Source organism: Orbicella franksi, chromosome 2 (genome assembly GCF_964199315.1).
Source record: "Orbicella franksi chromosome 2, jaOrbFran1.1, whole genome shotgun sequence".
NCBI classification, from domain to species: Eukaryota; Metazoa; Cnidaria; class Anthozoa; order Scleractinia; family Merulinidae; genus Orbicella; species Orbicella franksi.
This window is the reverse complement of record NC_138146.1, coordinates 16642091-16713423: the sequence shown is the minus strand read 5'-3', so window position 1 is coordinate 16713423 and position 71333 is coordinate 16642091. Positions and strand designations below refer to the sequence as shown.

The 71333-nt window shown below is 39.4% G+C and overlaps 6 protein-coding genes and 2 pseudogenes across 10 annotated transcripts in view; 5 read left to right on the top strand and 3 right to left on the bottom strand.

The window, feature by feature from the left end:
- LOC145478298 (uncharacterized) overlaps nt 1-9473 on the top strand; it is an 11639-nt gene extending 2166 nt beyond the window's left edge. The window contains exons 4-12 of the mRNA XM_081456271.1: nt 298-410; nt 920-1150; nt 2115-2227; nt 2880-3496; nt 4157-4870; nt 5099-5456; nt 5568-5705; nt 6594-6825; nt 7468-9473. Of these exons, the coding sequence (XP_081312397.1) occupies nt 298-410; nt 920-1150; nt 2115-2227; nt 2880-3496; nt 4157-4870; nt 5099-5456; nt 5568-5705; nt 6594-6825; nt 7468-7870 (2919 nt within the window). The 3' untranslated portion in view covers nt 7871-9473. The remainder of the gene's footprint in view (nt 1-297; nt 411-919; nt 1151-2114; nt 2228-2879; nt 3497-4156; nt 4871-5098; nt 5457-5567; nt 5706-6593; nt 6826-7467) is intronic.
- Nucleotides 9474-11217: 1744 nt separating this feature from the next.
- On the bottom strand, nt 11218-20230 carry LOC145471148 (uncharacterized). Its single transcript, XM_081454801.1, has 8 exons — nt 19397-20230; nt 18793-18887; nt 18311-18464; nt 17305-17368; nt 16830-17107; nt 15351-15549; nt 14414-14539; nt 11218-11408 (listed from the first exon to the last, which is right to left on the bottom strand). Exons 1-8 carry the CDS (start codon nt 20228-20230, stop codon nt 11218-11220), a joined length of 1941 nt encoding a protein of 646 aa, XP_081310927.1.
- A 5959-nt stretch (nt 20231-26189) lies between these two features.
- Nucleotides 26190-27600, top strand: LOC145468492 (uncharacterized; annotated as a pseudogene).
- A 2816-nt stretch (nt 27601-30416) lies between these two features.
- Nucleotides 30417-31781, top strand: LOC145471132 (DELTA-alicitoxin-Pse2b-like; annotated as a pseudogene).
- A 1366-nt stretch (nt 31782-33147) lies between these two features.
- Nucleotides 33148-34296, top strand: LOC145470259 (alpha-1A adrenergic receptor-like). The gene has a single exon (XM_081454093.1). The coding sequence runs from the start codon at nt 33229-33231 to the stop codon at nt 34294-34296; it is 1068 nt and encodes a 355-aa protein (XP_081310219.1). The 5' UTR covers nt 33148-33228.
- Nucleotides 34297-36608: 2312 nt separating this feature from the next.
- On the bottom strand, nt 36609-38117 carry LOC145468486 (adenosine receptor A1-like). Its single transcript, XM_081452232.1, has 2 exons — nt 38008-38117; nt 36609-37653 (listed from the first exon to the last, which is right to left on the bottom strand). The coding sequence occupies exon 2, from the start codon at nt 37625-37627 to the stop codon at nt 36644-36646; it is 984 nt and encodes a 327-aa protein (XP_081308358.1). The 5' UTR covers nt 37628-37653; nt 38008-38117; the 3' UTR covers nt 36609-36643.
- Nucleotides 38118-42821: 4704 nt separating this feature from the next.
- Nucleotides 42822-48692, top strand: LOC145478297 (arylsulfatase B-like). Its single transcript, XM_081456270.1, has 8 exons — nt 42822-43682; nt 44011-44123; nt 44555-44701; nt 45182-45349; nt 45921-46090; nt 46232-46516; nt 46846-47069; nt 47162-48692. The coding sequence occupies exons 1-8, from the start codon at nt 43583-43585 to the stop codon at nt 47437-47439; spliced, it is 1485 nt and encodes a 494-aa protein (XP_081312396.1). The 5' UTR covers nt 42822-43582; the 3' UTR covers nt 47440-48692.
- Nucleotides 48693-48702: 10 nt separating this feature from the next.
- Nucleotides 48703-69866, bottom strand: LOC145478296 (alpha-1A adrenergic receptor-like). 5 transcript variants are annotated; one of them, XM_081456265.1, is made up of 3 exons: nt 69853-69866; nt 69508-69693; nt 48703-51786 (listed from the first exon to the last, which is right to left on the bottom strand). In XM_081456265.1, exon 3 carries the CDS (start codon nt 51745-51747, stop codon nt 50704-50706), a length of 1044 nt encoding a protein of 347 aa, XP_081312391.1. In that variant the 5' UTR covers nt 51748-51786; nt 69508-69693; nt 69853-69866; the 3' UTR covers nt 48703-50703. The 5 variants fall into 5 exon arrangements, with proteins under 5 accessions (XP_081312391.1, XP_081312395.1, XP_081312390.1 ...); XM_081456269.1 differs by lacking the exons at nt 69508-69693; nt 69853-69866 and adding an exon at nt 60048-61968; XM_081456264.1 differs by lacking the exons at nt 69508-69693; nt 69853-69866 and adding an exon at nt 53562-57584.
- Nucleotides 69867-71333: the final 1467 nt, after the last annotated feature.

Below are 71333 nucleotides of genomic sequence, written 5' to 3'. Positions count from 1 at the left end.
AGCAGAGCAGAGCAGAGCAGAGCAGAGCAGAGCAGAGCAGAGCAGAGCAGAGCAGAGTAGAGTAGAGTAGAGTAGAGAAGAGTGGAGTAGAGTATTTTAGACATATACATCTCAATGTAGTTAAACCCAAATTCAGCCAATAGCCACCTTGTAACAAAACCAAACGCAGTCTCCTTGACCTGCGGCTAATCCATCCCGGCTGTTGTTAAAGAAGCCCCATAAAACCTAATTTAACTTTAAACATGTATCGTCCTAGTCAGACTTCATTAAATTCATCGGTTCTGTTTTCTTACACAGGATATGATCGATGGAGCAGCTTTTATGGGAGTCGGGTTCGATGCCCGAGGAAAGTACAGTCCGGAGTCCAGAAAAATTAGCATTGTACAGAGGAACTGCGCTAACAAGGCAACGTACGGTTACCATTTCCTCTTCACTTAACATATCCATTATAGTTTGCTTTTGATATACCGTTAGATGATTTCTTGCAATTGATATTTCCAAAATATTTTATGGTACTGTTGTGGTTGTCTGGTTTAATCTCTAAGTATTGTTAATTTACCTGCAGTAGTCGCAATTACCAACTAGATCGGAGACACCGTAAGTTTATACTAACGTCATCACTGTGACCCTGCTGTTTTTGAATTGGATCTAAAATTCCTCTCCAGCAATCTCGTTCCCAGAGCCCACGTGTCTTTTGGTCAGCGCCAAGACGCGGAGCTCCGTGTCTTGAGCGCTGACCAAAAGACACGTGAACTCTGGGAACGAGATTGCCTCCCCAGGGGAAAAAGTGAAGCATGCGCAGAGTGACGCGTGTTTCTCTCTTCTATGAACCTGCGTGATAATACGTCACCGTAAAGCGTTGGCAAAATTCTTGCATTCCAATATGAAGTTCCTTATTAACGAATGCTCTTGTTTTTAGGTATGATGGCCTGGATGTTCCTGACACCATGAACGTCCACGGTATTTACGACACTTCTGCTTCAATGATGACTTATGAGAGTCGTGAGGAATATCAGAAACAGTTACAGCAAGAGGCAGGCGTCTCTGGCTCCTACTTTGGTTTCTCTGCTGGAGTGAAAGAGGCCTGGGGAGAGTCTACAGCCTCCTCACGTCAAAAGTATATGGCAGTGATGGATGTTGACGTTGATCGGTGAAATCCTAATCCTCCGTAGGAAAAAAGATGGCGGCTGTACATTTTACAACAATACCGTGCGAACCCTACACAGCCCAAAAAGTACAAGGAAAGCCATATTTTTGCAATATTTGTCCCAGTGCTAACGACATAGTGCATGGTAGGTTGAAGATGTTAGAGCTTTTCTGTAGGTTTTTATGAGTGTTGTTAACGTTTTCGTGCGCTAAGAACTTTGGGACATGTACCAGTCGCCATTTTTTTTTCCTACGAAGGATTGTAGCCATTCCATGTGGTGGAACGTACATGCACTAAAGAGAAACACGCAGGAAATTTTCCACTCCAGGAATTGTTTTCGTTCTTTCTTTTTGTTTTATCTTTCTTTTTGTTTTCATTTCCTTCGTGGGGTACCTGTCGCTTGGTGCGTTTGATAATCCTAATGTCAGGTGCTAGTTTCTTCCTTTAGATGTCCTCCTTCCCGATTACACAACATATATGTGCGCTGTCGTAGTCCCAAATTTTGCAAGGAACTTCTCTTCACCAGCAGCGAAACGCACCAGCCTTTAATTACTGGGATGGGGGACCACTACCTTAAGCAGTATAAACCTTTGAAGCTATATAGAGACCTTTAGATTAAATAAAGAACGAGGCCTAGGACGATTACCGATACCTTTTACTTTCAAAGCAAGCTCATTTTCCGGGTTCACTGGACAACAAAAGCAGGGATTCTGGAAACGAGATTGGCCTGACATGTGACCATCTTAGGTACATGCATAGCCCGCAACGCACGAGAGTCCGCTCGCTGGCTAGAGTAAATACCAGCTACCAGATTTGAAACACGATGTACGCCCTTGCTCCTGAACTGAATCCATCTGAAAGCAGCTGCAAATCACATCTTGATTTTCCTTGAAGATTCATCTTCTGCATAGTTGATTTCGAATTCTTGGACGGCCTTAACGATGATAATCATGCATTATCTTTCCAGATATGAAATCTTCATGGATGAAGTGAAGCCGCAAGATGTAAGTATGTCATTCCTGCGAGAGTTCATGAGTCTACCAACGTCCTACTTTTCAGCAGGCGGACCTTTGAAATTCCGTTAAGTATCAGTTTTGAATTTCTCCTTACAGTAGCCGGTTCTTTCGCTTGTCACCATTATAATGTTGGAAAATTTCATTTCATAAGCATCTTACGAAATAACGTGAAAAGATTTGTAAAGTTTCAATGTATAGTGGAATGTGTCGAGTGAGTAAACTGTAATGAATGAATTGTATATAGAGTGACTGAAGCATACAATTATAGTATCGAGTGTTTTCAAAAGTGTGAAGTATAAAGTGCTTTGTTTAAAGGGTAAGTGTAATATTGCTAATAAATTATGTTAAACTAAGATCTTCGATCCACTCGCAATTTGATTTAGAACATGACAGTTTCCATGAAAAATCCATGCAAAACTACATTTACGTGGTAATTCACTGCGTTCTAACGAAAGCTAATTATTCTACCCTTTGATAACTCGCAAACAAACAAACAAACATACATAAAAGGCAAATAAACAAACAGACAATGTTATTCGACAAGGTGGTTTAACTATACAAGTTTAGCTGCTATGCACGAAGTATTCGATGTAACTTGGGAATGATAACAGTATGACATATGTGTGGCTATAAAAGGACTGACCAGTTTTACAGTTTCCTTGATGTCACTACAACAAGCTGAATCGTTAATTTGACTTTAATTATGTACTTTTTAGAAAACTATATTCAACGCTGGGGAACTCACTTCATTAAATCCGCAAAGTTTGGAGGTCAATTGGAGATCCGTAAGACAATGGACGCTGAAGAAGCTAAAAGTAAAAAGGAATTTGAAATTCAAATGGAAATGGAATTTAAGACATTGTTTGCCAGTGTTGGAGCCAAGGCGTCTGCACAGGAAGGCGAGAGCAGCAGAAAACAATCGAAGACCACATCGACTTCAGTGGTAGCTCACGGAGGAAGTCAGGACATTGCATCTATTCTGTCAGATGTGTACTCACCAACTTTCAAGACGGAATTCAAAGAATGGCTCAAGACAATTCCAACCTATCCAAAGGCTTTTAGGTTCCAAATGGGCTCCATTACGGACCTTCTTAATTTCCGTGCAAACGACTTGTTCCAAGAGGAGACTGTGAACTGGGGCTGTGAAGGGAATGCCGCTCATTTACAGACTGAAGAGAAGGAAGGCAAAACCCTCAAGTACTATGAAGTTACAGACACTGATGGAAAAACGACGAGATATTACTGTAAATATGACAGTCGCCAAGCACTGGAAGATGCCATTCAAATGCGCAGGAGGAGCTTAAAGAGAGCTATTGAAATCTACATGGAAGAGGTATGAGAAAATAGTTTGTCTGTTGTTTTCTTAAGCTCTAGCAGTTTGAATATACCCATGATATGAAACCTGCAAAAATCGTTCGATTCTGTTATGATAGCTTTTGTAGTCCAGTCACAATCATTATCGCTACTATCCCTAAAATCTTTCTTCTGTTTAGGATTTTATTTAGTTGTTCAGGAACCACTTCGTTGCCTGAAAGGTTTTGTGCAAACTTCATCTTTCCTCTACCCAAACTATGACAAACAGCGTGTAACTTTGCCGTTAGCTGTACAGACATCAACCTGATGAAACGAGATTATAACATCAAAAAAGAAAAGAATTCTGGAATTCCTGGTCGGTGCTAATAGGCCCTTTCCGAGTTGCCTCTCTGTCAAAACGAGTCTTCGTGCGAAACCAATCATAGGAAAATGTGTTCCGCCTACAGGTTCATGCTCATCCAAATCAAACTCATTTTCATATAAAAGGTTTCGCACGAGGACACCGTTTTGAAACAGAGGCACCAGGTAACTCGGAAATGGCCCATTGATAACAACATTATATGTGGAGGGCCCCTCCTATGCTAGGTTCGACCCCTTTATGGAAAACACTCTCGACTGGTGTTTTACTGTCCATAACTTTATCAGCATATTTTTGTTCACTGGGATGTCTTTTCTTTAGGGTGCAATGTCCATCTCAGATATTGAGTTGAATGCATGCACGAAAAAGGATCAATCATTCAACGACAATCCACGAAGCCATTTCTGGCGCCGTAAGGACATTCCATCGTGGGGAACAATTACCAAGCACAGCAAAGAGTTCAAGGTTTCTTTCGACATGTTAGACAATCTGCCAAATGTCTACCGTGAAGGGCTCGACATCGGGCACGACATGAATAGGCTTGTGCGATACTACAAGAAGAAGTGGTACACTAGTGACCGAGACGGTTCATTCCACTTGTACGGCGGGTTCGACAATGGGAATAGTGGCAACACGTCCCAAAGGAAAATCTCAATCCTTGGTCTTGTGCTCACTTTTCGGGAGGCTGACGGAAGTCTCGTTCTTTCCAAAAGTGACTTCAAGGCGAGCAAGAAGTTCTTCCCAACTCTTTCTGAAGAATTGATGGGAACTGAGTTAGCCCGAGTGGATATACCATCTGAGAAATCCGACAAGAGAACAACAGAGGCAGCCGAACCTCAGCCAACGTCAGGGCAGCCTTGCCAAATTAAATGGTCCAGTGCTCTTCGGTTTGATCCGACGGACACCCATGGCAAGTGCTTGCATTTCACCGCTTCAACGGCGGGAATTATCTATGTTGTGTTTGCAGCTTTACCTAAGGATTCAGACACGCGGTATTATGTGGAAATATCTCCAGAAAGGGTTGCTATTCTCAAGGTGATCATTTACGTGATTGCAATTTTAGAGAGCGAATGTAAAATTTGTTAATTTACACTTCTTATGTACACGATGCACTAAAGGTAATCCAAGTTTGCCTAGAACTGACTGTCCACAACTGTAAAATGATTAATAACTACTCTGCTGATATTTTGAGTGTATATGTTATTCGGTTTTACGAGTGGTGCTGTTCCGCAAATATTTAACGGTGTTGTATTTTTTTTGTAGGGTACTACTTTAAAGACATCTACGACGAATTCCAACGCCCGGACCCTCGGTGACGCTTCCCTTTACCAGTCATACTTTGTATGCATTACGGAGTCTGAACAGAGCACACTTATTGAGTATGGGAAAAGTCTGGGGACCTCAGACAGCGGAGATATCTATCTGAACATGATTGATATTGAGGATCCTATTAATGCACGTTTCTATGCGTTCGGTAACGATGAAAACCCCGCTAAGGTGATGGATGCTCATCTAGTTTCACGTCAACTAACGAGAGCAGAATGCAAAGGAGATACCGTCAGGGACATGGAAACAAATCTCTGCGTTCAGAAATGTCATAAAGATTGCGATCCCTTAGCTGGTAATACTGAAAGGGCACTATCATAATAACATGACTTGGAAACGATAAAAGTTAATCTGTGAAAAAGTAAATATATATAGTGAGAAACGTTTTGTTTTTTTCATTCTGCAGGTTGCAAATCCTCTGCTGACAGCCCTGACTTATCCGATGGATGTAACGCTTGCAGAGTTGCTCTTGATGTTGAGAACAGTAAATGCATTCCTGAATGTCCAGAACACAAAACACTGACCAAGGACAAGAAGTGTGTCCGTAAGTAAAACTTCTTAATTTTCTGGGAAAATAAGAAATACGCTGATGCCTGTAATGGACCTACTGTATAAAAGATTGAACTCCGCGCATGTGCCTTAGTGTACCAGCAGGTGCCTCTTATCAAACGTACAACTTTTGAGTGGTGAATAACTACGTGCCCCTATGTTTGCTTTGAAATAATGATTGCAAGTCAATACGACGTCCATCAAGATTCTAAACTAAAGCTACTTAAATGATCGATCCTACGACCTCCACTGTCTACACCAACCACCCATGCAATCAACCAATTCATTCTAGTTTTTGTAATGCTGGCCCGGCGACATGTGTGGGTTGATTTTGTTGTTGGTTATCGCTTTGCTCCGAGGGTATTTCTCCGGGTTCTCCAATTTTCCTCCCTCCACAAAACCAACATCTCTAAATATTGTATTTTTTAAATTTAAGAACGGACCTCGAGCTTAATTTCTTGATTTTCATGTTTGACTCAAGGCGTAGGTGTCTTCAAATCAACATCTCATATGCTTATAAGGAACTGACGTAAAGGGACCCTGACCACAGTAGCAAAAATATGTGGTAGTTAAGCAGTAAATTTGATATGGTATTAAGAAAGTAACAAATTGCGCTGAGACGTACAGAAACATACATACAGACAAAGGAAGAGACTAAAAGAATGGCGACAAGAAAACACTGAAAACAAATTAGCCTGTGTAGCTGGTGAGATTCCTCTCACGACTACCTTGCTACGGAAGTCTCGAGCGAGAGGGGCAAAACAGATGAGTGGGTACACACGCTCGCTAAATCTTGTCTGCCATGCATTCTAAAAGCAGAAGAAGGAAACATATGTTAAATTTATTAAAACAGGCTAAAAAGTACCATTTCTTTTCTTTTTAGCAACATTTGATGCAAGAGACACAGTGGAGTTTTACAACTTCCCTTCCATATCGGAATTTACAATGTGTTTTTGGATTAAGCTGGACGAGTCATGGACGGGTGGAAACCCAATCCCTCTCTATTACCATCAGAAAGACACACAGATAGTGATTTTATTGTATCTAGAAAGTGGAGAAATTCAGTTTGTGTTTCAAGTGACACCAGAATTTCAACAAGGCCATGAAGACCAACGGTAAGCATTAGTTCAACGCCAACGGTAAGAATTAGTTTAACGAGTGTCGTCCACTACAATAAGTTAAGGTAAAGTCTGCATACGAGTCAAGTGGCCAACCAGACCGGAGCTTATCCCGGTTTCCTTAGCACAGAGCGACTAGGAGTATTTCTACTCCCCCCTGGATGGGATGCTAGTCCATCACAGGGTTACCCCCAGCATTAAATTCGCCGGTACCCATTTATACACCTGGGTGGAGAGAGGCACTGTGAGAGTAAAGTGTCTTGCCCAAGAACACAACACAATGTCCCCGGCCTGGGCTCGAACCCGGACCGCTCGATCCGAAGACGAGCGCACTAACCATGAGGCCACTGGGCCTCCCGTCCACTACAGTACAAGTGCTTTAAGACGTTCTTTTATTTGCAGCGAGTAACTCAAGTTCACACCCTACTGCATGGCTGTGTTCAAATTTAGCCGCTGCCAGCTTCTATTCGGACAACAAATGCAAAACTTGACAGCTATTCCTCTTCCAGTTTAAGCACTTTGATTGGGCCGGTTAAACAACAGCAACCTGATAGTTGTCAAAAGATTGAATGAAAACTTGTCAAGTGGCAAGGCGCGGCATTCAGCGCTGTAACACGAAAAATTGTTTTTTCATTACAGGATGACGCTAAACCAGCTAAGGGACTACCGGTGGCATCAAATTTGCGCGACGTGGTCTGGTTTTAATGGAGTAGTCCGCTATTATTTAGACGCGACGGAAATTTTATCAGACAGAAACCCAACCAGAGGAGAACTTCGAGGAGGGCAAAAATTGAGTATCGGCGGCGGCCAATACCTGTTGACAGAATTCAATGTGTGGAATCGAGTCCTTAGTGAGCAAGACATAGCAAACAACGCAAAGAAGTGCGACGGAGGGAAAGGAAACGTGATACAATGGCACCAAGGATTTGAATACCTAACTAATAATAAGAAAACGTACAACAGCCCTTCGGTCTGCGAAGCTCCAGCCAAAATAGCCGCCGCGGAAGCAGTCACACCTCCGACCAATGAAGGTTCCGGTTAATTAAAGTAAAATATATTCTATATCTCACTCAAAGAGCGTAATTATCTGACCTCCAGCTAATAGCAACTGTGAAACGGCACAAAATGTCTTCCATTGAACCAATAAAGTTGTTTCTGGGTCAAGTTGCTGAGTTAGAAATCTTGGTCGTTTAAATAAGCCATTTCCGAGTTGCCTTTTGCCTCTGTTTCAAAACGAGTCTTCGTGCGAAACCATCCATATGAAAATGTGTTTACCCTAAAGGTTCATTTTCATCCCGGGGGAGTACTCTCACAAAAATTGGGAAGGGGTGTGCGACCCGCTTCCCAAAACCCTTACCCTATTTATGACCAAAATATGCGATTTTCCCTACCCTATTTATGACCTGACCAAAAATTTGAAACCCTATTTATGACCTGACCCTTAAATCAAAACCCTGTTTTAGACCTGCGTTATAATAGTTCCCTAGTTCAGACCAATGTTAAATTACTGTAAACAAAATTTTTGAAGGGCTTTTATTGATTTTCTTTTCGATAATGATGAAAAAGTGCCTTCTTCTTAAAAACATACCCGTATCAAGGCTTGAGTGCAAAAACCATACCCTATTTATGACCAAAATGGCCAAAATCAGCTAAAATCTATACCCTATTTGTGACCAAAACGGCTGAAAAACCATACCCTTTGGGTCCGCACATACCTATATAGCCCATATAAGGGAGTGGCCCCCCTCCCGGGATTTTCATGCAAATCAAACTAATTTTCATGTAAAAAGTTTTGCACGAAGACTCGTTTTGAAACAGAGGCATAAACGAACTCGGAAATGGTCCATTATTGGCTTATGAAACGCTTCAATAGCTTATAGATTACTGGCCGATGTTCGGGAAAATGAGACAGCGCTCCATCCACGAACTCATGCACACGATACCGTAATCAACTCTAAAGCCCCCATTTGCAGGGGCGGTAGGGGTAGCTGTTTTGACTTAACAAACGTTCACGGCGAAGGCAGACTGGTATAAAGTTGTGACTAGCATAAACCTTCCTCCGTGGTATTATCTATTTAAATGCGAGTGTAAAACAAACACTTAAAAACGCGGAAAAATTTGCCAAGTCGCAGTATAGACTGCTGCGCGTCTTATCTTAAATTGTATGAACAGTTATTATAGTAAACTTCCGATAATATAAGTCCTTCCAAAAATCAAAATTGTAATCTTGGTTACCTCTACATAAGGACCCTTTGCATTCAATTGAACACTTTTCTGTTGCAATACACTCCCTACCCATATCTTATACACTGTCATGTCAGTCCAGATACTGTATTTTCAAGATGTGCACCATCACACGTAGTAAACAAGTAATATCGTTTCTTAGTGCAGGGTTCTACCACCTTAAGTATTCGATACATGTCCGTAACTGTCGAACCGTCCCAGTCATATCCTGAATGGTTCTGCATCGGTGTTAGTTTACTAAACGATCCCTTTGAAAGGCCCTGCACGAAAATGGGAAAACTGAAAAATGACATTGTTGAGATTGGGGAACATTGAGATGGATGAAAAATCTCGACGCGCCGTAGTTATAATATGTAATGATAATAATCTCTGATCTGTCAGATACTTATGTTGCTGAATGAGGAAAGCTCTACCGGCCGAGTTCCGAGGGGGGGGGGGAAGGGCGGGGGCGGGGGGGGGAGGGCGGGGGCGGGGACGGGGGAAACTCCCAAATAAAAATGACGGGGGTGCTTGTCGTAACTTTAAGGGTTTAAAAATGCGATTTTGATACCTCTTAGGGTGTCTAGCCTCAAAGGGTCCTCAGCGGGAGCTTTTGCTGTACCGTTTAGGGTATTGAGCCGAAAAAATATGACAAGAGAAAATGTGTTATGTAAGAACTGGTACCTCTTAGGGTAGAAGAAAAATTCAAGTCACCCCTAGAAAACCGGATTTTGCTACCTCTTAGGGGGTCTTTTCAAAATTTCCGACGAGCACCCCCGTCTCTTTTATATGGGAGTCCCTCCCCCCAGGGGCCGAGTTATCCCAGTGTCGGTTGAACAACAAGCAGGAAAGTCTGCATTGTATTTATTAAGTTGCATGCTTGGCTTAGTCACGATTCCTGCAGTCACCGACCCTCCTAAGGTCACTGTTATTACTTTTGCTGCTTGCAGCCTTTGTTCATGCGTGTTTTCTCCTCTGTAATCATTTATATAACTTAATTTACCATGATAAAAGATAAGAATAAAAGCCAATTTTTAATCAACTTTAAAATGGCATAAAAGTCACCCTTTTCGGCCAAAGCTGAAACACACCCAAGACTTCATTTTATGACTTTAAACCAAACCATTTTATAGTTTATTTATCAGTTATTCCCCAGGTAAGAGAAACCAAATTCGCTCCCGGCCGCACGTCTTTTCTGGGGTATTGTTTATGGAGCAGTCTTACTAAACTAACTTACTAGGGAAAAAGGTATGATTTGCCTACAAGTCTCGGTAGTGATCTCAATTAACGGAACAACTTCAAGGATGCATGTGGCTTTACTTTCACGTTTCCAAGCGATATTACCGTGGTTAATAACAGGAAAAAAAAAACATGGATTCAAAGGCTCATCATACGGGAAAACAACAAGCATAGTATGAATAAAAAGAATAAGACTGAAAGACATGCAAACCAACCAGGACTTATTACTTTATTTAAAACATGTAATAAGTCAATTACATGTACATTGTGTATTGATCATTGTGCTATATACGTACTTGTCCAATTACCTTTGTCTCCTAATATACATTAAGTTTATATACTATTGCTAACAATAAATTAGAGAACTGATTCTAATCAGTGATCACTGAACATGTAATGAATTGACCATGAAATTCACTACATAAGCTGCACATTGTTTCATTGGTTGAAACTAATTACCTATTTCTCTGCATGCATTGCGGGCCTGTGAGGCTGGATTTGGAACACATTTGCATGGCATGTGAGGGAACTGGTTTCAAATGTATGTGTGTATTTTTGACAACAGTGCAGACCTGCGGCCTTTACCATCAACTTATACAAAGAAAGCAAATCTTCAAGTGATGTGCAATGTTGGTGAAAATAATCTTATTTAAATCATAATTAAGTTTTGTTGAAAAGTTCCTCAAGGATCTCAATGGATGATATGGGATCATCTTGACAATCCCTTAGGGTCTTAAGGATCTTGCTGAGAACTGTTATGTCAACAATAAATTTTCTTTTCTGTTGTGGATGTTGCAATATTATCCTTAGAGATATTCATACTGGTATCTTGCAAGAATCTTGAACTGATTTTCTAGAGTTTCTTCTGTTTTTGAAAGATTCTTTCTGAAAATCTCTGTGCAGCTCCACAATCCTCCTAATAAACCTTTAGACATCTTTCACAAATCCTCTTAGGGTCTTTGAAAGGGTGTTATCTTTAAAAATCTTTCTAAGGTCTTTGAAGAACTTGAAAGCTCGTTCATAAAAAATCCCTTCAAGCTGTTTGATATCTGAACAACTTTCACCAATGCAGTAATAAATACAACTAATGGAACAGTAGAGATTTAAAATCCACTTTCCTGGATGGAAAAAGCACTAAGAGCTTTGACTTAATATTCCTTGTTACAATTATATTTTAATAGAGACTTTCAGGTCATCTTGATTTTTTTTCTGGGTCAATACTTATATTGCAGTTTGTTAATGGGAAGGTCAAACGTTGCTGACTTTCCGGCAATTTTTAAATGTTCTTGACAATGTCCTGCAATGTTGTATGGGCATTGTATGGATTATGATGTTATATACGCACATTAAGCATTATGCCTCTTTGATCTGGTAACAAAAACTTACCATACCTATTTTTTAAAATGTATTCTCAAACTCATTAATAATTCATCAAGTTTAACCAAAGGAAATCATGACCGTGACGGTGTTTGGATATCTGATCTTACATGTAGTTGGCATAGATTTTCACAATTTATTTTCTCTGTTTTCTCCTTAGTTTTAGTTTTGATTGAGAAGATATATCTAACACTCAAGAAAGTGTTTGACCACATTTCCAAACACCTGGAAATTCATCAAAATACTCCACTACGAGTCGTATTTTCAACTCTCTTCTCGGTGTTTGGAAATGTGGTCAAACATGGTCTTTCGTGTTTGATGTAAAATTATTACCTCAGTTCCTTATGTTTAAAATTACAAACCGTGTACATTTTAATGTATGCCTAAATGCAAGCCTATACAGTACTTTCACTACTTCACTACAAAGTCTAAATTCTTGCAGTTACCAGGTGGTCCGATTCTTGGAACACACTTCAACAACTTTTGTAAATTTATTTTGTGCTGTAACATTTTTATCATTAGTTTGTCTGCTTCGTTCTAATTTTTCTCGCATAATTTTTAATTTAAAACATTAGGTAGCTTGAAGAAATGAGAGGTAATGCTACTCTGTAAATTTGAGGGTAAATAAATTTTATGATGATGTCACTACTGAGGTTTACACTCTTCCCAGTTCTAGTGATGATCCAGGAATTAAAAACAAAGAGGTTTCCCTTCAAGTACATGTTCATTGATAACTCTCTATCCCACTTAGCAGTGTTATAATTTCTGATACTCAGTTCAATAATTAATAAAAACTATAGACAGTTTTGGCTTAGTAGTACTCACAGCTGATCATAGAAGTTGAGGTTTCCATGTGGAGTACCATATGCTTCCCCCAGAAAAGTCAAAGAATAAGTACCTATTAAACTACAAAAAATAAACTTACATGTTTATTATTGTTACTACCCAATTTTTCTGTTGAGAGTACACATTATGTGAGAAACAAGTACAAATATGAAACAATATTTATACTCCTGAAAACCGGTTTATATATCTTATTGACCAAGCACGCAGGCCGTACTGGAAAAATATTGCCCCGAGGTCTTGACAGTACGGACTGACAGCTCGCTCCTGTTTTCGAAAGGTGCAGTGAGGCAGGCAAGCTGGTGAGGCACTGGCAAAGTATCATTATCTTTCTGAATTACATTGTGTAAATCAACCACAAAAACAGACATTCTATAGTTTAGTGAATGCAGTACAATGGAATTACTACATACCTTAGTTCTACCCTGCGACCAGGTCAGGCGTTCCAAACTGATTATAAAGAACATTTGATCTTGATCTTATCCCTGGTCGATAACAAATACTCAGTTAAAACAGTGGATTGATGTACAATGATGATTTGGTTAATTAAATCGAGATGTTTCTCAAAAGTAAGCCCATAGTCCAAACCTTGTTGAAACCTTGACTCAATGGGGATAAGGCGAATTGATCCGAGATGCGGTGTAACAAGATTCCACTCAGATACTGCGAGGTCAAGCATTTAAACAATTGATGGCAGTTCATATCGCTACGTTTTACAAATTCAACAAATTGAAACATCCGCCAAAACACATCACTCTGCGCATGATCTCTGTCGTACGCAGAGTTTTTCGGCCACCGCAAATAGAGGAAAGTCCTGGGCAAAAAAGGATTCTATCCGGTTGATGGCAAAACCAGCGAGGTTTTAAAAGTTATACAAAGAAGTGTCCTGAAAATTACGACTCAGCACACTAATACAGATTATGAGCTCAAGCTTTTTATTTAACCGGCTGAATTGAATTATGAGCTCGAGAATTTTTAATGACTGACTTCTGACTACGGCACAACCCGAATCACTCATAGAAATCGGATGCGAATAACCTAATTGTTTCAATGTAAATCTACTAGTCGTTCAAACTTTACCCAAATCCTCTTCACAGATACCTGGAAAACGCAAAGAAGCGGCTGCCATTTTGTTAACAGCCGCACACTGCTGAGTAGCGTAGCCAATCACAGGACGGTATTCGTGATAGAACGCTTGTAGATTTATACTTACTCAGAATAGTTAGCGTCTGGTGAGAGTTAGGTGGAGTCCAGTCCAATCTTAGGAGTCGTAGCCTGAAACATTAGTAGTGACACTTTTTTTACATGGAGTAGAAACGAATAACGCAGGATATGTTAAAAGCTACTATTCCAATTAGCCAGTAACTTCTGGCTGGAGAGTGGAACAACACAGCGAGCCAGGCAAGAGCTAAAACGGAACCTCACCACACATCCTCCGATGATTATGTATCACTTTAATTACTTTATTCGTATTTGTCATAGTCGACATGAATAACACGAACAGCTCGAGCTGTGCAGTATATATAATAGGATCAACCGAGCTTCATTACTATACACATCGCTCAAAAATTCTGTCGTGATGTAGATTTTAGACACTCCTGTAATTCTTAGTCAGGCTATGCGAGATGAAACAATTTTAACTCTACAATGTCAAATGCTTAATTCTGAAACTGATTCCAGGGCGAGACAGTATACTATCATAATTCAGGGACCGCGGAGACCATTTTACTGGGGGGAAGTGGTAGGTCTAAAAAAAAATCTGGCCAAGACAAACAAGCATTGGGGGTCACTGTTTCACCGATTTGTTACTTTTAAATGGTAAAATTCATACCTTATCCTTGTCACCTAGAGCCCTAAAAAATCCGGCAATCCTAGCAAAAAAGTGGCAGGGCTATAGCCTTACCAGATCGAACAGCCCCTCCCTTGCCGCGTTCCCTGTAAGTAGCAGCGAGTGCCTTCCTTCGAAGAACAGTGACTAATGTGAGCACTGGTTTTCTGTAGCTTCCGATCGAAGACTGCTTAATACAGCCTACAAGTTATTGAGTTATACAAGAAGTGAAGTACACAAGTGGATCTTTCAATCTCCCAAGTTACACTATTGAGTCTTAACCATTTTAATCGACAAAAGCGTAAAATGTTTCTGCAGTCTTTCTGAAACTGATATAAAGCTAGTAGAAGGAGATAAACTGACTATAAGACTAGTGAAGACCATGATAGGGTCAGTCCGTATCAGGTTCAAGTAGTTCAAGAGGCGAACCAATGCTAGAGACAAGTCAAACGTTCACAGTCCCATCTCTTGGTCACTGACACTTCGAATGCTGGCTTCATAATTGGCATTACTGACTGTAAAATAAAGAAGAAAGCATCGAGTTAGGATTGAGCAGCGAAAAAGGGCCTTATTCATGAGCTGAGATAACGTTTAAATCCGTAAACCGAGCATGGGTAATAACATGATTCCTGTAGAAGTCTTGTAATGATTTTATAATGCGCGGAAAAAATTCTTAGCTTAAAACGTTTTTTGTGTTACTCATATTCATGTAACCAATGAAAGAGAAATGCCTTCAGGTGTGCATACATCAACTTTGTAAAGGACAATGTATTTTCTATGAAAGGTATTAGGGTCCAAGTTTTCGATGACTAGTAACTGTTCTCCAGGAAAAGCCAGAAGTAATACCAAGCTCTTTGTTTTATTTTGATTACATTAGCCGTGCTTCTTTTGTAAAAACTTAACGACAGTTTCCCATGAAAACCACTGTATTTCTAAATATATCAGTAATGTGTTTACTGGTAGTGAAGGAAGTACACAAGTGAAAAAGTATGTTATAGAGACTGTTAATTACCTCCTCCGCTTTCTAAGTCTTCAATCCTGTTTTTTGTAACAACCCTTTGGTAAAAGAACACCACCATTTCATACAGAATGACTGCTCCAATAAGTGCTCCAAGAAAAATTGTCAGGGAAATAACAATGGAGCGAAATGCTGGAGAATTACCACCAAGTACAATGACATCATCATCGCCCATGGCATCAGACAATTTTTCCTTGAAAACGAAAAAGATAAAAATATCGAAATGAGGATATTGCGTTGGTTGACCAGGAAATGGGAACGCTCTCAGCTGGACTGGTAACCAGTGTCTTGGCATTTCCGTGTCGTCTTAATGTTGAGCTCGAGGGTTTTCCAAATTTAGCCAAAAACTGGTGCCTACAAATTTAATGTTTGTCTCCCAATAGTTGCCTACAAAAGCAAAATGTAGTAAAGAATGTCAAAACAAGAGGTGTTATCATGCACGAAGTTTTGAGTTCATAGAGGAAAACCTCGTTAATTTGAGCGGTCTTTTTTCAAAATTTGGAAAAGACTGCCGGAATCGTTGGTTTGTCTCTGGCTACGCCTTGGGTGGTTGCTGGCTATGCCTTAGAAAAATCGGTAGAAAGCAATTACCGAACTTACTCTCCCCTCAACAATTCACCGTTTTTATGTGCATTTATAGTGCGTGAGCCAAGATTTTTAAAAGCTGTGCAATGACCAAGCTTGAAGCACAATCCCTGTGCCCATCCACACGGTATTAGTTCAAATGAAGTACACATTAGAACATATAAATATAAAAACTGATTTGCACTCGAAGTTCTTTATATCGTGGCGCGGCCAGCAACGTCAAGGTCGTAGCTAAGTTTTTTGTAATGGTGGAGCGGGGGAGGGGAGCAAGGAAGCGATCGCCGGAAGAATTCTCCACGAGATATTTCGGCAAAAAGTTAACCTCGATCAAGTGTAAAATGACGGGTATTTTTAGAACTTACAACAATATTTCTGAAGTTTTGTTAACCCTATACACATATCTTACCCTGCGAGACAGAGATTTCCGTCTCTTTCTGCTCGGTGACAGAGGAGAAGGGAATCTCTGTTTTGTAGGGTGCACATATCTCGGCCTTGTATCGCTAACTAGCGGGATTAGTCTATTTCGTGTGTAAAAGATTTCTTCAATTGGATTTTCGCTCAAAAAATTCTTTATCAGTCCATCGTCAATTTCTAAGTTAAGATTGCTCAGAACAAAATAAAAAATAAAAGTACTTACTTACCTAGTTGCAAAGGTAAACTAATCATTAGTAACATTCCAACCATCCTCACCTAACACTCCAGAAAGTTGACGGGTTAAAAAAACCCATATGTATTTTTTTTTTGGAGGGGGGCAACTGCCTTCCTTGCCCCTGCGCTAGCTACGGCCCTGAACATCGTGTATCGATGTTAATAAATTCTAATTTCAATTTCTCAACGTGTAGCCTGCAAGAACATCTGTTTTTTTCGCGTCTTAACAATCAAAAGTACCTCAATGTCATCCAAATACTCCTTCATCAGAGTATAAACGTCTTCTCTGCGGTACAAGATGAGATTGCGAATACATTCTTCTACTGGCCAAGCAAAAGGTTCATTCTCTTTAAACGCGAAGCCATACGATCGCACAGTTTGAATCACCTTAGCCACATACAATCTAGAATCGCTCATCTGCTCCAGATGATGAAGTCCACTGTACATCTCATCGAGAATACCTGTGACGGTTTTTGTCTGTACAAGGGCCTTGTGCATATCATCAAAATTGTCGAACGCTGAAAAAATAATCATCTTTTTCAATTTTGCATTTTAACACTAGGGGGAGGGCCTGATTACTCAAAGCACGATTAAGCTAATTCTGGGGTACGTTAAGCGTGAATATATTTTAGCCTTTAACTCTTCAGTGTAGTAATAATGAAAATACTTTATTACTTGAATATTAGTGGTATTATCTACTGAAACTAAAACGTACCCGTTGGATTTCCACCATGTTTGATAACCTCCTGAAATGCGGGACCTCCCTTCAATACAGCTATCTGTGTTTTAAAGAAGAGATAATTCATTTGCTCTTCTTCTTATCTAGCGGTGTAAATTGTGGTTTTTGGTGTCAATTATTCGGATGCTCGGGACAGAATGCAAAAGTCTTAAGGCACATTAAAATGTATATACAAAACGCTGTAACGCTGTGTTAGCAGTTTAAATCGATCAGGCCCGAATCTTGAAAATTCCCCATAGAAGGGGTGGCGAATGGTCCTTCAAAAACCATGGGTTGCACAAACATTTCGTCGAATTTCAGGGGTCTCGCAGTCTCGTTTTCAGTGGTTATTTGCGTCTCGCAGTCTCGATTTTTTGCAAGGCTACGAAAGTCTCTAAATAGCGATTTGTTGACTTGCTTTTATTAAAGACGTCTGAATGTCTAAGAGTCGCATTAAGAACAGTTTGAAGTCTCAGTCCCTCAATTTAAAAAGTCTCAATTTTTCTCTCTCGCAAAGAATACGCTTGTCTCGCCTCCTCACAAAGTCTGCCATTTACTATTCACCACCCCTCACAGAAAAGCTTTGGTAGCTAATTAGATCACTTTCGCTCCGAATTGGCTTTCTGCTTTAGAATGGAACCTTTTTGGGGATAAATAACCACAAGCCACACCCAGATCTGATTAGTCTTCTTCAGGAGTTTAATTCAAATTTTCCGACAAGCCACCCCACCCATGTAGGTAGTTTCTCCTGGGTCTATTTCAATTAAAATAGAAACTTTTGAGTCCTGTTTCAAGCGCTACAGTTTTTGATTGTTTTGATTTTAAACATGGGTGTTCCTGGAAGTAACAGGGTTTGATAATGAGCGCCATGTTTTCTAATCAACTGACCAACTGTCGAGTTCTTTCTTCTTTCAGTGACACCTAATATGAAGCACTTCTCACGGTGCTAGCGCATCCTTAATTACAAAAATTGAGCAGTATGTTTTTGCATGTTTGAAATTACCTTTTTCCCCACCAATTGCACATCTCGGCCAACTGTGGAGGCCAGAGCTGTGGTCAGGGTAGCCGTCATTACAGAACACACCGTGAGACCAATCATGATCCACATAATACAAAATAACCGAGCAATTATCGACTTAGGAGCTTTGTCACCGTACCTTGATAACAAAAATAAATAAAAAATCAATCAGATAAAGAAGTAAAAGGTATTCGTCTTTTGCTACATGTAATTATGTATACTTTACATGCAATTGTTTGATCTCGCAGGAGATTTGATGACGAATAAGAGCTTTTGTGACACTATTAAAATCTAAATTAGTTTCAGTCTTCAACATGGTCTAGTCTTTGTTTTCAGATACTCTTTTCCGTACGTCGTTTAGCTTTCATGCTTTTCGTGCCTAAATAAAAATTATCTATCTATTTTCACTCTCAATTTTAAATTCTTTGAGATCATAACACTCATGTACCTAGAAAGATTCCGCTTACCCAACCGTTGACATGGTAACAAACGCCCACCAAAATCCATCAAATGCTCCCCGATGAAAAGGACGAGGAAATTCATCTGAATTCCATGTTGTATCCTATAATAACATACGAAACTTGTCTTTAACAAACAATGGTCATTTTAAATGCATAAAACGAAAACAAATTGCAGTACATTCGATTACAGAGTTTAGGGATCACTAACATCGGAAAAAACACTGCTGATGTGTTAATCACGAAGCCAGAACTCTCCTTAATAGGTATTGTCACTGCACATGCCAATCCATTACTTATATAAGACAATCGAGTTAAATTTTCACCTCCAAAACGATAGCAACTTGTTCAAGAAAAAATATCTTTCCACTTGTAATTCCAGTACTACTTGTATTGTGTCGAGGTGGAACACAAGGGGATTTTTCCAATTTCTGAAATCAGAGAATTTGTGAACATAAAGATGTGGGAAGGAAGTCTTTTAACCGTACTTCAGTACTATCTTTAGGTAAAAACTAATGTGGAACTTATAATGCATGCAACTATGAAAGTTTGCAACTCAGCTCATGATAAGAACAAGGTAACAACGAAAACGAAAGAAAAAAACCGGACTTACAAGTGCCCAGACACAAATGCCAGATATTGCGCATAACAGCAATGAAATCAACATAATTGGCCATTCGTTAGCTATAGCACTCCACACCACTTGCTTGCTATTTTCTTTTACGTTGTTCTTGTCCATAATCAGAGCCAATCCGGGCGATTCAATGACTTTGATGAATCGTAAATTTCCAGCATAGGAGATATCAAAGAACTCGTTTTCAATATACACCGGTAGTCCAATGTCAGCATCTCCACGGAAGATGTTTGTATGCAACATACTTTTGTTCCACGCCTTGTGATTGAATTGTAAACGTGTCCCTCGGTTATCATGATATCTGCAGCAAAACTGGATGGCCCGCCCAATAATATTATAGAACACACCCTTTAAACCAGTATTTTCGTTCCTTAGCTGGTGGTTTGCGTTCTGGTGGTCAAAAATAAAGGGAGGAATCGATAGCCAGGTAAAATCAATGACTCCTGAACAAAAGTCAAAGAAACGACCCAAACTGCAATCATTTGTGTTAGATTGCGCCTCAGTTGACACGTTCGTCGCACTCTCATTATTGTGTGTCCAAGAGGAGGTTTGAGGTGTTGTCGGCTGAAGCGTAGGAGGACCTCCGATCTGTTGGTCCGTATTGGGGCCTGTCATCAGTCGATCATGATCAAGGGATGGCTGGTCTGTCACGTTAGCGTCGCTTCCTCCGTCATAAGGAACGGTTGGTAGACTGCTCTCACTGTCATCTTCCACCGTAGTTGGCAAATCATGATCAAATGAGAATAGTTCAGGTTCACCCTGAGTGCAGTTGTCTTCCGAATTATCTGGGCTCAATTCTAAAATATTTATCATCACATAATTCAACCCTTGCCCGTTGCCAAAGCAAACTAGAAAAATGGTAAGATAGATGGTTAGAATTATCTTCCGGAAAAGCATGGCAAAGTACCGAGTAGTTACTGTTTGACTGCTCTTAGTCCGACGGACACACTTTACACAGTGCTGACCAGCCCAAGAGAAATTTCGAGAAATTAATCAGTTGAACTAGAGTCTCGCACATATAATGTGTTTTTAAAATGCAGGTGATTGTACTAATTCTGAATTTCGACCACTAATTGTCTTGGCTAGACGTCTCTCTTGTTTGGCATAGCTGGGGAAACGTTTTAGTTTATTTCCGTTTGGTCAGTAGGATAACTCATCGTCCATCCATTCTTTGTCGTGTGCTGTCGCTTTGCGTTTTTAACAAATATCACTTTCTAAACGTCTTTATTTGGAGTTTTCCAAAATTTCCGGGCCATTTTTTTTAAGTCTTAATGTACACGTAACGATCGTGAAGAGATTGATTTAGCTTTAATTCTCTTTGATAACGAATGTAATTTTATTTCCGACATGTTCTGCCTTAACTTTTCCCAAATGGTGAATCTAATTTGTAATTGAGAGAAACAATGATACAAAATTGTTCCAAACCCTATATCAGGAACGAAGCTGTGAATTTCCCAATTTCATGTCTGGCTTTGTAGCCATTGTTCCGGTTTAACTTTCAAAATGTTGTGTCTAGTTAGATCCACCCGCTGTTAGTAACACTAATAAATTGAAGACCCATCAGACCTTCACACTCATGGCGCGTTCTGATTAACCTGTCTTTGATCTTCTCTCTGTACATAAACAGCTGTCTACGCCGAAATATCACCTCGACACTGCTGGTAAAAAAATTCTTGAACAGTCACCGGTCTTTCAATACATTTTGTGTTCAATCAAAGTGGTGAGCCACAAGCTGTGTTTTACATACTTGTGATCAATTCCTACTTTTTACATTACTTTTTAAAGTTTAGGATGTCAAGGCATCAGTGTCACACGAATAAACGCCATCTTGCTGGGTGTTTAAGGAGGAATGATTCTCAAAGATAAAAAAAATTCTGCCTCAATGGATCTTTGACAAACCTAGGTAAAACATTTTAACTTTTCCGTTGCATTAAAAGAAAGACTCCTTGACAAACCTTATTAACGCCCACTTGTCTGAGAATGTTTATCAGTTAAAGACGAACAAATCGTGTACTCAGTGAAGACTGAGACATGATTGATCATCGCAGTTATATACACAACTTAAGCAGTTTGCGAAACATTACACAGAAAAAAATTCAGGCTTGAACTTGATTCGAACCCATGACCTCTACGATGGCAGTGCTCTACCAACCGAGTTATCAAGCCAACCGGCAGCTGGTCACGTTGTGAGTTCGTAATATACCCGTAGATGGTGAAGTTACAGGTGAATAATAACCACTAGTGAATATATGAAAGATCTTCACCGTCATCTACGGGTACATTACGAACTCACAACGTGATGACCAGCTCCCAGTTGGTTTGATGGCTCAGTTGGTAGAGCACTGCCATCGTAGAGGTCATGAGTTCGAATCCCGTTCAAGCCTAATTTTTTTTTCAGGCTTTAATTTCACAACTGCTTAAGTTGTGGATATAACTGCGATGATCAATCATGTCTTCATATCTTTCTCAGCCGTTCAAATATATGATCTTTCATACATTGACTTGTAAATCGTGTACTAATGATACAGCAACCTTTCCAGTGCTGTATCTCATCTCTGAATACGTCCAAGCTTAACTGATGTACGGTACAGTGGGCGGTGTGCGGATCACAGATAATTTGTTCACAATGTTATAAAACGGCAATTTTTGTGACCTCAACATTTGTACCTGTTCATAGATCTTCGCATGCAGCTAGAGAAATTTCTTGTTTTACTTGTAAATGGTGTTTTAGTACTGTTTTACTTTTGAAAATAAATATATATCGTGAGGAAAAGGTTGTTGTTATTCATCGTGGTAGATGCAATAATAAAGTGTATTATCGTTTGTCTCACGATGTAGTCACTTGAGATGTAGATCGCGACGTTTCGACTGCTTACTGCTAGTCTTCTTCAGGCGATAAGGTCGACTGATTGCACGGTATCATTTATATCACAAAGGACGGCTGTGATTGGTGCATTTCGATCCTCCTATTGTTCCATTGTTCCGGCGAGTAGCTGTTCCCTCAGTGGTCCGTTGTTGTACCGTTCTCCTGTTGTTGTGTTTCTTGATCGAGGGTATCCATGCTTCAGGAAGACGTCGCGATCTACATCTCAAGTGACTACATCGTGAGACAAACGATAATACACTTTATTAATATATATCGTATATATCGATTCCGTGAACATGGCCCCTCTAAAAGATATCAGTACCGTGTAGGAGTATGGAGAGGCTAAATCAAAGTAATCCAAGAAACTAATAATAATGGCTTTTAATTTTTCAGACTGGTCGAAACTTATACCTGTTCTCAGCTGGATGTGTATCATAATCGCCGCAAATATTTTGCTTGTAAATAAAATATATATGCATCGCTTCAGCAAAGTTCACTCCTCAGTCTAAAGATAGCGGTACCATACCACCAAACAGGAGTACTTACATTTACTGGTTTGCCGATACAATTGTGTTATGTTGTCTAACGAAATAAACAAAAAGTTCACAGGTGTCCAGGTTGCCTTTTAAGACTACTTTTATGTACTCTTAGTGGCACAGAGGAAAAGGAATAGCCATGCAGTGGGTAAGTTTACTTTACAAAGAAAGTGTTATCATTGTAATATCAGTTATGGTGTACTTATAAAAGGTAATGGAGTACAATTTGATCACAGTAGCATGTGTTCTTTTCGGTAATAATGAATATACCATAATAAGAAAGAGAAATTTATCGCTTCAGCTAACTTCACTCCGCTAAAAGAAATCGGTGCCGTGCCACCATCAGGAGTATTTACGTTTACTGGCATGCAACACAAATCCAATTACATTGGCTAATAAATAAATAAGAGGCATACAGGAGTCCAGTTGCCCTGTAAGACTATTTTGTCCACTGTCAGTGGCACAGGAGAAAAGGAATAAACAGCGGACAAGTCTATATGATAAAAACAAAAAGGGTTATTCAATTTGTAATATCAGTTAAACGTGCTATAACAGGTTTTGGAGATGACAGAATTTGATGAAGGGTTTCTTTTACGTAATGATGAATGAAGGCCTACCATAGAAATGCTTTTTTTATATAAATACTTAGAGCAGCTAGACGTTTTACAATGTTTAGCAAAATATTTGGAATGGGTTATTCATTTTTCCTTCACTACGTGGAAAAGATGTCGAGAAGTTTCTTTTTTCCCGAAAAAGGACCAACATTAGCTTGCTCTAGATGCATGTTAATTGGTTAACCCACCGTAAAAATGTCTTCAAGTTTTGACCGTTAGCCGTCAAATGCAGGAGTCAAATGGAACAACCCTTTATAGAGTGTCCTGCTTCAATTTTGACCAAATTTTTCAGTAAACGCTACACGGTAAGTACAAGACTTATGGTTACCGCGCTGGATTCGGGATTGACCAAACGGGCGCCGACCAGGGTCATTGTGGTGTGTTCTTTGTGGTATCGCTGCCCTTCTTTTATGAGCCTTGCCGTGTTATGGTGCGCTTGAAGGGCAAGTCAAATGACGAGTAAAAATGTACAAGCACAAAAACGCTTTTAAAATGAGATTTATTTCCAACGTTTTTCTCTCCCTCTTCCCGAAAACCAAATGTTTTACTGTGTTTGCGTTGAGCGCGTTCAAGAGAACTAACAGGACTAACCGGTTTCAAGAAGAACAAACACGGTTGGGATGTTTGAACTCCTTTACCGCTTTACTTGCATTCTATGGAATGCAGTAAGGTGAAAATAGTGTGAAGCAGCGATTAGTTACGTTAGTTAAAGCTGACTTTAAATCGGAACGTTTGAAGCCTCTACGCAAATGGATGCTGCAGAGATCTGAAAGACGGTGTAGATTTTTAGGTCGGATCTAAAATAGGGTAGCGAAGGATCAGATATCTTGGTCTGAAGTAGGATCAGGGTTTCAACCATTCTCGTCCCCAGAGGCCGCGCTCCTTTTGGTCAGCACCAAGAATCGCGACCTCTGGCCTGGTCCAACACCGGAAGTCCGCGATTCACGAACTTCCTGTCACTCTGCGCATGCTCAGAGCCAAGCCTGACAAATCTCATTGGCTAAAAAATACGAAACGAATTCTCTGCGCGTGCTCAGAAAATCGGGTTCGGCTAGAGGTCGTGATTCTTGGTGCTGACCAAAAGGAGCGCGGCCTCTGGGGACGAGAATGGGTTTCAACAACAAACAACTCCATCAAAATGTCTGGAGAGTACTCCCTTGCACAGGTTGGCTTTACATTACTACCTTAACCGAGGATATGCTTTGACAGTGTGGGTCAGCCGTCCAGAGTGCGGCTTTAAATTTTTAATGTGATTTCTCCTAGACGTGTTGGTGGAAATACGCACAACAATGCATCTCAGAAACATTTTTAACTTGAAATGCAACATTGCTGTTGCCTGTCAAGTTGAAAAAAAATGTTGCGCGCGCCCGCATTGTGCAGTTCCTGAAAACATCCATATCCACCCCAAGGAAGGTTAATGGAAATTTCGAAGAAGAGGGAGGTTTAAAAAGCCAAAAGCTTTAAAGGGAAGTATGAAGCTAAACCGGAATTTCCAGGGGAGTGGGGGGAGGGTTCAAATTAAAAACCGTCCATGGGAGGCATATGGATATTTTCTGGAACAGCACATTACGTGGCTTAAAATTGCATTGCACATCCCTACTGCGCACGATTTTCGCGTCATTAGCGCGCGCTCACGAGCGCGTGCACATACACAGCGTATACAGAATGGTGGCTCTTGGCTTGCGAGAGACAAATCATCGTTTTTTCTCGGAAACGAGTACCAGGACCTAACGATTTTTTTATTTAGTTTGAATGCAGAGATCACCTTCCGTTCTGTACAGTGAATATGGACCAATTTTCATTGCGGAGTGAAAAATTATCACGGAAAATGAGAGCACAGCTAGCACTCGTAAAAGATAAATGTGGCTCTAGAATACTGTGTGCTTGGAACATATTGTATCCCTGTCAACTAAATATGAGTGCCCTTATCATAAAACGTATATCAAATTGCTCCTTGACATTTATGCAATATACCCATTGTTGTATTTTTCGCTTAACTTTCTCCCTATTTTTCTGCTCTCTTAAAGCGTAAGGTGAATGGTTCAAATATAAAGGTTACTGAAAACAGATAATTTCAGGAGTTATGGGGTTTATTGAAGGTCCTCCTGCTCCTAAACGAATATGGGGACCCCACTTTTTTATTTCAAATTTTAAGTTCTCTTGATATAAGCAGCCAACAGGCAAAGTTTGAAAGAAAATCTATTGTGAGTTCTATTTCGATGGAATTACCTTAAGTGACTTGTTGTTTATTTGTTTTTCTGACAGAAATATGAAGAGTCCCTGTGTGGTCAACTTTCTTTCTTATATGAGTCTTCCGCCTCTCTGTAAGTCAATTTGCTGCACAAGTTTTTGTTTGTTTGTTTTTAACTTGAGACCAAGTAGTGTTGAGAAGTCCATTTATAAAGTTTTGATTTTGTGAAGCTGTCATCCCACAAAATGAGTTACCTTTATTTGGTCAGAGATCTCAGCAATTACGTACAAATGAGAATCTCTGAGCATTCCAATAGACTAAAAATGATTAAGAGGTAATCATGACCATGTGTTTGTTTTACAGGTTTCTCAACGTATGGTAATCTTAACCTCCTTAGTGTGCCTTACTTGGGGAGGGAAATGTGTGATCGAACACGTAAGTAACAATTAAAATCAAGAAACTATGATAATAATCTCTTGTTGAAATACAGTTGTTAACTGAGCTTTACCATCGTTGGAGTGTAATTGTTCTCAAAATGTATGCATCGAATGCCAGGCAATAATCCATGTAGTGTAAGTGAAAATGTAAACAAAAAAGCGGATAATGCCGAGGATCAGACACAGGTGCTCAGTTGATCTACTCGTGTTTAAAGAATGAAATGTTCGTTATTTTTCACGACCATGGTGGATTTTAAAATCGCAAAGGAAAATTAAATCCCAAAGGTATTCTCGTGTTCTCTCTCAGCGTTGAAAAACTTATGCCTCCGTTGCGTTAACAGATATTAACATTAATGCAACTAGCGGAGGCGTCCACGGTCATTATAATTTATAGCAAAGCTCCTGCGCACTGAAGGCGCGCGGCGAGCAGAGCCCCATACCTGATCCAAGAAAAGCAAATCCTTTTTTCCTTTATGGAACTTAAATTATTGCAATCAGGAGTCCCACTTTTAGGCTTGGCTCAGTCTATAGATTACGTAACTTTGCAGCGAGGGAGCTTTTTGATGTCAAGATTCAGCAGTCATTGCCAATGAAATCATTTGTGGTGCAGGACATTCCAGATTTGACAGAAATGACCGTGTGCATGTGGCTGAACTTTAGAAGTGACTGGGACAGCAATGGATACCAAAGAATGTATCTTGTCGCCTATGATGTGAATGAATCCAATCAGCTGACTGCAGACAGCTTTTTTGCTGGTCTTGATGGCAATATTAATTTGGTCTTTGGGGTCGGCAATGGAGGGCAAGCGTGGTAAGTATAAAAAAGGTCACTGTGTTTTGGACAAGATAAATAATCTTAACACCTACAGAAGCCGAGATAAGCCCTGGCAGGTAGGGACTCCTGGTCCAACACAGACTTTATCCCACCTGACCTGGCCTGCCTTGACCTAACCTGTCTTAGCTTGGCTCTACGTCTTTTAATTGTCCAATTTAATTATGCTTTATAGTAACTTTGACGCTAGCAACCTCATGGATGGCCAATGGCATCATATCTGCCTCAAGTGGGATGGAAGACAAAATTCAGGGTACACCAGTTACTACAAGGATGGAAATCAAGTCAAATATCAAGGATGCTTTGCAGGCCCAAGAACTGGAGGCAACATTTTGCAGCTTGGAGGAGGCAGAAGAACAGAAGAAGTAGACATAACAGGCTTTTATCGCTAGAATAGAATGATTTCTGACATTGAGATAGAAGAGGAATCTAATAAGTACGACGGAGGCATGGGCGGACCAGTTGTGCAGTGGCGTGACTTTTATCAGAAGTCGCCGAGACCTTTTATGAGAGCAACTTCCCACTGCGTTGTTCCCAAAGGTAAGGATCGACTTCACGAGGCTCCTTATACTTTTACGACCGTATGCACGCTGAGAACGAAAGCTTTTCTAGGCGCTCAAATCAGGGTTTTGACTTCCACACAACCACCAAAGCAAACCTGACAGTGCGTTTTCTGATGCTTCCTACGGTGAAGTTCCATAAAATTTGGCAAGCTTTTTACGACTTTTTACTTTTCTTAGTGCTCGTTTTATTTTGGATATCTTTGTAACCAATTTATGTACAAAGGGAAAAGATATCAACTGAAAAATAACCGAGAAACTGGCAGTACAGTTCTTTATTCGCGCCAAGTTCTTATTCTGTCGGATTCTATCTACTGTGGAATTTTGGAAGATTTCACCGAAGGGAAGTAAAGAAATGATCGTAAGTAAAGCTACATAAACCCAGAAAAAAACTGATTCGTTTGGCCAGTTTTAAATTCAGTACTAGATGGCATTATTTTAATCGAGGTGATTGAAAAACACCATCTCATCATCGCTTATCACATCTGACAGGTTTGAGTGGACTAGGAGTAAAAACGCAAGAAAAAGCTCTGGAAATATAATACTAGCTAGCACGCGCCATATACTAAATGACTTCCCTATAGAGTCACCGTAAGTGACAACGTTTTTATATTGTTGTACAGAAAAGGAAGTTTTGTATCACTTGTATCATTTTAGTTCAAATGTCTTAGTAGCTCGCAGCTAGCAAAGCTAGTCTAGGCGAGCTACAATTGCCTTAAGAGTATTATCTAATTTAATAATAGATAATAAGAGTAAAAAGAAATTAAAGAAATTTGAGTAAATAAACAATCTTAAACAAAAATATTATGTACATGACGCATAATGTAGAAATTAAGTAGCGAAATATGACTGACATAATACAGTAAAGCAAGTTAACAATAATAATCGCGAAAGCGAACTTCGCTTCGTCGAAGGATAGCGGTTCTATAGTCTCCTATAAAGGAGAAGCGCATGGAAATCATTACTGTAGAGTTCGAATGACTGGATCTGAAAGCTATTCACACTTTCATTCAAGCCATTTACTAACAAATGATGTATACCGCTTCGGTGAACGTTGCTCCTCTTACAGAATGAGATCATGACAGGTGGTGTTTACATGTAGGTCGAAACAAGTCAAATTATTCACCTTTCAATGAAAGGGTACCCGTTAAAAGTGTCCAGTCAGGTTTCTTAATTGTAAGACAACTTCGTTTCGTTGTGACCGTTGCGAAGGAAAAGGAAGAGATACTGGGTAAGTTTGTATTATGAGAGAACAAAAATTAATGGTCAATTCGAATTTATCTAGAACTTGAGAACATAAGCTAGAAAATGCGATGGGACACGCTTGTATTTAATAACACTACTTCAAATTAGATTTCAAATTTTTCTTTCCTGAGACCATTGATATTGATGCTTTTCACTTTTTCGGGATTTTTTACCAAGGTATCACATATTCCGAATGGAATCTCTTATTGAACGGTAATTTATTGTATCTTAGAGAAGTTGTTAAAAAAACGTTCTTGTGAAAGTCTTAAGCGTCTTATAAAGGTTTCGATAATAACTAACGCCAACTTATGAAGCAGTGAGCAAGATTTAATTCCATTTTTAACTAAACTAAAACTGGAAACGCCTTTACAGCAATTATTATTTCTTTTGCCCCTCTAATTTAGAACCACTGAGAAAATAATGCTTCAATTAAGCGTTAGACAGTGGTTCTGGTACTCGTTTTCGCTTGATTAAACTTAGCCAAATTAGATTTTGAAATTGTTCTTTGTTGAGGCCAGTAATATTGATACTCCTTCAGATCATAAGCACACTATACCAAAGTGTCAGATATCATCTCAGGTTGAATGTATTCTTGAAAAAGTATTAATCGGGTTTAGTGCAGAAACGGAAAAAATACTTGAAAAAATTGGATGCTATAAACTTTGTGTTAAATGGTTTGAGTTTTTGAGACGATCACTATCTTCTGAGTGGAAAAGAGGGCAAGATTTAATTTCATTTTTATCCAGATTAAATCTTGAAAAGGAGACTTCTATTAAAATAAGCTTTTTGCACTCTTAATTTTGAAGAAATCTAATATCTAAGAAACAAATTCAGGATTCAGATGTACAAATCCACCTTCAGGTGATTTATGAAATATGTATTAGCTAAGACACTTGGTTTGCTGATTTCCTTATCCATCATTTCGTAGTCGAAAGGTCCAGATAAACAAAGAATGGTTTCACGGCACGTTGGGCGAATTAGCGAATTAGTCTGACATCGCAGGTACCAACCATGATGCCATGTTTCAGAAACGGGAGATGTTCTCTAACGGCTTTGCCCACTGGATAAATACTAGCAAATTAAACTATAAAGTAATATCTGGGTTTTTTTCTTTCCTTTTTCGCAGGTTGTGTTATATTTATGTGATATAATTCGACCTCGCCAAGCAAAACCATGGTTGTCCTCTTGGTGTTGTTCTTGTGCCTAGCAGTCACATTCAGAGGGACATGTGGAACAACCACTAGCACTAGCGCCGCAAGCGAAGCCTCAGAGCTGACGGAGTTAGGGAAAGCGATCAATGTTCGAGGAACTAACCTACTGGAGGACTTTCGTGAACGTGAAACAGCCATTTTCCTTTCCCCCAAAATGTTTTGACAGGGTAGAAAAAAACTTCAAATCGTCAAATAGTCACTTCGAATATTATGCAAATACGAAGGCCTTTTACGCAACTTTGGGCAGTAAATCAGGTCTGGATCCCTCTTTACAATCCGGATACACTCTGAGTGCGACATTGAAAATTGCTACAAACAGCAAAAGCTCACAGATATCTAAGGTGAGTGGCACGTCTTTGATTATGATGTCATTAAAACAGAAGATCTTGGTGAGAAGAGGCTGTTTAGATGGCGACGAGATCTTGCCCTTAAAGGAAAGATTCGTAAACGACTTAGAAAGATTGCCGGTAAAAATTGAAAAGCGGCCTTGGGAGACTAACTCCTAAAAAGCATATCGCAATTTCCTGAGAGAGTATGGCTCCCATCTCGTAACGTCCGTTACGCTTGGGACAAGCATTAAACAGATGACGTTTGCGGAGAGCTCTAACTCTTACAGTCAACGGGAATTCTAAGTGAAGAGTTGTGCCGAGTTTGCAGGGCCGATATCTTCCGGAAATCTCGTGTCTCTGCTTGGGCAGATGTGAGTAAAGAAGAGTTGTCCAACGCAACCAAGATGAGCACGAGTGATCGTCTGATCATTCGAGGAGGAACTGCGGAGACCCGTAATAACCTGTTAAACGAAAGATCGAAAGAACTGATTGAGCAATTCATTAATGATGGCTCAGAATCGGCTTCGTCTATTCAGCATACCTTTAGCGCCATCTGGGGCATCGTACAAAGTATTTTTGAGGTAGGATCGCCGAACCACATCAGGGCTATAAACCTGGAGCAATAGCTGGTTTTCACATGACTTCTCTAAAATTCGAACTATAAAGCTATTGATCTTCCTGAGATTTTACTTAAATGATGTATAAGAGCAGCTGAAAACTAATATTGATACAAATTTTCGCTCCGAATGGGTTCTTGGTTTTGTGATAAACTACGCTTGAATTTCTAAGCTTTTGCGTGGCATGGTATTTACATGACGGCCTAGAGAGCTTTCATGATGGTTAAAAGAGTGACTTATTTCAGAGAACTTGGCTATCTGAACGGTTCATGTCTTAGAAAAAGTATTATTTTAATGTTTTAGAGTTCCTCGACGGATAAATTCATGCTTTTGTAGCGAAACGCAGTGACAGATGTTTCTGTTAGTTTCCGGCCGCCATGTTGGTGCCCATACGGATGGGCACCAGCATGGCGTCTCCATACAAATCTCTATAAATTTGGGTAAAAAATTTCTTCGCATAAGAAAAATTGCTGTGACCAGAATTTTGGCGAGAGTCTGCATATTTACCTTCCTTCATTTCCCAGATTCTGGACTTTATCTATTGACCAGTTTTGATTTTTATTTTAATCTATTTTGAATTGCGTGACACTGAAAACCAGCAATTCTACCAAGGATTCTTGCACTATGGTTGTTCCTATATCGCAAGTGGAGGACTGGTCATTCAAAAATTCGACCATACCAGAGGTCCCAACGAAATGTATCCAGAATACCAGTGTACCCCTGCAAAGAGGTTGCCATAGCGACGGTGACTGCCATTTAAGACCCATGTGATGTTCCTGTCGAGGGGAATCGCGCGTTCGCTACAAGGCTGTGGAACAAGATAAAGGTTTCTCCAAGAAAACTGAATACGCAAACACCGAGGCGAATTGCATGGAGGTGGAAAGGTTGCGATTGGAAAGTCCGAGGAATTTACCGTGCTTGTTATAACAAAAATCGTGATTCGTGTGAAACTGTATGGTCTTTGCCCAGCAGGGGTTCCGCCGTACAAGAACTGAGCACTTTACCATGCCGGAGCTCGCCGCTGGGCAAAACATCTAGGTTAAATTGAACAGGAAGTTATCTTCCGCTTTTATTTGGAAATATCTTAGGCCATTATTTAGCTAAAAAAATTAATTTTAGCACCGGCCATGTTTAACTGAATAGACACCTGTGAAAGTATGTATTTTGTAGGTATTTCAGTATGAAATATAGAATTAAAGTATCCAACGATACGAAGGTCGTTGTTGAAAAAAACGAAGGTCGTTGTTTCGACGTACGTCAAAGTTAAGTAATTTAACCTTGGTTATGCAACTGTTGTATGCGGTGTTTTTCAAATTTTCAAATTTTTAGGTTCCTTCAGTTTAAAAGTAGTTTTATACATCGGAAGAATGACTTCATCCGTGGTGACAGAACCCCTTTAAGATATCATCTAACGTATCATCTAGCGCAAGGTAAAAATTTATGGGCGTAAAACCATTTTGAAGTGAATGAATTTCTGCATTTAGACAAGTATATTCGGAAGTGCATTCAGAACCATTATTACACTGCTTGACATATATTAAACTTGACGCGTATTTTACGTTAATGTATTTTAGATTGCACTTTGTCTCGTACCGATAAGAAACGTGCGAGTCGTTTTGTATGAGTTCCCCAAATCCCAATTGTATCCCCCAAAAAACAAAGAAAAAAAAAAGACTTGTCTCGTCCATCTAAAGAAACTGAATCTAAGATATGTTTTTTTTTCCTTTGTTGGCCTCGCAAGATTTGTTTGTTTTTGTTTTTCGCGAATTTAATATAGGAAGCCTTATCTCGCTGGTCTTTATATCTTCGTGACTTCAGAAAAATAAGCTAAACTCTGTCTCCATTTTAATAGCTTTTAGTGTCGCGAAACGCTAAATTTTAGAATTTGCGAATTAAATTACGAGTAAGCCAAAGTTAGCAACAAAAAGGAAAAAAACAAGGGTAGGTATCTGATATTAATTATTAAAAACTGCCAATCAAGTTCCTTTCAAAACATCTTTTTCATTAGGAGAATACATCGTTCATTCGGATTTACTTACTTGTATTCTAAAGAAACATCCAATCATTGATGTTTATGAATAACTTGAATCTTGGAAACAATGAAAATGTATCTGAATTCTTCACGGGGATTTCCGAATATCTAATTTGTGAGAAATCAGTTGCGGGGAACACTTCGACATGAAATAAGACATAGCATTACCGTCAAAAAATGTGTTAAATTTCACAATTTATAAGTGGGCTTTATCACTTACAAACTGAAAGTGTTATCGATTCACGGACATTTTTCGGCAGTAACGAGGATTTCTTAAAAATTATTCGTTGAATTCGACTTGTTGTGGGGCCAAACAACACGGCGGCAAGTGGAACTGATGATATGGAAAATTCAGGAAGATCAAAAACTGCATTGTTAATTGGCATAGCCAATTTACTCGTTGGCATCATAGCGGTGGTAGGCAATTTCCTTCTGTGTGTGACAATTTACAAAGACCCTTATCGACGTTTGAGAAACACAGCCAGTTATTTGGTGGTGAATCTGGCAGTTGCTGACCTTCTAACCGGTCTGATAACAGAGCCTTTGTACGCAGCCTTCGAAATAAGCAACTTCATGGGAACAGAGTTACGAATTTTGTACGTTGTCGGAGAAACAACCGCGTACGTGTTCGTAAACGCTTCCATTTTGTCCATCCTTTCCTTAGCTTTGGATAGGTTCATTGCCGTGAAATATCCCTTGTCGCATGGGCAAAAAATGGACCGCCACCGAATCGTTACCATTATAGTCTTGTTGTGGACTTACTCGCTGCTATTCAGCATGCTTCGCTTCATGGGTGTCACGCAAGATATCTTTTACTGGCTTGATTTGCACATTAACTATACCTTGTTTGGAGGAATTCTAATCGGGCTGTACGTGTCCATTTATTGCACGATCAAATATCAGCTCGCACAATCATTACGCACACAAGGGTACAACAGCGAGACAAGGAGACAACCAGTTCATAACGAGATCGAAGCTAAGATGAAGGCAGAGCGGAAAATGACAAAAACCGTGTTCCTTCTCGTGTTAGCGGCCATTATTTGTATGCTGCCGTTGTATATCATGCTTCATGTCGAACTGCTATGTGAGTCCTGCATGGAAAAACCGGCGATAAAAACCATTAGCAAGCTCTCAGAACCTATCCTGTTTTTAAACTCAGGACTTAACCCTTTTCTTTACGCATGGACAATTCCAAAGTACCGCCAAGCATTGCAAAAAACGCTTCGTACTTGGTGTCTGTGTCCAAGAAAAAGAAATAATCACAGAAAAACGACCTCAGGTCCGTTCAGGTCTGCATTTGCTATTCAAAACCAAGGAATGGTTGACGGAATAAAATCGCCTTCAAATTCGAAGGACTCGAACCCGATTCAGTTGATGGAGATAAATATCAGGGGGAATAACAGTTTATAACATCTTAGGGTAATACTGAACAGAGAATATCTTCTATCTTATAAGCCAAACCGTGCGAACTTGTACTCTCATCACTGACAAACGGTAACCAAAGTAGTTCAGCTCCTATCATATTAAGTGCTATATTTGTGAAACTCAGTACCTGCTGATAGTTTCACTACATAGAGAATGAATGATAATCCAAGACGTTCATTGTATCGAAATTCAGACAACAATTGACAAAACTAAGAGTTATATTTCAGTAAGATCTGTACCATCATCAGACTAGAATTTGCATACAAGGTAACTCTTAAATACGGTGTTAATAACAATGAAGAAAAGAGACAAAAAGTAATACTCATTAGAAGAAGCAAAGTCCTCTCGTGGATTTAAGTCCTTTGCCAAGAGAACGTGTCAGGCGTTTGATGTAGTACGCCTCTTTGTATAGGAGAGGATTACAATTGCTGCCGTGGTCTAATGCTGTGAAGTTGTTTCTGACTAACTGTGTGAAGTATTCTTTATTACAAGAATCAGGTGGAAAGTTGTTAGAATTCAAGGTATCCGGTAGATTACACCAATTACGTATGAAAGTTTAAAAATGCTCACAAGTGCGCAAATATTTGTACATTGCACTCTCTTTTTCAGAGATAGCGTGTTAATATGTTCGGACGAAGAGAGTATCTGTTTTGCCAGTATACGCTGATTGACAACCGGGGCAGCTGAATTTGTACCTTACATGTGATTAACTCAATGATGGTACTTTATCTTTGTGGTTGGTGTAGAAACACAGTTTAGTTGTTTTCTCGTATACTTTTACTTCGATGTTGGATCGTGTTGGAGTCGTGAAACATCTACGGAGCTGTCTCACAAACTCCAAAATCGCATTTAACGTTCATACGTAATTTGTGTAATCTACCGTATGACTTGAATTCTGACAACTTTCCACCTAATTCTTGTAATAAAGAATACTTCACACAATTAGTCAGAAACACCACCACAGTATTAGACTGCGGAAGCAATTGTAATCCTCTCCTATACAAAGAGGATATTACATCAGACGCCCAACACCTTCCCTCAACAAATTACACAACTCAAGCAAAGAACCTTGCCTTTTCTCATGAGTATTACGTTTTGTTTGGTTTTTTCATTGTTATTAACACCGTATTTAAGTAGTTACCTTGTATGCACATTCTAGTCTGATGATGGTATAGTTCTTACCGAAATATAGCTTCTAGTTTTGTCAATTGTTGTCTGAATGTCGACACAATGAACATTCTCGGATTATCATTCATTCTCTGATGGTATATTTGTGCACACTGAATCTGATGAAGCCACAAAGCTGTATAATAACAACAATAATAATAAAGGTCTTTGTTCATAGTATGTGTCGTATATGCGTACAGGACTTCAACATGACATACTATTTTAATGTCAATTGAGCGTTGAAATGTAGAAAATGACTAGTCTGGTTGCTAAGTAGCCTTCCTGGGGCTGCATACTCTCTCAACTGAAGTACTTTATTACGATCACTACTGACATCAAATTTTGTGTGAACCTGCCTCCCTTTTTAGATAAATTATTACATTTGTCTTTGCTGATCTTCAACGCTTAATTAAATTGAATACTAACTGAAAAACCGCAAAAATGGTTTTAACTGAATGGCTAAAGTAAGAACGAAAACAAATCAACTGACAACCAAATAACCACTTTATTACATATTTTTTCGGAGGGCTTTTATTAGTATTCGGCTTAAGGCATCCCAGCGGAAAACATTATCTTATTAGCGTAGCCAAGCGCCAAAAAGAATCGGGATGTCGCCATTCTGATTTCCTACGGAAATACTGTCTAATTATGAGCTAGACTATGACTTCAAAATTTCCTTATTTTAAGTATTTATACCTGAAGCTATGATATTCACTCGTTGCATTGCTATTTTCTCATTATCTCTTATGTGGTGCTGGTCAGTGTAAAAACGGTTTAAAGTGAAGTTGAAATAATTTTTGGACGACTTTTAAGTTTCTATGAAGGAGAAGATAGGAACGAGAGGTTTTTTTAATGGATTTAAAGTAAACGGTGATCTAAGGCTGATAAAAATTATATTTCCCGAACGTGTAGTGCTCTTTAACTCTCCGTTAAGCCTAAAAGAAACAAATAGCGAAAAGTAGAACTGTCAGTTATTATCACTTACATAAGTTACCCATTTTCTACATCATAAAATCTAAGTGAAAATTCGAACGATTTGTTAGCAGTTTTTTTCCACAAAAAAGAATGGCAAATTACTTTTTTTCCCAGAAAATGGGAGGGAAAGTAACTTCTTAAGTCAGTAAGCGGCTTTGACAGAAGCAGGACCCAATTGAAGGATGATAACTTAAGTATTTTGCATTTCACATAATTGAGATGTTCCGGTTCTTTGTGAGATGATAACCTCTTGATTTACGGTATTTTGTTTCATTACAACAGCTCTCAATGAGTTTCTGAACATTTTATGTCTCCATGCATATATAAATGGGTTCACTGCGCAGTTGAGGTATACTACAGGCTCAGAAATTTTGCTCATGGCTGTGAGGACAATGTTCGTCTGGCACGTGGCACAGAATAAATAAACGTGCATGTAGATGTAATATGGCAACAGACAAAGATAGCACGCTGCTAGAATGATCAAGAACGTTCGTATTATCTTCGCATCGCCGATCATCTGTTTTCTTTGCTCGTCAAATCGAGAGGTTGAATCAGCCAAGTCCACTCTTTGATTCCTGGCTACGACAGATCGTCGATAAATAAGTACAAGGAAAACAGTCAAGGTTACCAGGCTTCCTGTGACGTGGATGTGCAGATCCAGTAGATAATAAGTGTTCTCAGGTACACCAATATTACGCAAGAAACTGAACAATACAGAATACACCCATAATACCGCAATGGTGCCTCCCGCGACTCGCCTCGTCATGACGTTGCGGTAACGAATGGGTGTATTCAATGCCAAGAATCGGTCGACGACAAGCACTACAACGGTACAAAGAGAGAGATTAACGGTGATGTAAGAGGCATGATCGCCGGCCGTTAGAGCGGTCTGATAGTCCCTGGCTTGGTAATAGCCAAAGTTGTAGGCTATGTACAGGGGATCCACAATGAATCCAGTCAGGAAATCTGCTACGGCCAAATTAGCTACGAAGAGCATGGGAGATGAACGAAAGCATTTGAGTGGGTCTTTGTACATGGCCACACACAGGATGCCGTTTCCAAAAACAGTGATGACTGAGATGATAAGAAGAGAAATGGCGGAGAGAAGCGACAAAGTGGCTTCACTCTCGTGTTGGGAAGGCACGTGCGTGTCATTCTCGATGGTACTGCTCATTTTCGTAGCAGCCGGCTTTTTGTAAACTGAAAAATGGGAAGAGAAAGAATGGTTAGATCCGATGAGGCTTCTACCGTGATGATGATATATAAATGACCATACAATGGAATTATACAAAATCAATGCTGTAAACAAGCAATCAAATATATAATATCAGTATAAAAACAACGGAAGATGAGACTACTGTATAAAGTGTGAGATACAACGTAAAGTGAATTAGTTACTTAATTGTGCGACTTCTCGTCATGTGATAGTTTAAGTAAAATGACATTTTTACTTGGACAAGCGGCATTCTTTACCATTTTTGTGTTTTGATTTTGGGCTTTTATCTTTATACTAAAAACAATTTTGTGTATCCTGCAAAAAAATCTTTAATTTACCTCGTTTTTGCAAGTTTGTAATCTGATACGGAATGAATCTGGTCCAGAAACTGATTTCGATGACAACTTGACCAATATGAAGATTTGTTCACTTCCACTTTCTCCCTTATCGCTCGCTCCCACAATCTACGCTGAAACACTCAGTTGTTTCGGATGTTTCCAAGCACATACGTTTGATATGCAAATCATTTCAGTTTTCAATTTGTGGACTGCCAATCAACAACGAGTATTATCGAAAGAAAGATGACTCATAATCCACTTGTCAAATGATTTCTACTCTTAATGCCGATATTTTACACTGAAGTATTTCCGATGATTCCAGTATCACGTACTGTTCTGCGCATTCACAGCACAGAAGAAGTCTTTATACGTGATTCCATAACCCGATAAGTGTTCCGTATCTAACTTGTATCTCGGTAACCGAGCACTACTTGCTTTGTTTCTTGTCACGGATATTTGGACTTCAGAAATCTAGTACTCAAAATTATCTATCCATAATGATAAAAAATACTCTTATAGTAATACAAAGAATCGTCAGGATAATCACATCGCGAAATTGTATGAAAAGGAATCAGATAGGTGTGTACTATCCGGCCATGCCTATTATTACAGGAAAAGCCTTAAATCCAGAATACTATCCTTTATTTTACTGTTAATCAGTCTTGAACACTTGGAAGTGTTTCACAGCCTGTCCAGCAGCACGTTTCCATGAAGCGTAAATGTGCATTTAGAGGAAAAGGATCAGATACGTGATTTATTTTTATCTCGATCGAAACGTGATCTGTTTTTTAACTGACGCCTGTCTAATTCATTAAGACTTGATTTATATGCGTCGCGGATGTTTGGACTTAAAGATAAATAATCAGAAATGTTTATTTTTAAAGATGCGAAGTATGCGAAGTCGTCAATAAATTTGAATCGTAAAATTGTACATGACTGTTCACTTAATTAAAATAGTCTGACCCACACTGGCATAAATAGGGACTACCGAAAATGCACTTTTGTCCAAATTAAGCGAGTGTCCGATTCCAAAATGAACCTCTACTGCATTTAATGACTAGACCAATGTAGCCGGTTGCATCATCGTTCCCAGATGATAAGACATTACAGCCGTAAGTCTCAACCAAACGCAACGCGATTAACAAGTTTTCTTTTGTTTCCTTAGCGTTTAAGACGTTTTTCAGTTAAGTTATCGCCGCGTGGGAATGACTTTTCAAAGAAAACAAATGTCGTAAAACTATTTCAAGACCAGCTCCTTTCGAAATACAACGGAGAAATATAGAATATTTCGTTTCGTTTCTCTTTTTTTATTTAGCTGCGTTCTTGAGTTAAGTAAATAAGCAAATTATAAATATTAAAACTGAAGCTCCCACATTGTCATGTAGAGAAGTTGGCCCGCTAATGTGCTTTTGCACGAACGTATTTAGCTATATTTACCGCTATCCTCAAGCTTTGAACTGCACATCATATATTTTTAATCAAAGGAAGGTACCATGAACAGTCTTTGCAGCTGTTTATACATGGGTGCGTCAGTATTGTTTAGAAAAGTCCTTTTCCACTGGCAATTCGGTCACGTCGGATTTCTTCTTCAGTCCTTTTTATCACGTGTAACCATGATTGCAGACGAGATATTAGCACGCTTGCTAGTATTCATCTAGCAGGTTTTTATTAAGGAAAAGGGAGACTATGGCAAGGTTTTCACGCCTGTCAACCCAGAGTGTTCCACTGGGGTTTCTTCGCGGCACAAAGGTTGACAACACTATATTTGGGTAATGGCTATATCTGCCGTTGCTTATTCAAGCTTTGAGGTTTCCATCATTGCCATATGTTCAACCAAGGAATGATTCTATGAGGTGTATTTGCAGCCGTTTACACATTAGATGCTACCTGTTTTGAACGAGTCTGTTTTTCAATTAAACACTCATTATTGGCGCCAAAAAGTCGGCACGAATTTACTTGCTCAAATTTTCTGTCGTCCTAAAAAAATCGGCTAAATCGGTCAAAATAGGAGAACCCGTAGGTAACTAGGTATACTTCGTCTTTGATAGATACCTCAGTGTTTCCTCTCGATGAATATTTTTCTTTGCTAAAGCTTCACCTTTGGATCCGTTGTCGGTGAAATAAGATAATTGAATGTAAAATTAAATATGAAAACTGTTATAACTGAAGCACCTTCATACATGGCAAACTTGATGCTAAAAGAAATTTCTTCTTGTTTTGAATACAAGTAATAGTTTTCATTAATTTTTCGCTTTGACAAGTGAATTATGAATCATCGCCCTTTTTTCCCAAAAAGGTGTAAGAGCTGGTAAGTTTAACAAGTACTTCTGAGCGGAGAGATGCCCTAAAAAAAAGGTAAAACACTAATTTACATAACACCTCCCGTTGAGTTTGTACTCGAACAACAACAACTGGTGAATCTTTAAATTGTGAGACCCGGAAGTGTTTCTTTCATGGGCTCTGTGATTGGTTGCTTCGGGTCACCTGATTATACTGGAAAACGGGAGACTGACTAGGAAACTTCTGGGCTACTTCAGTCTCCAGACTCGAATTGTACATTTATTTCCTGCCCCTACATTTATGTCTACTTCATAAAACTGTACATGTACCAGTGAATGAATATGTTGTGTTGTTTATATAGAAATTCACGCTATATAACTATAAAGATAAAATGTTTATCCTAAAGAACGAGGAATAATCTATATATGCAGCAAGTCCCAGGTCTATATATTTAGTGGCTCGTTTGGCTCGGCAGTGGATAACAAAGGAGCAAACGGGCCAAGCGAAAAATGGCCCTGTATTCCGTAGTTTAGCCATCCTAGGTGACAAAACTGTTGGTAATGTTGATCGTCGTGCTGCCCTCGAATGAACTAAGTATTTTTAATTTAAGAAGGTTTACCAGCATTATTTAAAAAGTAAACAACTGGTTTGTTTTCTTCAACGAGAAGACACTAGCAACAACAGAAATCTTTCAGAAGTTATACCCGCGTTGTTAACCCACAAAAGATAGAAGCATTTCGGTTTATTTTGATGTGGATAGAAAAAAAATCACATAAAGAAAGATTGATTGCATGTACATTATTAACAAACTTGGAGATTCTGAAGGTAAATCATCTGTATTACAGAATTGACTTATTGATCGTGGGACCGTTTTTTGTTGAGAACATCACGCCGCCCTCACTGAAGTTTCGTAGCAAGAAATCGCAGCAAAAGACAAGATAGTGTTCTGAGAAACTACACGACGGTCTTTAGATGGCAGAACTTGACTATTTTAATTGAAAACTGATTATCTTTCTTTCTTTTTTTCCCTTCTGGTTTCTTCTAAATTTAGATCGTTTTGTAATCCGTTCAATCTGAGGAAAACCATAGGACAATTTTGTTTTTCAATCAACAACAGGTCAAGTTAATCAAAGCATGGGATGTAAATGTGATGTTTATGTGAAAACAACCTTCACTACAGCGAAGGAACTTACAAATTGGCTGCTGAGAAGACAAGGAGACGTTATAACAGGAACATCTCATTCATGAAAGGGTCTAAGTGACTTAATCTACGAAAGAAGGTCATGGAATTTACAAAACTAACTTTCTGGTATGTAAAAGCCCGCCAGGATTCCATAAATTTGGCTAAATTATTATGAGTAGATGCTAACAGATATTATATCTGGTATCGCGTTTTTCATTTGACTGCCATAATACAACGTTTCATTGTTTGGGAAGCTTGTAACCGACTGACTCATGACACCTAACTCGTGCTGTACTATGTAATAAATTTGGTGTCACTGAATAAACTTCCGCCAGTGAATTTCGCCGGAATCGAAATAAGTTGGCGAATCAGTGGCAGGTTGTGTACTTCTAGCACTAGAGGTGGTCGAAAACACGAAGAATCCCTTATTTCCGCTCAAATTTTGAAAATGGCCTTATTTGCTGACACGCATGATGACTTTGAAAACGAAAAGAACAGATTCTGAAGCACACCTAACGTTTATGTGTTTATCTTGTTTAGTAACCACAGGAGGTGATGTTTGCATACCAATCTATCGTAAAGAGCCGAGTGACCGAACAACGATCATGTGCCAAATTCTGCCTCCGCAAGGCTCTCCGTGTATCTAGTGCTACATGCCTCAACGATTGCTTTAAATAATTAGAATAATATTCCTTGCACGGAAAAAGTGTACCTTCATGGTGTATCAGCGAAAAGTCAACGATGCCGAGAACCAATCGGATTCGTGGATTTGCAATATAATGGTTTTCAACTAAATGTCGTAAAACCAAAACCAAATTTATCAGGCCAGATAATCTCAATGGCCACAGACAATTCAGGTAACCAATCGAAAATCGAAATAATTACAGTGTAGCTCATGCGAATGGTAGAAGGTTCGTATACGAGCGAGTCACGATTGGTTTTGCTTTTTACTTCTGATTGGATGAAAAAGTGGCGCGAGTCTTTTAAGTCAATCGTGAAACTTAGTGATGCGAAAATAATTACTTTACGACACTCAAATGAAAACTACTCTAGAACAAGGTGAATTTCTACTACTTTATTAACAAATAGTTTAGTCGAGTGCAAACTTAACCTTTCGAAAGCTAACATGTATGGTTATATGACGTACCGTTGAAGCACAATTCTGCTGCGGATTGTTTGTTTCAATAGAACGAAAATCACTTCTATCCAAACTATACGCATTGGGTTTGTATCCGTTCTAAAACTGATTATCCTATTGATCAATCACAATGCGTGTTTGTAGCTTCCCAGCTCTAACAACTGACCAAGTGTAGTCTGATCTCTACCATTATTCTGGTGTAGTTATAAAAACTAAATACTTAAAATACTAAATTTTGCGCAGTCCAAATACTTTCAAGTATTTAGACCGCGCAAAATATTATTAACCAAACGCCATATAGGATTGGGCCGTGCCCTGTGTTGGTTACTATATGTACACTCTACAGTGCCAACTTCCCATCATTTAAGTCAGTTCAAGACATTTTTCCCTGTTTTTTTCCCTAGCCCTTTGTTTTTGCATTGCTTTGCAGGTTGCCTTACGTTCTGAGTATTTTCACATCGATTTGCCAGGCTACTATTAAAAAGCAGCCGCATTTGATTTTCATATTAGCCGACGATTTGGTGAGTAACTTCAAAGATAAGCAAGTCAGCATTTGCTCTATTCAAACATCCTATACAGGTAGATTACTGGCCTGTACCAGGCTCTCGGTCAGTGGGGACGAGCGGGGCCTGGGGTCCTCTCCTTTTCTCTATCAGAAACTACTCGTCGCCCGCCCGCTTTTTCGATCGTCCCCACTGACCGAGAGCCTGGAACAGGCTAGTAAATTACCATATCAAGTCTGACAAAGGCGAAAAAAATAACATGAAATTTACTTTCTGTCATATTTTTCATATCGCACGTATGTCTGGCTTGGCTTTTTGGAGGTATTTCCTAGAATCAGATCTCTCTCGCCTACCTTTGTCCTGTTTATATATGAATGGGTTAGCCATTAATAATTATATTGTCGTTCACAGGGATGGGATGACGTTGGTTTTCATGGTTCCCGCCAAATCCCAACTCCCAATATCGACGCAATGGCTACTGAGGGCGTCATATTAAACAATTACTATGTGTCCCCGATGTGCACCCCGACTAGAGCGTCAATTATGTCCGGAAAACACCCGATTCACCTCGGTAGGTTTGAATATAACACCATACGTATGTGCTAAGTCTCTGCAGCTATGCTCCTCTAACTTGTCTTCAAAATAAGTAGAGAGAAACACAGCTCAAAGCTATAGCTGACTACAAGTAGAAACGTCCCAAACAAAACGAGGGCTAATAAGTCAGGACGGAGCAAGGATGGTTGGAAATTTTAAAATTGAAAGATAAAGACGGTGACAGATATATCGCTAATTGTCTTTCTGGTGGACATGAAAATGTTGGTAAATACTTTGAATAAGATAGCGTGCTGCATATAACTAGGATAATTTTATAACCCAATGTTTTTTTCTCTTTCCATCAGGTATCCAACATTTTGTGATCTTCGCCGCGCAGCCTTATGGACTACCACTTAAAGAAGTAACGATAGCACAGTATCTTAAAATTCTTGGCTACAAGACTCATGCAGTTGGAAAGGTATCAAGTCTAACGTCCAGGCAGTCTCTGCAGTCGTGCAGACGTGGTCACTATGCCCCTATGTTTGCAATTGCTCGAAATCAAAATGATTGCAGCAGTAACCTGGTGAAAAGCCAAGGCTTTTGTTGTTGTTGTTTGGCTGTTAAAGGAAACAAATTTCAAAAAAACCAATTTATCGGGTCGTTACTGTATACATGTGACATGCAAGAGAAACGATCTGTGATGTGACAAAGTCAACAATGAACGCCAACTGTCTGGGCGTGAAGTCATTGAATTTCCCTTACACTAGCTTACACTAGATGCGCACTCGAATATGGTCTTCATTTACCTGACCAGATCATTTGCCTTGAGCTATCGATGTGTTGGCAAAAAAAAAAGAGGCGTAGACGAACAATCAGGTTGAAGATCATCTTTTTTTTCTATTTTTACAGTGGCATCTGGGATATTTCACAAAGGAGTACACCCCTTTATATCGAGGATTCGACTCTTTCTTTGGCTTCTTGGGTGCCAAAGAGGATTACTGGGATCACAGCTCGTTTGAGGATTACTGGGGCTATGACCTCCGAGACAACATGAGGGTTGGTAAAAATGACAACACTACTTCAGAACGGCTATAATCACGACCAAGAGCGGCTAGTCTCAAAGTTGTGAAACGTTCTCGGAAAAATAAAGTAGGCCATGTGAGAAAATTGATTAAACTTAGAGTGGGGTTTATAAGCTAAATTTACCGAGGCTCTACCAATCCCCAGAGAGCTCAGCTTTCATCCAATGAATGAGCCACACTGATTGGTCTAATGGTTGAACCTGCAATCGACCAGAAGAGAACTGGCTAAGCTCTTTAGACATAGATATAGCAATATTTGTCTTGGCCACTTTTGTCCAACGCGGAAAGGCGCAATGAGGTTAACCCTATGTCTAGCACCAAGCCGTGAGACAAAGCCAGACCATAACGCCAAGAGCTCTGGGAAAACAAACTTAAACCCAGCTGTATGGCAACGCAAATGTCTGTCGTCATTGTCATCTTCTGTTATGCGTTAAAATTCCTTTATTGCTTCTAGCCCATCAAAAGAACTGGAATTTATGCAACAGACCTTTTTACCCAGGAGGCCATAAAAAAGATCAACGCTCACGATGCCTCCAAACCAATGTTCTTGTACCTCGCCCACCAAGCCGTGCATTCAGCCAACAAGAATGATCCTCTTCAGGCACCAGAACAACTTATAAAGGTAACACCATAAACATAGTATCACTTTGTTAATGTTAAGGCATGAATGATCATCGCAGTTATGTACTTCAGGCTTTAACTTCTCATGTTTTGTACATAACTGCGATGATCATTCACGATGCTTTTTCATCTTTCTGAGCAGTTCAAATTAAGATAAAGATCTTACATATACTCACATAATTTATATATTCGCTTTAGCGTCAATATGACATGCTGCTTCTGTTTTGAAATAGGATCTAGGTGAACAGTTTTTATATGACTATTTATATGTTCATTCCTGGAACGAGCGAGATCCTGGTAAATTTGTACGGAGAAAAACACCTTCTGTAGTCACGTGAGTCAGGATCTTATGATACAGGTTGTTCTTGTTGCCGTTGTTGTTGATTTTAACCAATCACTGGAGCAAAACCAAAACTAGTCGTGCCTCAGCTTACGTTTTCCCTCACTTTTGTTATCACAATTCTGCCAGAGTCGTTAATTACCTCATGGTGTTGTCCAAATGTGAACGCTCTGTCTTCGGTTTTACAACGGTACTACCAAACCAATCTATGAAATTCGTTCTCCTTTTCAAGAAATTTAGTTTCATCAAAGACGAAAGAAGACAAAAATACGCTGCCATGGTGACGTCATTAGATGAATCTGTCGGTGCTGTGAGGCAGGCTCTTGCAGATAAAGGAATGTTGCAAGATTCCGTCATCATCTTCACCACGGACAACGGGGGAGCTCCTTATGGATTCAATTGGTAACTATAGCAACCGATCTCCGTCTCGGAACTTTCCGTTTGTTAAATTGTAAGATGTTGTAGTCAACCAGGGTACTCGAGTTTCTCAGTAACCATTGTTGCTGCCCTTCGCAAAGTTTAACTCCCTTTGTCCTTGATTAGGAACGCTGGCTCAAACTTCCCTTTCCGCGCGGGCAAAGACACCCTATGGGAAGGTGGAGTGAAAGGTGTTGGTTTCGTCTACACCGCAAACGATCTCATCAAGCACAAGAAACGTGTGTGCATGGGACTGATAGACGCTACAGACTGGGCTGCGACGCTGTACCATTTGGGAGGAGGTGACGCGGAGCTAATATCAGCTAGAACCGACGGAAAGAATGTCTGGGAGACGATATCGTACGACGCACCATCACCCCGGGATGAAGTATTGCATAATATAGACCCCAGGTACGTGCAAATAATTCCGTTATCAGTGCTTGTGGGCGGACAGAGAGTGCATGCAAATTTTGCGCGGGTCCACATCAGCTTTTTAATTCCACTACTTATTTAAATAGGTTATAGGCTTAATTTATTCCCGAGTCTCACAAATTAATGAGCTAAAATTTTCCCTTGACTTTTCCAAATGAACTAATAACCAGGAATTTTTTCCTCCGACTGACCAATCAACTTTTAAGCTGAAAATAAAATAGATCTGTAATTGACAAATTATCAGACCTCTAGTAATTGACAAATCATGAGTGCTTTTAATCATATTTTTTACCTTCTTTTCTTTCTAGGCGAAACTTTGAAGCCATCCGTAAAGGGAACTTTAAGCTTGTGGTTGGAATGGATGACACATATCAGCTTGGATGGCACGCGAGGTACGCAACAAAATTGCCCCCTCCCTGGTCTGAAACCCCAACTCTCCCTGGAGCAGAAATTAAATGCGGTCCCTGGACGAACGGCGAAGGCATGTGCGACTCAAAGGATCACCACGCTTGCTTGTTTAACCTGGCTGATGGTAATTTGTAGATATACTGCAGTGTTATAACTACTTCTGCCTTGATTGCTCTTGGTAAATGTCATAACATCCTGATCTTTTCTTGTTTTAAGATCCGTGTGAATACAAAGATGTTTCACACCTTCACCCACACGTGGTTGAGGAGCTGAAAGAGAGACTTAACTATTACCGCAGCACAGCTTTACCAGTTGTTTATCCGATGATTGACCAAGAAGCAGATCCCAAACACTTCAATAGCTTCTGGGGTCCGTGGAAGACACTTACAGACAAGTCGGAATACTTTTCTGCCAAGAGCGCTTGTAACCACGTGCAAGCAGAACAGGTTCATCGGGGATTACATCTCATGCATTATTCCAATCAAACTCTATGATTTCACGCAGTTTAAAATTGAGATTCTCACTGCACGGAAAATAGTTATATACATTAATTATATAGAGGAGTATGTAATAAGTCGAGGCAAAAGCATTGGAACACGAAGATTTATAATGACCTTTTCGTGGTGACTCGGGTGACACAGTCGACAAGTAGAAATACCAGCTAAACTAAGATATTTCTATAGCATTCTGAATCATGGAATGCTTAGCCATTTAAACCACATCATCTGTGAGAAGGCTTCACTGCAGGCCAGGGGTGGCAAAGCAAAATTTTACATTAGAAAGGAGCTGAAAAACTCCACAGTTGTAAGAAGAGAGTGAATGCTGAAAAGATGGTCGAAGATGGTCTTTACACATACACTGACCTATCCATCAGTTATATCTAACGCACGTGGAAGAGGTTAAAGCCCCCCAGCTTCCCCCTTGGTCCCCTTGCCCTGCGGCACTCTGTGAGTCACTCAGGGGCCATAATCGGGGACGGAGACCCAGATTCTGACTCCTGGTCAGCCGATATCATGTTACGCGCGGTCTTCGAGCTAGAATGGAATTCGTAAAAAAGACGACAGAAGCCTTTCAACGCTGCTTAAAAGTTAGTTATAATTAAGGGCTTCGGACCGTCGGCAAGGCTGAAATGCACTCTTAAATTCCAAGCCGTCAAACAAAGCCTTGCGACGCAAGCATAAGCATAAACATAAAAAGCTTATAGTGAGGACGGCCGGATATGAGCATAAGCATGGGCATAAGCTTTGTGCTAAGCCTTATGTTATGTCCAGTGAGGACGTGGTTCAGTTGGCATAAGTATAGCTTGTACACTGATTGGCTGAAAGTCTTTAACTTATGCTTATGCTTATGCCAACCCTGTCCCCACTGGGCACAACAACGACAAAACCACAAGCATAAGCATAAGAAGAACGCAAGGTTTTGATATTCTTATGCTTATGTTCATGTCCGGTCGTTCCAACTAGCACATAAGCTTCTTTTATACTTGTACTTATGCTCAGGATTGCGTCGCTAGTGAGGACCGGGCTTATTTAAGTTATCACCAAACTTGACTACAAAGCTCAACAAACTGTGAATGCCTAGCGCCATACGGCACCGCCATACTGATATGTAAAAACATCTCAGCAGGAGGCAGTATTTGAAAATAAGAACGCCTGAATAAAAGAGGGAGTTAAGTGGTTATTAATCTACGTAACCGAAGCTCGCTTCTTGATATAATAGGGTGTTTAGGAAACCACGACGGCAACGGCGACGGCAACGGCGACGGCAACGGCGACGGCAACGTCACTGAACAAAAGAATTAATGAGCAGTACGATGGCTGTGCACGTGCGTTATAATTCTTGGTAGATTTCTTTGCCGTCCTCTGCGGGACAACGACGTGAAATGACTAAATTTTGCTTTGTCTGGAGGACGTGAACCAAGATGGCTAATTTTTTAAGTTTTTATTTCAAATTTATCACTGTGTTCCGGATTTAGTTTTGCGATAGTTTTGACAGTGATAAACAAAGTAAATGACTTTAGAGTATCGCGAGATTGGTAGGTAAAATATAAATTCATTTTTTAATCGACGTTGTTCTCGGCGTCGCGGTCGTGGTTTCGTAAACTCCCTAATATTTTGAGTCAGGGACGGATCCAGGATTTTTCAAGGGGGGATGGGAGTTAGCTTGCTCCTTGGAGTTGCAAAATCAATGAGGCATGCCCACAAAATGTTGCAATTTTCATTGAAAACTGATACACCAGAAACACTAGCAATGCCACAAATTACAGAAAGGGCCCCGATTTTCTTTCTTTTTATTTTGCTTCTCCAACAGAGGGGTGGCTAGACACCCAATCGACCCCCTCCCTCCCCGCCCCTTCCCTAAAATCCCCCCTGGAAATATCGAACTATTTTAAGCACAAGACATTAATGAACTGAATAAAGTTTCCGGCTAGTTTGGCTGAGAGTTCAAAATGTGTCAAGAAAGTGAAAACATGCAGCAGGCAACAACTGTCAAACTGTGGCTAACGAGACACAATAAAATCGAATGTCAAAGACGTTTGTTATCAGAAAATTAACATCTCAATGGTAAAGTATAATATTTTAGCAACAAGACATTACTCATCAACCAGTCAATTAGCGGCAAATTACAGACTAATAAAACTTGATGATTCGAGCTGCATTCTTAGAAATGATTGCCCCCTGGTGTGACCATTATGAAAAAGAAAAACGACTGAATACCAAATAGATAATTGTTTACATTTATACTCACGATTAAAGTTAGGGCAGCTTGTTAACTTAAGTGAACAAGCGAAATTGCTGAAAGCCTGTCACAACCTGCCAGAACTGTTTTCAATGTAGTCTTGGGTATTTGGACTTATTTACAATACTTCTCACCACAAAGAAAGATTCTAGATAACCCTTGATCAAATGTTAATTCTCCATGATGATATGGTTTGAATATAAAAGCCTTCAGGCAAAATTAATTCAGGACTGATCTCTTTTTAACAACAACAGTCGGTAAATTCTTAAAAACTTATTGTTTGGCACTGACTGTCGCCGCGTCATATTGACTTTAAAATAAAATCGCATGTTGTCGCTTGCGAGTTTTAAAACTATTTCTTGCCAAAAGTTCAATACAAGGCTCAAAGCGACATAACAAAAAAAAGTTTTTCTTGAAGGGAAGGCTAAACAAACCGTCAAGAAAGTCGCTTTCAAGAAAAAAAAGTGTTATGTGTTAAAATCCGATCAGGCTTTACATGGAAAGTTGACAATGGCTTAGGCAGTATCGGATCCAGATCGTTCGGCTAATTCAGAGTGTCAAGATAATCCAACCACTTGCCGCTGTCAAATTAAATTTCATTCAATCCAGTCTGACGAATCCTTGATGTTCTAGTAAACACATTCTCTGTGGCAGCTAAGGCCATCATGATAAATTATTCTCTCTTTTTTGTTTCCTTTACACTACGTATTCGTAAACAAATTATCTTGTTATATAGTCGTTTATCACTGTCAGTGATTTGGCTGGCGAATGCTGTGGTTCCGCTCTGCAAACGTTTCAGAGATCGGGAATGTGGCTTCCAGCACATTTTTGGCTGGAAGGTAAATATCTTAGTTTACTTTAAGCATAAGAATTCGTTCCTAATATCGCAACTCCATCTTGAAAGTGTTTTAATCCGCTGATGAAAGGACTAGTTAACAGAATAGGAACTGAGACGACCGGTGATTCCCGTGAAGTTTTGGACCAGTTTACAGCGTTCAAAGTGCCTTTCCTCCAAGACCTTAGTGACTTTCGTAGTCACCTTCGTCCTCAATTGTCTCCAAGTTCGTTACAACCGTATGAGGAAGAGATCCTCGAAGTTTACGGTTATTTATGTAACCACTGATTGCAGATCCCCGTCTTGTCAGATACATGCTGACGGAGGAACCCCGTCGGCTGGTACCCACAGTCTGCTCTAAGTATACTCTAGTAAAGAGTCGCTTAAATGCCCGCCTGTACGTGCGGTTCATGCATGTATATATGACGGGATTCAAACAAGAATTTAAGTATTCCATCCATTTGAACATGTTGTAAACCCCCATAGGATAACTGAACTTTGGATCGTTCGCGTGGCCCACGACGATAGCGAAGAATGGAAGCCAGCAGACGACGAAAGCGCCGATGACAACTAAGATGGTCTTGGCAGCCTTCATCTCGTTGGCATGATCCTTTCCTCCAGCGCTTCCAATTCTTTGCACTTGGATCTTCACAACGATGAAGATGACAGTGTACATTACGACTACGATTGACAAGGGTAGAAAGAAACTCACAGTGGACACAAAATGCAAGAAGCTGCTGCCGGGCCATCCAGCCAGTCTGGAAGAGGCAATGGCAGTGGAGTACAACCAAATCAAAAGAATAACAACCAAGGCCCGCTTGGGGGTGAGAAGTTTTGGATACTTGAAGGGTGTCACAATTGCTAGCATTCGATCCACACTGACTGCTGTTAGATTCATTATGGAGGCAGTGCCACAAAAGATATCTATCCAGGACCAGAATAGCATCAATTGCCGTGATAAGGGCCATTTTGTATTGTTGAGCTGCACTATGAACCAGAACGGCATCGCCAACAGGGCAACCAAGATATCTGCCACACTTAAACTAACAATAAAGTAGTTACAGATCACCCTGAGGTTTGGAAAACTGTAGAAACTAACACAAACAAGAACATTTCCGAAAAGAGTCACCAAGATCAAAATGGCGACGAAAACGGCAGCGACGATGCTCTGTGGGGTAGGATTAATGCCCGTCGGTGGAGCGTTCGTCACATTTCCTGCTTCAGACATATTGAGTACCTTCCAGCGATGACTTTAATGCGCCTGTTTCTACACGAAACGAAACAAAAGCTCAGCGTCAACATCATCTGCATAACTGAATAAATACAAACATCGACTACAAAAGAGATCAGAGGACAATGGATCGGCTATCCCGGTGTACAATGTTTAATAAAGTCGCCAAATGAACACAAAAGTCGTACAACTGTGTTATGACAGACCTGTAGCGATAATAGGCAATAGGCAATCTACATTGAAGTCATCGTTATTTCCATCGACTGTGAGAATGATTTTTAAGTCAACAAGTACTTGCGACCTGATGGCAGTAGGCCCTATAGAATTCTTAATACCTTAAATAGCTAATTTACACTTCTCGTTTGATTGCTAAATTTAAACTGCTAAATCGATTGAAGTTTAATACTTCATGACCATTATTAAAAGGACAGAGAAAATTAATATTGAGCTCTTTGTTCTAAAAGGTAATCCACTAAAACAGGAATGCCTTTTAATGCAAAAAAAGGCCTTGGATGCAATTAGGAGTCACAGTTTGATTTAATATGATAATTCGACGAAAGAGATGGTTTCCAACGTAATATTATCTAGTTCAACACAGTTTGAAAGCTGATTAACATTTAATTATAAGCAACCAAGACCTTTGGTTAGTCTTCTGAAAAAAGATTCCCGCAGAAGTTGATCTCCAGAATATCGAAGTATTTCGTTAGTCTAGACAATATTTATACGAAAACCGCATTATTCAATTCGGAAATATTTACATCAGCAACGAAAAGCGTGTTTGCGAGGAAACGTTTCAAATATTTCCCTTAGGTTGCGAAATGTAAACATGCTGCCTTATTTTCTATTCCTAGAATTTATATAGTTTGCTATAATCTGTTTGCTTTACGGCTTACACTGGCTAATACAGAAACTATGAAGATCCCTTTGAGATCGTAAAGATCGTGGGATTCTGAACTCTAAAGTGTTTGATTTACGTGAGCAGTCATGACCGGTTGCTATATGTCGTATAGTTCGAAAGGTAAACTTTTTATGTTTACATTCCTGCTCGTAATTTTTACAGTTTGACAGCCAGAATACAAAGCGAAATGTAAACTACCCAAGATTGAGAGGGAAGCAGTCATAAAACGAAACGGAAAAATTAATATTTTCCCAATTTTTCAAGACAACAGAAGAAACAAAATGGCGATCAATTTATGTGAAAGGTTTCCTTCCCGAAATAAAATACCATAAAATTTGCTACATTATGGAATAATAGGCGAAACTGTCTTAGTGAAAAGCTTTTTCATTTTTTCTCTTCCAGTTTTCAGCCGACTGTAGCGTGGTCTGGCTGAAAGTCAGTCTCACCACATAGAATTCTGGAGCCTCCTTCCGCGTGGGCTTATTACAAAATAGATAAGAAACGTATATGGATTCACGTTCACAAATGTATTGTAGGAGCTCAAAATAGAAATTATTTCTACGATTCAGTTAGGAAGAGAAAACTCAAGAAACCATCGTTTTCATGAATGCCGGACAGTTCTCAAGGAAAGAGCAACTAATAAGCCATAGAGCTGTAGAAAGTAACGCATTTTAGGCATATCTTTGGAATTTCTAGCACATAGGATACATCTGTGGCACATTTGTTGCCACACAAGGCCTTATCCTTGTCTATTGTGTATAGCTCGCAGCACGAATTTGGTCCACCTATGGCTCCTTTGAAGCCAAGACTGTGAAGCTGTATCGGTCTCGACAAATGCATTGACGTAAAAGATTCAAATTAGTCGCAGAAAAAAGCCAAGATAAGAACTAAAACAAATATTATTATGGCTTACCATGTCTGCCAGAACGAAGCAAAGCGTAAAAGCAGACGTTGTTTGTTTTGATTCGTTCGTACTTTGTGGCAATACTATCGGTAGCTTCGAAGCCTGATTTCCCTTCGGCTTCTGCTCAGTTAAAGAAGGCCTGTTAAAGAGGTCGAAATTGAGGTGATTTGCCGCAAAAAATGTTTAACAAAACAACGGAAATGAACTGAGAAAAAGCTTTCATTTGGAATATGAATTACTAACAAGAAAACAAACACTTTGACAGGAAAAAAAACTCAATCCAATTTGCTACTATGTAAATTACCGTAATAGCATTACTTAAAATGACGGCTCAAAACCCTGATCATTGATATTGGCCGGAAATTATCCAGCGAGAGATCTCTTTGGTGAAATCATACATTTATGGCTTTTCACCACATTAATCTGAATCTCTTTGCGATTATGATCATTTCTCTCTTGTACTTTAAGAGATCGATTTACTTTGATTTGATAAGCATGAGTTAAATAAACAGATGGAAAGAATTCGAAATCGGGGACACGTTAATCAATTCAAGTCGAGGTTTCACGAAACGACATCTTATGAGATTTTCCTCAGAACCATTTTTTTTTTGTACACAACCAGATCGTAATCCGAAACCAAATTTTACCGTCTTCTTTTTTTTTTTTATTCGCAGTAGCGGAAGAGTCACACGGCATAAAAACAGTCGTGTCTTTTTAATCGATATTCCTCTGGTGCAGATTGTGGCATTAATTCTAAAACTCCATATTAATAACAAGAAAGCTGGATTTTACTTACGATACCGTTGCCTTGGGTGTTGTCTATTTCTCCTCTACTGTGTGACAAAGTTTGTAAAATCGTTCTCCCCAGACCTTCAGGGGTCCGGTTTGAATCAGATTTAGCCGAACACTATTTGACGCAGCACAGGTTATATATTAGTTGTATTTTGTATTTTGTATTTCTGCTTCTCTCGTGGCGCTAACTACGTCCTATGAACAGTTTCCTGTAGTGATTCCCGCTGGATGGGAAATACTGGCTATACAATCATTGGTTGTTATGCGTACACCAAACAGGGAATTCGACTCGGAACTTTTTATAAATAAATGATTATTTGCCATGACGTACACAAACTTTATGGAAAATCTCGACAAAATCAATACATTACATTTCCATCACTTAGTTCAGTACACAAAGGTTGTTTGCCGTGAAAGATGTTCAAGTAATCTACTCATTGTTCCGAAACTTTTCACTATAGTCACAAAGGAAAAAGTCAGATTAAAGGCGAAACGCTCAAGAAATGATGGTAAACACGGTAAATGATTTTTTTGCCCCACGACACCTGAGCTTAATTGCTAGGTAAACGGAACCATCTGAAATTATTAGGAGAAATCAAGAAACAGGATGCTTTGAAGATTAGCAAGAGAAATTACTTGAACGAGAGTAATTTTGAAAAAAAAAAAGAGACTAATTATCTGAAATTAAAAATAAAAAATCCTCTAGACTATACAAGCAAGTGTGAAGTGATTTCTGCAATGGGGGAAAACTAACAATAATTTCATCATGTACAGCAGATAAACCACAATTAATTTTGTTCGTCTTAATTTCAGGAAACCCACTCCTGATTGCGAATCACTTTTTCTACACGTACCTTTGAGTATTTTGGGGTATTAGACATGAGTGTTAATGTCGCTTTCCGTGACGGAGTTTTTCACAGTCAGAAATTAAACAATGAGATATTGCGAAGCTTTTAAGGTTTTACAGATCAACTGTCTGGTGACCACGCCTTTCACATATAACAACATATTGGCTTTGTATTTCGCGGTTCGGTTTCTTTTAAACACGCAGACAGGTGGGGATAACCCTGCTTTTCACCAAGTAATGATAACGTTTCTGTGAACGCTTTTGAAGACCTCCTTAATTTACAGTGAAAGGAGTACATCTCAAGTTTAATGTTGTTAAGAGAAAACCATGATGCGATTGATGAAGGAGTGTAAATATTGCGGTTGGATTTTGGTTTGGGGTATGAATATGTTTTTGGATCGTTTGAATTTTCGAAAACCAGGTTAATTATTCGGAACCGGTTGGAATTTTAAACCATTTTCACTCATTTAACCTACACATTTATGTCAACAGTGGTATAAATTGTAATGTAGAAGAAATTTAAATATTCTATATCTAGATTCCATGGAAAGATATTTTTATCTGAGAAAGGAAACGGAAAGTAACGCCAACAGACTTTGGCTTCGACCACCAGCCGACCTGAGTATTAATAATTCAAACTGATGCACTCACTTATATTTCCATCCGCTTTAAAATTAATCCTTTACAGAAAGTTGCCTTTTTCGCATGTTTAGAAAGACGTGGATCTACATATGAAGCAACAAACATAAATAAAAGTTTTACATAACCATTCCTTGGTGCTTAGGTGTTGGGAAATTAGTAGATCTCGAAAAGGCCAAAAGCCTTGGGTTCTGCACAGCTCAAATATGCATAGACCTATATTTTCATCCGGCGTCGGCAATTAGTCCTTAACAAAAAAAGGTAGAAAGCATTAGATATATATCGCAAAGAGAGCCGAAAGTAAATAAACTACGAATTATTAAGCGAGCTGAGTATAACACGAACTCGGTTCGATAGGTTTTTAATATTAAGCTTGAACCTACCGGCTGCTTTTTGCTTTCACACCTCCTTGCTATCGTGCAGTTAGTTCTCAGTTCCCATTTTGTCAGTTTTAATTACGTTTTAAATTTAACAAGGACAGCTATCATGTATGAGTTAACAGTCACATATAAATTCAGTTCTGACCTGCTTGTTCTAGATGTGTAATTCTTTGTATTTGTTGCTTCCCAGCTAGCGCGCCGATTTTTTACCAGCGATGCAAAACTGGAGACTAAGTTGGCAATCACTAGGCTGCAGATTAAAGGACACTTGATTCACTTGGAAAGAAAACAACCAAACGTGAACGTGTTCAAATGCCGAAAACCGAATCGATTTTTTTGTTCATTCCAGTAAGTAAACACCGAGTGACCAAAAGGGAAACGAAACTGCTCGAAACTCAAAATTTTGTTTTAGCGAGTGCGTTGACTTTTACTTACCATTTCTTCCTCATGAAAGAATGACGACTCTGGCAAATTACCAAGGGGGGCCGAGAGTAAATGTTGCTTATATCGCAGCCATTATATAGTCATTACTATGCATCAGTTATGGCAGATGGCACTTCACATAAACGAAAGCCAAACATATTCGTTAAATGTTCCGCTACGACTTCCCACTCGAGATGAACAAAGCGTAGAAAACAATGGTTTTAACTAGAGGGTGCTGCCGAAATAATGATCCCAAGTAGAGATAGAAAGAAATAAAAAAAAATAAGTTCATTTGACAAAACTGCTCATCAGAGGGTCTTATTTCAAGAAAATGCAAACGATTACCTATAGCATGGCGTTAAAGCATCCTATCAAAGCAATCCAAAAACGACGGGTTAACTTAATGGAGACCATTCAAAACAAAACCATTCTCAGCCGGAAGAGTATCGAAAACCGGCTTGATAAAAACATGCTGCAAATTTGCTCAAAATATAGTTTCATAAGTCATTACGTGAGTAAAACAATAAATAAATGCATTTTGAATATTTCCAAATGTTAAGAGTGACTCCGGTATTCTGAAAAATTACAAAACATTTTATTTGCAAACGATTTATTTATTAGACCACCTTAAATGGGTGGTGCGGCAGCATATAAATTTCAAAGCAATTAGTTAATGAGCAGAAACCCCATTAGAATTTCGCCACTGCAGACCTAATGATGCTTTAACGAGGCTCCCTGCAATAAGTAAATAAGATAAGATCGCCCAGTATATGAATGAATCCAACTTATCTTTATAGAAACTGACCTTCATGATGTCGTAGTTTCCGTCATTAATAGTATACAATTGTATAAAACCGAAAAAGAGTCATTTGAATTCGGCATATTGGTAGTTATGATCTCTGCAGCTGTAGCTTGTAGCGTAGCTTTTGCTAATTTACATTTGTTGAATTGATCAATTTGACGCAGCTGGACTAAGCGATTCTGTCTTGCTTCTTGATTGTTTTTTTTTTTTTTTAAAGTTTTGTTTTTGTTTCAAACTTTTTGTTTCCGCAAAGAATTTAAAACAAGCCCCCTCTCTCTTTATAACAGACTCCTTCGTTTTGATATGTAACATAGGTACACAAAGAAGTTTTCCACATTTGATACATTGTTTCTAAACGATTCGATCTTGCTTCTTGCTTGTTTTTTGTACGTTTTGTTTTTGTTTCAAGTTTTTGTTTTCGCAAATTCTTTAACACAGACCTCCCTCTCTCTCTGTACCACACTCTAACGTAAGCAAATAACTTTCAATAGGCGAGAACTAAATGTGTCTCAACCCAAACAACTGAGTAAAATTTAACTGTTGTGTCGCCACCAGGTGCCGAGCAAATTCATCAAGCATCAGACGCTGCTTGAGCTCCAGTTTTCAGCGTATTCAGGACACCCGAGAACTGATTGGTCCATACGTTCCAAAGATGACGATCGACCAATCACAGCTTATATTGATCGTCCACAGGCCTCAGACATCCTGGTGCCGAAAGCTGTTCTTTGATTTCAAAGTTTCCGTAATGGCGAATAAAACAACACCAACAAAAATGCAGCCGGCACGGAACCTCATCTCAGCGCAAAGCTAGTTTCTAGAAAGACAAAGTAGTCTGTGCCATGCCGTCGATTGCTACGGAGCTCGCGTAAATAGGGAGGCTCATTTTTTTTCTTGCTCAAAAAGTCGTCAGTAAAAATTTGCTGCAATGTTCTTGCGATTCTTCTTTTTCGCGACTTTTAGTGAATATCAGTAGACAAAAAGAGGTGATATACAGAGCAGAAAGGGCTACAAAATGGCGATAAAAAAAAAAAAAAAAAACTACAGTTGTAATCTTTGCTTATCAAGATTACCCTAGTCGTCAGTAGGTTTATTTTATCATCAATCTTTTGCTTGAAGCTGCTTGAAGCAAGTTAAAATCACAGAACAAGAATTCGAATGTGTTATCAGCTGTCGCTTCTCATCACGAAAGTAAGGCCTGATAAAAGAGAGTTTACATAACCTGGCTACAACTTCACGCCGCACCCTTAGAGCTGCACAAGAGCGGATATTTTACACCGATGATTCTGAATCCGAAATATCTCTTAAACTGCTTATCCCAAGAGAACACAGAAAAAATTCTAAGAAAAATAGAGCGCTTAAGCCTAACCTTTTGCATTTGAAATCTCAACTTAAACATAGTTCTGTTCAGTGTTATTATTATTATTTTTTTAATATTGATGAGCTTTTTCAAGCTTGAACTTGGGTTACTGATAATGCTATTGAACAAATAAAACGTCACGAAATAATGAGGAATTCAACGAATTTTTCCAGCAAGTTAACTGCTCCTTCGCCATGTCGTCTGAATAGACCGTCGCTCTGACTGATTGGCTGCTTCGGCTTAAAAATCGCGCTTGAACTTTTGTTTAACTGATTCTATGGCTTTGCTTCCCAATACCTTTGGACGTTCTCAGTTATTTCCTTTTATTTTTCTCAAGCTGTATCGGTGAGCTGCCAATGAAAAAGTTCACAAACTGAACCTAGGCCGGGAAACTGACAATAAAAAAGATAACAAGATGGTAATTGCATGCTCAAAGCGTATTAGATCAGGGATCCCTATTTTTCAGTAAGCGTGCCTACAGGCAATCAATGGTAATCTATTCTCCGATCTTATCGCACCACGATTCGGCATGAAGCCGGTTTTATTTCGTGAAAAATAAAAAAATTACGCCCCCTCCCTCTGTGTCCCTCGGTATTAAAACCGATTTCCCATGTGTTTTAGTCGAGCATGAAAAAGCATATATGCTATGTATTCTTGAATTGCGTTTGTCCAAGACATCAATTTAATGTGAAATTTGAATAAATGTTTAGCACTCACTTACCGACAGTCTCGTCCCGATTAAACTTTAAACACGAAGATCGTCTTGAAAAACAAAACGCTGTTTATTCAGACTTTCCTCGTCTGTAAACCTCTGTTGTTACTGTTGTTGCATCGTTGGTTTGAATGATTTGAAGTCTGCGGGATAAGTGGTTTTGTGGTGATCTGTATTGAACACGTGACCTTAGCGTGCACACTCGCACTCTCGCAAGATCTCCCTCAAAACCGCACGTCCAACAGAATAAATAGTATGAACGCACTATCACCGTCGAAATCAAGGCCCCCTCAAATGAGAAGACAACGTTGTCAAACCTTTGTTGCGGAAGCATTTTTCCCCTCCATGTTTCTACGTTTGCGGCTAAACACAACATTTGTTGAAAGAAATACTTTGTTTTCGAGAATCGAAAATTGTTGCTGAAGTTTGCTTACCGGTTCGCGCATCAAGGTGACAATTTTAGGAAAAAAATAATAGTGCCTCGTTTCCGGGGACCTATATCCTCCACCAATTCTCGATGACATTGGTTTGCTTTTCCATTACCTGTCTTACGCTGCAATCCTGACTTCACTGGAGGTTTTTCATGAACATTAATAAAAGTGTGATACGCGCGGTATTCTCAAATTCAAGAAGATAATGTATTCCAATCTGATCTAATACAGCTGCTTAAATATTAATATGTACAATTGTCTTGTCTGTTGTCAGTTATTCTTGTTTGACTTCGATTTTTCCTTATTGTCTTCAAACATCAATATAGCTAATATCTTTTAACGAGGCTGAAAGAACTTTGAAACTATTTTGCAGTGACCAAAAGGAAATAACAATTAAATAAAACTCAGTACGAATTTACCTGTGAATCAATATCGCCGAATGGAAAGACAGAACAAAACTGTCAGCTGGCTGCATGTCCAAAGCTTGGGGAACTCCACCTTAATGCAAATATCTTGACTAAATGGTTCGGCTTTCTTTCAGAGTGATGCAGGTAATACGAGACTGGCAAACAAGCTTTTAAGAAACGTTTCTCGTTAGAGCTTGTTTAGACAGGCGGATAGAGACACGACTCTAATAAAAGCATGTTAAAAAGAAAAAAAACCCACAAACGATGAAGAGATCTATCGAATCCAATCATCCTAAAGGCCTTTTATAACTTAAGAAACAAAACCTTCCAACTTGGAATCAATCCAAAAGAGCAAAATCTAGATCATCTTCTCTGGATCTACCTAAAGAGTGATCAGATTCTCCTAAATTATTTCAAATGGTCGAGGAGACGGGCGAAAATAATTATGTTAGAAACATACCTTCAAAGGAGATTGCCCTGATCTACCATCAAATTCTCAGTAGGTTATGATAATACGTACAGTAAGAAATAAAGAGTAATCCGTGCTGAGATATTACATTTCGGATAACGAGTGTATTCACAAATCTGCCGAGAAGCACTGATGAAGGTGTGGTTTGTCTGAGAAAAGGAAATATTCTAACCAACAAAGACTGACTGGTTAGACCCTTAATCCCCCATACATCCCTTATTTCCTAAAGGTAATCCTTCTCGAGTTATTTTAAGATATGGTATCCAGTCCTCCCGCGGCTAATGCTACAACGCGCGTTGAAAATACGTTTTAAGCCGCTCGGCTCCTCCACGTGAGGCCAAAAGCCAAAAGGATTGGCTCCTGGGATTAGCTTCTGGGACTTCTGAGGGATCACCTTGGGAATAAGGCCTCTCTTACCAGCCATCCTCTCTTGTTCCAACAGAAAAGCCGAATCAAATCTAGCTAAATCTAAAATGTAGTACTTAAACACAGGCATTCTTTCGTGAACGAGCGAAACAAATGAGCAGTTTTAACATTAGGAAATTAAACTCAAAGTAGTTAGCGTTCATGATAATGACAAAAACACAAACAAACTGAACAGATATTGGGTGGTTGCTTTACTAGCGCCCGGTTCAACATCGCCAGTGTTAAGATCAAGTTCACCAGACCACCAGTCCATGCAGGTCAAAATAAATGGCAATAGCCGCGTTTTCGACTTCGTTCAAAAAACACTTTGTCGGGAGAGATCGTGAGCTAACGTGAGACCAAATATTGTCATCGGTCAGGAACAGTCGGCTGTACAAAGATCCTCAATAGGACAAAACAAGAAAACGTTGGAGACGAAACTGAAAACTATTGCTCAAGCCTGGTCGTAGACTCAGCATTGTGGTAACAAAAAAATTGTTTACAAGTGATCTCGTTCACGACATTCAGCTGCTCTGTGATTAACAAGTTCTAATGAAAGGAACTTGAAACGCAATTGACAATGATATATAATGAAAGTGGAACTAAGAGACTGAAAAATAATATAGTTCAGACAACAGGTCTCTCTCTTTCTAAAATTCGCCCAAAATGAACGCAAAATTTTTAACTCACCAGCCTTGGTCTTTGTTCTATTTACTGATATTGGTCGGTTCTGTTTAAGGTGTAAATCACCCAACCTGTTATGTTAATATATATCTCCAACCACGATATTCCTGATTTTACATGTGAATCATGTATTACAGTGTCTGTTAGAAGAAAACTTTTCTAATTAGTAAGATTGTTTGATAAGTCATAATATGGACATGAGAAACAATCAACGGCGCGATCACAAAGTCCGTTGGCGATCACCGGTTAGCGCTTTACTAGTGATGACGGCGAGGATAAGACATGCCGACTTTTATTAACTATAACCGTGAAAGCCGGCAAATATTATTGTTGTATATGAATAACAATCAAAGTGTGGGCTGATCATGACATTCTTGTCTTAGCATGACAAACAGGATTGCTGCCGAGGAAACGTTTAGAATACAGTATTCGATATTCAACACGTGCTAATTTTGCGTAAAATAAATAACCGAGCTCAACCAGCTGAATTTAATCTGGATATAAGCCGAAAACTGAATATAGCGTAAATTATTCCCTTTTTGGCGAAAGTTCATCACGGTCTCTATGTTGGTCAATCGTGCCCCTTAAAAGTGTGATGTGTCGTGCTTTTTAACCAGAAAAAAGCTCGCGGATTATCAAGAATTTTCGATTCTATAAACATCCTTAACATGGAACCGGTAATTACTTTTAAATCTGAACGCAAGCTACATATCAAATAAGCCGCAATCTCTTCTAACCGGCATGAAAACTGTGGCCTAGCTAAGCAATGACACTCCTACCTTAAAATCGTACAACCCCCGCGGCGGGCGGAACTTCTTGAAAATTCAAAATGCAAGATTCTCAAAAGAGGTATACCCATCTGAGGTGTCAGCCGAGAAGATCAACCTGGGAAACGCGACTACTGAGAAGAAGACTGGTCAAGACTGACAAAATGGCTGCCGTAAATTCTAATCGTAGACATGGACATCCAAGAACCAAAGTTAAGTCTAATTTGTGACTTCCCAAAACAAAAAGCGTCACACTGTTAGTAGATTTCTGCAGAAATTCCCATTGATAACGATCATCTCAGACGAAACTAAATAAATCAAATAGATGCCTGAAGGAAATCAACCGTCTGATTGGTCGGTTGAGGTTCAAAGTTAAAAAGCTGAACGCCGCTTCCCTCATCGCAGTTAGTTCCTTCATAGGAGAGATCTCCTAATTGCTTTTTCATCCTGAACTCTGCTATTGAATCTGCCATTCCCTGGAGGAACCAACCAAACGGTTATTTTCATTACAAAACTTTTGGCATAAGAAGGGTTGTTGAAGTGCAAATGTGTTGATGTTGACAGGGAAGATGACAATTTCCGTGGAAAGCCGACCAGAACATTTCTCCATCTGACAAAAACGACATAATTCCTAGCCGTAAAGAAACCCCTTGGGGATCACATACTGGGTCGGAGGGGGGAAAGTGGGTGTCCCTGCCTTTTTTCTCAACACAGCCTTAGTACTGCTGCTCTGGTCAGTCCACAAATCACATATACGCACGTTTTGTTGTCTACTTTGTTTTGTGTTCACACCAGATCTTCTTGCCTCAAACCAAAGCCTGGTTTTCACCAGCGACGCAAGCACAAGCGCAAGCAATAGGGATGACCCAAGTGAAAACGAAATTTGACGCAAACACAAGCACAGGCAAAATCGTCCGAACCTAATCGAAAGTAATCTAGATCTAGTGTTTTCACTGGCCAAACATAACCACGTGTGGTAACAATCCTTGTGCTTTTGTTATACCTGAGCGGTATTCGGTAGCATAAGCGCTAACACAAGAAAAAGGAAAATATTTTCGTGCTAGTGAAAACCAGGCTTAGTGTACTTAAGGGGGCTCAGTCACGGTCTTTTGAGTTATTTTGGCCACATACAAAATTACCTTTAAATGGTAGGAAACCTGAAAATAACAGTTTAATAAGATAGAAAAACACCAAAGACATAATGATAAACCATAAAGGAACAAGGATGGCTAAGGATGGAGAAGATTGACACGATTACAAGCGACAAATTTGAAAAATTGAGGCTGAACTTTTCAATATGCGCAAACCGTGACTGAGCTCCTTTAAGGTATTCACAAGTCGATTAAAACTGAGTCATCTGCTGCGGTTGAGTAGTTGAAGCCGAGTATATAGGTGTGTTTCTCGTTCGATTGACTACTTCTCATACATACATACATGCGTACACACATACATGTCTATTCAAATTTATAAAAAAAAAAAATACATATACATACTAAAGCTGCATAGGAACTCAGAACATAGCTTTGAGCTGGGTCGTAATGCTTACGGTGTACGCCTGTAAAATGCTTTTGCCTTCTTCTAGTCATCATTTCGGTCACGAATATTAAATCTGATTAAATAACAGCGTCCGTCATCGATTTTCACTTGAATTAACTTAAATTGTTTAACTTTGGCCATGACTCTGTTTTAAGCTTTTGACAACGTCATAAAGCAACTGTTAGTTGTCTAAATGGACCGTAAGTAAATCCAAGAAAAATATTCGAGTTCGACACGCGTATTATGGATACCAAGTAAGTGCGTGCTGTCATATCACACGCAAGTAGTACACGAAGACACGCGACACGCAAAGTAAAATATCGAGTGCCCGAATCCCGGCGCGAATGTAGTTTCTCGAAAGCCCGGAAACCTTTTCGGGCCCGCAAATTAAAGGCCTTTTCATAGTTAATCTTTTCGAAAAATAAGAGGTGCATACGCCTGAAACTTCTCGTATGAAGGGAACCTCTGTACATATTACGAATATGTGAATAAAACAGTTCTGTAATCATAAGGATTGAGATTTTGCTACGGCTCTCCGGACCCGCTTTCCGGGTGCGAAAACTTTTCGCGACCTCCGAGATAAGGGCCCCTCAGGGAACGATTACTTGGCCAATAATTGCCCGCCTCAAACGAGGGGAGGCTTATCCCAACACAAGGAGCGAGCGACGGACCGCACAACGCACATGCAGCATGAAAAGGAGTCCACTAAATAGCTGACAGCAAAGAACTTAACTACAAGAATAAATAAGCTCATTGTGACCTCGTATAGTTGCCAAAAAAAAGTTGAAAGAAAGCAAGACACTGTTATTGCACACTATTAATCTTACTGACGGTGTCAGGTAGATAAATATGCATGCTATTAAGTAAACTACTTGTTCCAAACCTAAATATACTTTTATTGTTATTGGTGTCCAAAAATGCTGGCCAATAGCCATTTTCACGGTTAGTTTTTCTCATTTGCATTACACTGATGCAATCAATGAGGATGCGAGGTTATTTTGGGCAGAAACCACAAAATTGACCGGGATTACCTCACAAACATGCTGGATTATATTGAAATGCAAATGAGAAAAGTTAACCGTGAGAAGGGCTAGTTGGTTGCAATATGAGTTTCTCAGATAATGTAATTTCCTGGCTCGCGCTCCGAATCTTATCCGTAAGCCTTGTTGATCTGTAACGTTTTAATCTACCGCCACTCCCGAAACAGCCTCATTGTAGACATGTCGATGGCATTCGTCTCCTCAATCTTTTAAAGTTGTCCTTCAGGGTGTAGAACCCATAACTATAGAAATATGAGTTTTTTTAGATGCTGTAATTTCCTGGCACCGAATCTTATCAGTAAGCCTTGTTGATCTGTAACGTTTTAATCTACCGCCACTCCCGAAACAGCCTCATTGTAGACATGTCGATGGCATTCGTCTCCTCAATCTTTTAAAGTTGTCCTTCAGGGTGTAGAACCCACAACTATAGAAATATGAGTTTTTTTAGATGCTGTAATTTCCTGGCTCCGAATCTTATCAGTAAGCCTTGTTGATCTGTACACTTGCTTTCGTAAAGAAATGTTTTAATTTAGCGCCATTTCTAAAACAGCCTATTGCAGACATGCCGATGCCACTCGGCTCCTCAATCATTTCCAGTTGTCTTGGAGGGTGCGGAACCCACAACTATAGAAAGAAAAGCTGGCTGATCAAAAAATAAAATGTTTGCTGATGATCTGTCGACTAATGATCTCCCTTCCTGCAGGTAAATATAGTCTCGTAGTAGATCTCACCAGGCGCCGGAATTGTCTGATATGCAGCGGTTTTGTTTCTACTGTTCTCCATAAACCCAAGAGGAAGTTAAAGAGGAAGTGTGTAATTTCATTTTGCATTGCCGTACCTTACCGCAGAAATCGTAAGCAATATGTCAAGGAAGCAACTCCTGTTCTCTAATATTGACATTGGCAAGCGTGCGATCTCAAACTGAGTTCAGCTAGTTTTCTAGCACTTCAATTACTTTTGATGCGACTGAAATGCAACACAATTGGAACTTAAAAATCGTTAGCTAACTAATGAACAGCTATCAGATAATTCAAACAACCCTCAAACTTCAAGAGAGGATGAACGGTGTCTAAGTTTTTTCGGCAACACTCTTATTCTCTACAGAAAACAGAGGCAATAGCAAAGGATAATTAATGCACCACTGACTCACTGAGAGTGTAAATCTGCTGTAGGAGTAAAATGGGTGTGAGGCGTGACAGGTTTCGAAAATCTGGATGTTATTAAATTCTTTATCAGGAAGCTACCATCTCTCGCTCTTTTGCATCAAACATCGCTATCACTTCTTAAAATGTCATTAAAGCCAATATAAATAGATCGTATTGACAGGAAAAAGCAAAGTGTATTTTTGATGATCTAACTCCTCGAAAACTATTCTAACCACTTTGGAGCTAAAAGCATTTCGTTCATACTTTGGTTGATCTAAACGATAGCAAACGGTTGTTCGTGACTTCGCTGAGATATGAAGGTAACAAGAGTAATTGCAAAGTAAAGAAAATAAACAACAATCCGTCGAACGTTGACAGAAAACACTTTCACAGACTGGACTGGACTACGGAACTACTCTGACTGGCTCCCATGTAGGGCAGTCCGAGAGTTTTTCACTGGCAAGTGACGAGACAGTGAAAATTTGTAACTGGACATGCAATAAAACGCTTTTGTGTGTGCCTTGCAATTCTTTGTCAATTTCGATTGTAACCCAAAACATTAACAAAAAAGAAGGAACGAATTTCGTCTCAGACAATCAGATTATTTTGATATCTGATTGTCTGAGAGAGCCTCGGGGCACTGAAATTTCCTCCCCGTGTTACTTATTACGATAACCGTGCGGACCGTATGACATTGTACCTTGTCAGTGAGTGCATTGATACTAAATAAATAGGGCATAAAAGCAAAACTAAGGTATAAGCATCTATTATAAATAAAGAAGTTTGAAATACAAACAGTATGGCACGAGATTGGTTTGTCATGTTCGACGCTTTCAACGACCGGAGATGATGACTTTGTTTTGCCCTCGATAAAAAGTACAGGCAGCTACATTAAAAGAAGCACAATTTATCAGCAGCTGAGTATACATTATTTGCAAAACTGCCTGGAGTTAGAAGATTAATGTGAATCTTTTTAGACTAAGTGGATATTCTATATCTATTGTGTCACTGCTTCAGTGTAACTGCATTTGCATGAAGTATTTTACTGTCAGTCTGATTCGAGTAACATTTTCCCATTTCAGTCACGTTCTTTCCCATGAACACGTTTCCTTTGAAGAATTAACGTTATTAGCTCTTGATAAAGAACAATGAATTTGGAAAAAGAATCTCATTGAAGTAACCAAGCGCGTTCAGCATATAATTATGTTAACTGTTAGAAGTAGTCCAACATAGAATATTCTCAGGCTTGTGTACTAGTCCAGTCCAATCTTTAGTCCATAAAACGGAAATGAAAAAAACATCGTTCAGATAAATGCTTTCAATATCCAAGAGATAAAAAACAGCTTTAGTCATCTTACAAAGGGGCACGCAAACTACTGACTCGTTATTTTCAACTCAACATATGCAAACCAAATTAGAAGTGATTTAGTGTTGCTAATAATCTATAAATAAACTACCTGGTTCAATGGCTTAAACAGCGAATGCCCAGTCTGATCAGTTTTTCTCTGGACATCCATTCATTAATTTCGGAACTTAATACCCAAATTATGCGGATTATCTCGAACTGTCTCGGCAAAACGAACAGGACAAAGCGAGTTTAAAAAAAAAAAAAACAAGCTCGGTGGACTTTACAAGAGGCTTGACGCCCTCCATTCCAAAGCTGTTGAGTGGCCTGTTCCCTTTCCACTTTGTCGGGCGGGGTCCTTGCCAGGAATATTGCAGCAAAGTCGGTTTTAAACTAATATGTCAAAATATTTCATTATTTTTCCAGCTTTTAAAATTACATCACTTGTCTTGGCTTCATGAAACTGCCAGTGAAGTTATGCAGCTTTTCACAGCTGCATGTGCTGCTGTATGTTTCCCTTTTTGGGCAACCAATTTTCGTACATTTTAAATTTGTCTTTGTTTACACCGCTCGCATCGTTTGTTTTCTGTCGTGTATTTTCAATATCGGCCGGTGTAGCTGGCTAAATCAGCAATGTATTATTTATCGACCCTAGAACCACCACAGATCGCGTTACTAATTCTCAATTAATGTTTGATGTGCCAGCCTCAGTGCTAAACTGTTTGTTTTTCCAATTTAGATTTAAGGCTAAATTAATTAGCATACCTGTAGATATCTATAAACTCAAAGAATGCGAAGTCGACTGTTTACGAATAAATCTAACTAGAAATCAATAGTTTCCCTGTTATCTCGGAATTGTCTTAACGCTGAGGGTTAAACAGAAACATGTGTTTTTTCCTTCTTTTTCCGAGTTCACCACCCACAGTAATGGTATATGTTAATACATAGATAATATACATACTCATACTTCATTTGGCCTCTTTTCAGGAACAATAAACTTAAGAGAGAATCCAACATTTACAATAAATAATGCTCCAAGGATGTAAGGTAGCCATGTTTTTCTCACGCAGGGCATGAAATCTATCCACTAAAGCAATTCCGCTGATGAAAACTCTAAATTCTCTTGAATTGTCTGCAGACATTCTTGCAGTACAAGTAGGGAGAATGTGTTTAAATATCAAAACAATTCCCGCAATTCTCTTAGGCCGGATTATATACTGTTCGTAATTCTCATGACTTGCCTGTTGAGACAGGTCTTGTAGAACAGAAGGATTACAAGGAAGAACCCAAATTTTTAATAAGAGCTCAATCGGTAGAGAGCGACACGCAGTTTCGAACACCACGAAAAATTAGCTAGCCTGTTGACTTCACACCTGGGTTTCACAGCGAAGCAAAGAAGCAGAGTTTCGCGGCTGCCAGAGCGAGGGCACAGCTTGATATCTCTAGCTCTCTGTCCAATCTTTGTCTAATTTCACTGTCAGTCTCAAGAGTCATGGTGATTTGTCGAATCCACTCACAGCAAATCCGTGTCGTGATGGCGAAATTAATCACTGTGAACCGTTTTGAATATTATGTTCGGATTCAACGTAAGTCAACTTCTTCGGTTTATTTCTTCTCTTAGCAAGTTAAAACAAGACGCCAAAATTCTGAGACAGGACAGTTCAAAATCTGTCCGCTTTCGTATTTAAGAAAAGTTTCCAGGTGTCTTAGAAACGCCACAGATCACAAACAAATGTTTATATAATTACATGTATTCATCCTAACCAGAGCTTACCTTACTCTTGTGTTGCTATCACCAAAAGCAATTCGCACTCGGTGTCAGCAACATAAATGCATCTCAGTTATACGCGTCTTGGACGAGACAGTGAATTGTTCGGTGTGACTGATCCCCAAAACTGAAGCGCAAGAAATTTAATCGGCGACACTTGCTAATCAAGGCAATGATGACAAAGCCATGACCCTGGACAGAAATGTGAAACAATAAAGACATCGAAAGCATGTTTATCAAAAAACAAACTAACCAGACACCCGATATAAATTCATTGCCAATTTTTAAAAAACGTGGCAGGAGAAAGACAAGACGGAGATTAGGAATGCTAGACTGGTAATTGGAACAGACCCCATAGCAGGAACTTCGGCGTAGGTCAGAAATTTTGAATAACTTGAATAACTAATGCCTACTTGCAAGTGTAACATGTTCCGCAGCCACTTGTCGCTTTTGCAATGAACAGGTGAAGGGTATCCCGGTGTTTTCCGTTCGTTAATCCATGATATCTACATTTCCTGCCGAGCATTTAAGCCTTTGAGTGACGCTTTTTGTTCACGACGCGCCCCGACAGAATGCTGGACAAAGCAGGAAATATTAAAATATGACTCAGAAGGCGCTCGATTCGTCCGCCGTGGAAAATAAAGACAAAAGTCTGAAAATGTTTGCAAACATAAAATGCGGGCAAACATCTTTGGGAAAAGTAGGAAAGTCACCGATGATTTTAGAATAGGATGTATCACCCCTCCCCCCACAGTTATTTTCCCTAAAAAGGTGAATACCATCCCGCTGCAGCTAACATCGGACGTGAGTAACACCTATTATGACCTTGATAAAATATGCAGCTTTGTTCTTACATTTTTCTAGATGTACAAGGTGGTTGTAATCTGGTTATTATATTGTACTCAGCCCGGGGGTGCACACCTGAGAGCTTCTAAAACAACTTTAATAACATCTATCTGTGTGCCCTATACAATACTTGACCCCAATTCCCTTTTGCCCACAATATGTATTTGTAACAGTTAACAGTATGGGAAGAAAATCATCATAGCAAACGAAACAACAGAACCAGGGCAATATAAGTTATCTTTTGAAAGCTAACTATCGGAACAGTGGTTTAGTAACCTCTGCTCAACTAATTATTTGACAGATGGACAGGCGAGATTTGGCGACAAAAACAGGCCTTTGAACTTTGGATTAGATAAAAGAGGATTAAATTGAAAACAAAAACATTTTACAGATATCATGACAGCAAAAACCAATTTGCTTTTGCAAGGCAGACGAAAATAACTTGAAATAGAAATCACTGTTCGGCTCCTTTCCTCGACGTCCTTGACATTTGATGCAATGTTCTTGGCGCCTAACTGTCTTGTTGTATAGAAATAGAGAAATCAAGAGAAAGGGAAAGCCGTGAAAGTTTTGACGCAACATGAGACTTGGAGGAGTCGCGCGTGGATCACACGCATATTTAGCCATGCGAGAGCGCGTTCACACGCGGTCTACGCCCGGAACACGAAATAAATAAAGATAGTTCAAAGGATGCCCCTGGTTCAACATACATGTAATATAACAGGCGAATAATAATAGAGGTCTCCAACAATCATTGCTTTGATCAAATTCTAAAATAAACTGTGCATTTCATAGAGACAGGCAACATTTAAAAGCAGCTGGCTCATAGACACGCGAAGCATTTTAACTTTGCCCTCGTTAATTAACGAACGTGTTAACAATATTATTAACATTTCTTTTAATAATATTTCCACCGCAAATGCATGACCCTAAGTAAGCATATTGTAATTTAGAGGACCGTTTAATTAAAACATAACTTTCTAGAC

Excerpts from the sequence above, each read along its gene's own strand:
- LOC145471148 (XM_081454801.1), bottom strand. The coding sequence starts at position 20,230 with ATGATAAATATTTTAGAATTGAGCCCAGATAATTCGGAAGACAACTGC. Across the intron at positions 18,888-19,396 it reads GCATTTGTGTCTGGGCACTT|GATACAACATGGAATTCAGA; the intron begins GTAAGTCCGGTT and ends ATGTTATTATAG. Across the intron at positions 15,550-16,829 it reads AGTATTTGGATGACATTGAG|GAAAAATTGTCTGATGCCAT; the intron begins GTACTTTTGATT and ends TTCGTTTTCAAG.
- LOC145470259 (XM_081454093.1), top strand. The coding sequence starts at position 33,229 with ATGGAAAATTCAGGAAGATCAAAAACTGCATTGTTAATTGGCATAGCC.
- LOC145468486 (XM_081452232.1), bottom strand. The coding sequence starts at position 37,627 with ATGAGCAGTACCATCGAGAATGACACGCACGTGCCTTCCCAACACGAG.
- LOC145478297 (XM_081456270.1), top strand. The coding sequence starts at position 43,583 with ATGGCTACTGAGGGCGTCATATTAAACAATTACTATGTGTCCCCGATG. Across the intron at positions 46,517-46,845 it reads TTGCATAATATAGACCCCAG|GCGAAACTTTGAAGCCATCC; the intron begins GTACGTGCAAAT and ends TTTTCTTTCTAG. Across the intron at positions 47,070-47,161 it reads CTTGTTTAACCTGGCTGATG|ATCCGTGTGAATACAAAGAT; the intron begins GTAATTTGTAGA and ends TCTTGTTTTAAG.
- LOC145478296 (XM_081456265.1), bottom strand. The coding sequence starts at position 51,747 with ATGTCTGAAGCAGGAAATGTGACGAACGCTCCACCGACGGGCATTAAT.